The sequence below is a fragment of the Camellia sinensis genome, chromosome 10, assembly GCF_055761805.1.
Source record: "Camellia sinensis isolate YWXY chromosome 10, ASM5576180v1, whole genome shotgun sequence".
In the NCBI taxonomy this organism is placed as follows: domain Eukaryota; kingdom Viridiplantae; phylum Streptophyta; class Magnoliopsida; order Ericales; family Theaceae; genus Camellia; species Camellia sinensis.
Window position 1 is genome coordinate 7,364,191 of NC_138970.1, and position 72,089 is coordinate 7,436,279.

General features: G+C 32.9%; 4 protein-coding genes across 18 annotated transcripts; 3 read left to right on the forward strand and 1 right to left on the reverse strand.

Moving 5' to 3' along the window:
* Window positions 1–20,177: 20,177 nt before the first annotated feature.
* LOC114312753 (exostosin family protein) lies at window positions 20,178–34,384 on the forward strand. 6 transcript variants are annotated; one of them, XM_082893150.1, is made up of 17 exons: window positions 20,178–20,317; window positions 20,444–20,486; window positions 21,509–21,570; window positions 22,754–23,243; window positions 23,488–23,581; window positions 27,975–28,161; window positions 28,252–28,510; window positions 29,097–29,312; window positions 29,403–29,489; window positions 29,682–29,816; window positions 31,050–31,163; window positions 31,270–31,517; window positions 31,625–31,705; window positions 31,958–32,189; window positions 32,844–32,942; window positions 33,037–33,222; window positions 33,899–34,384. In XM_082893150.1, exons 4-17 carry the CDS (start codon window positions 22,899–22,901, stop codon window positions 33,998–34,000), a joined length of 2,385 nt encoding a protein of 794 aa, XP_082749276.1. In that variant the 5' UTR covers window positions 20,178–20,317; window positions 20,444–20,486; window positions 21,509–21,570; window positions 22,754–22,898; the 3' UTR covers window positions 34,001–34,384. The 6 variants fall into 6 exon arrangements, with proteins under 6 accessions (XP_082749276.1, XP_082749278.1, XP_028114838.2 ...); XM_082893152.1 differs by lacking the exon at window positions 21,509–21,570 and having other exon boundaries at window positions 20,444–20,650; window positions 33,800–34,384; XM_028259037.2 differs by lacking the exon at window positions 21,509–21,570 and having other exon boundaries at window positions 20,444–20,650.
* A 1,679-nt stretch (window positions 34,385–36,063) lies between these two features.
* On the forward strand, window positions 36,064–40,455 carry LOC114262677 (adenylosuccinate synthetase, chloroplastic). Its single transcript, XM_028203049.2, has 4 exons — window positions 36,064–36,504; window positions 38,380–39,072; window positions 39,241–39,552; window positions 40,064–40,455. The coding sequence occupies exons 1-4, from the start codon at window positions 36,175–36,177 to the stop codon at window positions 40,232–40,234; spliced, it is 1,506 nt and encodes a 501-aa protein (XP_028058850.2). The 5' UTR covers window positions 36,064–36,174; the 3' UTR covers window positions 40,235–40,455.
* A 2,631-nt stretch (window positions 40,456–43,086) lies between these two features.
* On the forward strand, window positions 43,087–50,670 carry LOC114312752 (uncharacterized). Of its 2 annotated transcripts, XM_082893153.1 has the most exons (15): window positions 43,087–43,284; window positions 43,999–44,103; window positions 44,230–44,298; window positions 44,639–44,728; window positions 44,865–44,948; window positions 45,084–45,248; window positions 46,596–46,783; window positions 47,524–47,596; window positions 48,146–48,199; window positions 48,400–48,657; window positions 48,809–49,015; window positions 49,134–49,237; window positions 49,639–49,783; window positions 49,941–50,075; window positions 50,179–50,670. In XM_082893153.1, the coding sequence occupies exons 1-15, from the start codon at window positions 43,189–43,191 to the stop codon at window positions 50,353–50,355; spliced, it is 1,950 nt and encodes a 649-aa protein (XP_082749279.1). In that variant the 5' UTR covers window positions 43,087–43,188; the 3' UTR covers window positions 50,356–50,670. The 2 variants fall into 2 exon arrangements, with proteins under 2 accessions (XP_082749279.1, XP_082749280.1); XM_082893154.1 differs by lacking the exon at window positions 44,639–44,728 and having other exon boundaries at window positions 43,127–43,284.
* Window positions 50,671–54,502: 3,832 nt separating this feature from the next.
* Window positions 54,503–66,063, reverse strand: LOC114312751 (uncharacterized). 9 transcript variants are annotated; one of them, XM_082893158.1, is made up of 7 exons: window positions 65,661–66,063; window positions 58,516–58,821; window positions 58,179–58,375; window positions 57,906–58,013; window positions 56,080–57,800; window positions 55,707–55,779; window positions 54,503–54,823 (listed from the first exon to the last, which is right to left on the reverse strand). In XM_082893158.1, exons 2-7 carry the CDS (start codon window positions 58,601–58,603, stop codon window positions 54,656–54,658), a joined length of 2,355 nt encoding a protein of 784 aa, XP_082749284.1. In that variant the 5' UTR covers window positions 58,604–58,821; window positions 65,661–66,063; the 3' UTR covers window positions 54,503–54,655. The 9 variants fall into 9 exon arrangements, with proteins under 9 accessions (XP_082749284.1, XP_082749287.1, XP_082749290.1 ...); XM_082893161.1 differs by having other exon boundaries at window positions 58,516–58,717; window positions 65,661–66,053; XM_082893164.1 differs by having other exon boundaries at window positions 58,516–58,678; window positions 65,661–65,993.
* Window positions 66,064–72,089: the final 6,026 nt, after the last annotated feature.

Consider the following 72,089-nt stretch of genomic DNA (forward strand, 5'->3'; position numbering starts at 1 on the left):
TATTTTAGTTATTGTGTCATTTTGATCACTATAATTTCAATTGACTCGATTTTAGTTCTGAATTTATGATTTTGTTTCAATTTGATGTAATTGATTACAACTCTTAACATTTTTTATTAAAAAAAAAGGTTAATTACACTTTTACCCCTTCAACTATACGCGTTTTGTCTATTTGGTCCCTTAATTATTGATTGTGTTTCTGTAATCCCTAAACTTTAAAAACGTATGTCAGTCAAGTCTAATTTGTGTCTGTCGTCCAAATCATTAATGGCATAATGTTAGTGGAGGGCAAAAGGGACATTTTACAGACAAATAGATTGTGTTTTACGAATAGATTTGTCATGACCCAAACCCGCCCCTATGGGTTTAGCATCGTAACCGGCCAGTAATCCGTGATTACCAAAGCCCTGCTTAACAATAATGACAATAATACAGAGTAAAGGGGCTGGCAGAAACCAAAACAGTAAATAAAAGATATCCAATGAGCTGTGAAAACTTGAATGCAAAAAGAATTTTATGCACAAGCCACATTCATAAACAAAACATATATACATACGTCATATATATACATGACATCCGGGTTAGGGACCAAATCCCTTCAACATAACTGTACAGTTGGAAAATCTTATTCAGTGAATACAAAAATAGAAACAAAAGGTGAATCTGAAATACCCCAAAACAGCCTTAGCTTGAACGAACTTGGAACCTCGAAGTGAGGCACAATGGTTGGCTTAACAAAACAAGAGCTTAACTTGACGCTCCTAGCATCGGTCCGGTACCTGGACACCTACATATAAATATAAACAGTGAGCTAAAGCCCAGTGAATAACATATGCGTAAAGAGGTTAAGAATGAATGTCCTTTCATTAATTAAAACAGTTATTTGCATCAGTAAATCAGGTATTCAATCAGTGGCTCATATTTCATGTCATATCAGTCATTTAGAATTCATGACAGTCATACGTGGTACGTCCAATAGCAAAACAGTACAGTAGGTCTTAACAGACCGGACAGTCAGTTGATGGCCATCATAACAGTAAACAGTAATAGTTCCAAACATGGGAACTGACAGAGATCTCTGTAACAGTAGTAATAACAGTACAGTAACAATAAGTTGCTATGGATGCTACGAGTACAGTTTACAAATAGGATAAACATTCATTCAGTAAGTAATGTCATTTCAGAAAGCGGTACAGTCAATCGTTCAGAAATAATTACAATTGAACGTATCTTTACAACATTGTTACTCACAGAGCACTGGACTAAAGACAGGCTAGTCAGCGTCCTCGGGTGCCAACCCTACACAGTTGCAGAACGAACACACACTAAGTTACACACTTGGAATTAATAACTTAGCCCCTTAACTTGACTCGGTGTGGACTATAACATTATCCTCATTAAGATGCCTTAAACATGGCCTAAGAATGCCTAGGATGGGATGAGGATGCAAAAATTACACTTTAAAACACTTTTCAAAATTTGTTGAAAACAGGGGTCTCGCTTGAGCGTGGCTTTCTACGCTCGAGCGAGCTTACCAAAACAGAGGGGTCGCTCGAGTGTAGACTTCCTCGCTCGAGCGGTCTGTAAAAACATGAAAAGTACTGGATGTTAAAAATCCCGTTCGATGCTCGCTCGAGCGTGAGACACAGCTCTTCGCTCGAGCGTAGGTCTCGTCGCTCGAGCGTGCATCTGCGTACACAAAAACCTGAGAGCTTGCAATCTACGCTCGAGCTAGCATTCCGTCGCTCGAGCGAATCTCTGAACAAAAATATGGTCACTCGAGCGTGGAAGCCAAAATCTGGAATTTCCAGATTTGCTCCCAAAGCTCAAACCAAGAATTAAACATATCAAAACTCAACCTTGTGGGCCAAATTTCTGGAAAACACATGGAAACTCATACTACAACATGTTTAGAAGATCAATTTTGTAAAATCAAGCCCAAAGGTAAGCCAATTGAACATAATTTCAAAGAAACTTTCATGAACTATGTAAGAACATAACATGCATGAGCTCCTATGAACTCCAATGCTCTAAAACATGATTAAATGCAAGATTGAACTCTACAACATGGTGAATTCATGGACTACAACCAAAATGTGAACTTGCATGTAAGAGTTTTCATGAAAACAACCTCAAAATTCCATGATATGGGCATGCATGCATGAATGAACTCTTAATTTAACACATTAAGCTAATTCTTGACTCAAATCACTAATTTACCATGAACCATGCAAGAAACAACTTAAATTCATGTTCAAGAGGGTGAATTTCCTACCTTAGGTCTTGAATTCCAAGTGTAGAAGCCTAATTATGCAATTCTCCTTCAATATCTTCTAAGTCTCAAGCAAGACTCCTTCTTGAACTTAATTTTCTGCTACTCTCCCTCTCTCTCTCTCGGTTTTGGTCTTCAAATGGATGAGAGTGATATGCCTAAGTGTATGAATTAAGCCTCAAAGATGCCAATGAAAGTGGCCCACTAAATGGCAAACATGTAATAAATTCAAACTAATGTAATTTAACTTTATTTAATCTAATTTAATCATTCCAAATCAAATTTTAATTAAACCTACCATAAAATCACATAAATCCTAATTAGCATAAAACACTAATCAATTTCTGAATCGGTCGCCGATAAGGCTTTCAATTTGCAATTCGAAGTCAAAATATGAACAGATCATTAAATGACAAACAGATATAAATGAAACTAAAGCAACACACTCACACAAACTTATCAAGATTTCATTCTAATCAGTTACTTATCATGCTCAAACACAGTTTAACACTAATCAAAGGTGAGGGTTGTCACAAGATTGTTGAGAGAATGAGCCAAATTAGGTGTAAGGCCCCGGTGACCCACATCGGGAATGGAGGAAGAGTTCTTGGGCTATAAAAGTAAAAACATGGACCCTTATATAACATCGAGACCTTTTCCCGGGTGGTGAGATCCCTATTAGAGCTCCCCAGTTAAGCGTGCTTAAGCTGGATTAGTTCTAGGATGGGTGACCCACTGGGAAGAACAAATTCGTGTAAGTGTGGCCCAAAGCAGATAATATCGATGACATGTGAAGGGTTGGGGCGTTACAAATGGTATCAAAGTCGACTCTCGAAGTACTGAGTGTGGGCTCCTAGCGTCTCTCAGTGCATGTGGGCGGGCTTGCGAGCTGGCAGGCTACTGTACGGAGACGTGTAGCCTTATGGGGGGTGGATTGCAAGGCCCCGGTGTCCCACATCGAGAATGGAGGGGGAGTTCCTGGGCTATAAAAGTAAAAACCTGGACCTTTATATAGCATCGAGGCCTTTTCCCGAGTGGTGAGATCCCTATTAGAACTTCCCAGTTAAGCGTGCTTAAGTTAGATTAGTTCTGGGATGGGTGACCCACTGGGAAGAACAAATCCGTACGGGAGTGGTCCAAAACGGACAATATCGATGACATGTGAAGGGTTGGGGCGTTACATTGGAGATTTGAAGATTAAGATTGTTTGGACCCCAAATCTTTACACTATTGTCGTCATTTTTGAAGCCGAAGCTCTGATCGATGATTGCTGGAATAATATTGCCGTCGAAGTCATTGGGATTCAAGCTCTGCAATAGTTACTTGAGGCTGAAAGAGCCATCATTGACTTCGCTCGCAATCCACCGGAGAAGAGACTAGTCTTGACCTGATTTAGAAAAAAAGCTCTCACAATCATCTAACCCAAGCCCAAATCTTTCACCTCCAGACACCTCAAGTCCTACAGGAATAGGTTGCGACTCCGACGCCTATTTGTCATTCTGGTCACCGTATGTAGCGGCTAAATTTGCCGGCCTTCTTTCTGGCGGCCAGAGGTTGTTGTTGGAAATCACCGCCAGGCTGGCTATGTTGTCGGCGAAACCAGAAGTGGAGCCCACTTCGCTGTCACCGAGAGATGAAGAGAGGGTTGATGTTGATGTGGAAGGGCTCAAACTCCTTCTTGTGTCCAACACAAAGATGGGTTCATTGCTCGCAAATCCTTCTTTCTTCCACTTTGCTTTAGAATCAAAACCCACAACTTCCAGCATACCATTTCCTTTCAAGTTGTATTGCATTCTTATCATCTAACAAAACCAAAATCTTTAATAACCAAGCAAAAATTGTGTTTTCTTTTTCCAGATTTGAAATGGGTATTGGGATTTCTATAATGGGTTTTCAAAGATTCAAGCTTGAAACCAAACTCAAGGCCATGAATCTGTCAAAAGACCCAAAGAAAAAATCCAGAGAGCTTAAATTGTCATCTGTTCCCTCCAGCCTTCTTTTTTCTTCCTCTTGATTTTCATTCCCTCTATTATATCATAAGCCTCTGTTTTTCCCTCTTCTTCTTTCTAAATACCACTCTATCTATCCTCTCTCCCTAAACTTGTTGGTTCTTTTCTTTTCCTTCTTGTTTCTTCCTTCTACTCTCTAAGTAGTACTCTCTGTTCGTACTCTTTTATGTTCTGCCATGGACACGTGTATCACAAAATACCCCAATTCAGCTCGCGTGTATGGCCCATGCGGTTGAGGATGAAATGTTCATTTTGACCTTCGTAGCAGCCTTTCGTGTCATGTAGAATGCACGTGCAACGCTATTTTGTTAATGATTTGGACGGCAGACACAAATTGAACTTGACAAACATATTTTCTTAAAGTTTAGGGATTACAGAAACACAATTAATAGTTAAAGGGATCAAATAGACAAAACACGTATAGTTTATGGGGTAAAAGTGTAATTAACCCTAAATATATATATATATATATATATATATCTATATAATAAGGAAAGAAGGATTTTGAATTTATGTCAAAAATGTGTGTGAGATACATTTGATCCAATGGTCTAGATCAATTGTAATATCTATCCAATGGCTGAGGTTATACAGAAAACAGAAATTCCCGCCCAACATGGCTGTTTCTCCACTCCTCTCTCAGTATCTGACCTCTGTATCTGATTTGCCTCTCCATCTACCCTCTGTCTACCCACCTTCCCTCTCTATTTCTCTGCTTACCCTCTCTATCTCTTTATTCCTCTCCGTTCTTCTTCTTGATTTTTTTTGAAAATCTCAGCTTTTACCTTCATCACAGCCTTCATCAGAGCTTACACCGTTGTTCAAATCAGAGCTTACACAGAGCTTACACACAGTCTTCATTAGAGTCTTCATCAGAGCTTACACAGAGCCTTCATCAGAGCTTACACCGTTCCACTCTCACCATTGTTCACTCCGGCTCGACATCACTTCGGCTGCTGGGTTAGTTCATCACTTTGGCACTGGGTTAGTTTATCGGCTGCTGGGTTAGATCATCACTTTGCTTATTGGCTGCTGGGTTAGTTCACTCTCACTGTTTCCTGTTTTTTAAAAGAAAGTGCTAAGAAAGTGTTGTATGGAAATGCAGAGTTAGCCGTTGGAGAGTTTACCTTCTAAATAGAGCACCAGACTTAAACCATAACATTCATTCACCATTACTGATACAATAAAAAGTGATTTATTAGTAGTTACATCTCCTAGCAATCTGTCTTTCTAAAATACGCTTAGGTACACAATCACCTACCATAAAAAGTTCGTGATCTTGAGACCCGATTGGGACCCAACTAATATGCCTTCTTTCCGTGCACCAAACAGCAGCATAAAGGCTAAAAAACAGAACACCTGCTGAATTGGGCACTCAAAAGCACTTCCTGAAAACAGAACACCTTCCCCAAGCACTTCCTCACAAAGCTCACTCAGATTTGGATTTGCAGCTCATTCATTTCGATGCTTCCAGACAGACCAAAGTACAACTAACGGAACATCACTCCAAATCTGCCCAAATCTGCAAATCTGCCCAAATCTGCAAATCTAGATTATATCACTCCAGATCTTCCACTCCATCTTTTTCCTTTTTTTTGTTGGTAAAAGTGACTTGCTCTTCTATATTAAATTAAAGAAATGATATGCTGAATAGCATCTATAGTTGTCACTATAAATATCAATTAATAATGTAATTGACCATTGTTTGGGGCATAAAAGAAGGATGTATGTAAGCTATGCAAATCCTTCACATGGAAAGGCTATATATATTACAATTGTAAATTGAATATAAATTTTTTGAATTCAAATTGTGGCCCTATGGGATTTTGACTTCTCTATATCCGTGAGTGTGAGAAATGTTGGACAGCATATGATTATATTCTCTCAAACTCCAGTCCATGTTCATTGAAAATAAGCAAACTGTTATCAAATACAAATTTGCTTACAATTGTCTGCTTTGTTGTTATATGCATTATTGTTTGTATTAGAAAATAGAAAATGGTGCAGCTTCGTTAATGGGCTGAAAAAAGGTCTTCTGTGACCATGCTAAGGTCTTCTATTGTAGTTGGGTTTTCAAAGTCCATAATAATGGTAAAGTCTTTATGTTTCTTCAACCAAATGAGATGACATTATGATTTGCCAATGATGATCAAAGTTCAAACTTCATCTCTAAGCAAAGAGTGACCTTAATGTGACACTACAGATCATGTTGGTTAATGATGTTGATCTTAGGAATGGATGTTTGACTTTGGTCATTTTACTATGATAGCTTAACCGCAAATTGTGCATTCATAATTTTTTGGATATACAAAATAGTCTTCCTTGGATGCAGATCTTTAGTATATAAGAAGCACAAACATGCACATGTATGGACACAGACGCATGTATAGAGTCTATATAGACACGAGACACAACAATTTAAAAAAAAAAAAAGAAAAAAAAGAAAAGATATGGACATCAAGGGGACATTGGAAAAAAGAAAAAATTATTTACTATCTATATGAATATAAATTTAGGCACAGACCTGTGAGGCATTGATGTACATGTAGGAGTATTTTTTGTTTCCCATCTTTGTTTTTATATATTAGTTTTGACCTCAAATTAGCTTTTTAAAATATTTTTTTTAAAGAAACCCACCAGTGTGTCATGAGACGTGTCTAGACACAACCTATGTGTTTGTGAAATATTCCCAAATCTGCCAAACAAAAGGGCTGTAAATTAGCAAATTCTCAGAGTTTATTTAATAACAATTTGAGTGGAAATTTTGTGTTTATATACTAAAATGCAGAGTTTATTTGTGTGGAAAATTTGTATGGAAATGCAGAGTTTATTTACTAAAATGCTGAGTTTATTTTTGAAAATCTGTGTTTCAGAATTTTATATATAATAATTTTGTGTGTAATTATTGTGTGTAATTTTATATAGATTATATTTATGTTCTGTCAATTTTATATATAATTTGAAAATCTAGAAAGTGTTGATCATCACTTTGCTCTGTCATATTTATGTTCTGTCATATTTATGTTAGATCATCACTTTGCTCTGGAAAGTGTTGATCATCACTTTGCTTATTCTTTTCCATTATTTTCCATAGATAGATTAATTAGTCATTATTGTTTAGCATGCCATGAAAAAAAAACAAGAAAGTGTTGACCACTGGTATTATATCTATCTATCTATGGTATTATATTTATGTTCTGTCAAGAAAGTGTTGTCCACTTTGTAAGTGCAATTTGACTTCCTGTAGTCAAATTCTCAGAGTTTATTTAATAACAATTTGAGTGGAAAATTTGTGTTTATACACTAAAATGCAGAGTTTATTTGTGTGGAAAATTTGTATGGAAATGCAGAGTTTATTTTTGAAAATCTGTGTTTATATACTAAATTTGTGTTTATATACTAAAATGCAGAGTTTATTTGTGTGGAAAATTTGTATGGAAATGCAGAGTTTATTTGTGTGGAAATGCAGAGTTTATTTACTAAAATACAGAGTTTATTTTTGAAAATCTGTGTTTCAGAATTTTATATATAACAATTTTGTGTGTAATTATTGTGTGTAATTATTGTGTGTAATTTTATATAGATTATATTTATGTTCTGTCAATTTTATATATAATTTGAAAATCTAGAAAGTGTTGATCATCACTTTGCTCTGTCATATTTATGTTCTGTCATATTTATGTTAGATCATCACTTTGCTCTGGAAAGTGTTGATCATCACTTTGCTTATTCTTTTCCATAGATAGATTAATTAGTCATTATTGTTTAGCATGCCATGAAAAAAAAAAACAGGAAAGTGTTGACCACTGGTATTATATCTATCTATCTATGGTATTATATTTATGTTCTGTCAAGAAAGTGTTGTCCACTTTGTAAGTGTAATGGTGATTTTGATGACCCATGTATGTTTCTTTACTGATTGATTGTGTGTTATCTGAGTCTATCACCACTGGTATTACGTTAGATGGTTTCCCATATATATAAAATATTAAAAGAATTCATAGGTTTGTTTGAATTTGACAATTACAGTTATAGAAGGACAGTTTAGAAATGAGAAAAATTGTGACAAAAGTGTTCATACCATAGATATAGATAGATAGGATAGAAGTATAGATATAAAAGTATAGTGTATGAGCCACTTTGGTGGGCTGGCATATAACAAGTGAGTTTCTTTTTTTTAAGTGTCACTTATTGTATAGTCTGCCTTAAAGTGTTCTTTTTTTTTTTTTCCACTTTGAAGTTGGATGAACATACGTTTATTATATTTGCTAAAAAGTGAGTTTATTTTGTGCTTTCCTTTCACAATGCAAGTGCAAAAAAGCACCAATAATAAAATTAGTAATTAAACAATGAATAAAACAATACATGTTGACTTGGTAAGTAATTGTTTTGTAACAAACTAACCATCATCTGTAGATTTTTCTCTTCAAGATGGTGTGTAATTAGCGTTAAGGGTATAAATACAATTGTTGCTCGATACATGGTGTGTAAGGTGTTGACTTCCTGTTAAATCACTCATGTTAATAACTCATGCTAAAATAAAGGAAACAGAATTTCAATAACTCATGGACAATTACATCGTGCCTTCTGTCAATTTTGATTAAACATTGAGCAGAATTATTGTGAACCAAATTTCTCTCAGACCTATGAAACATTGAGGAAATGTCTCTCATCTCCAAATTTCTGTCAATTTTTAATCAGAATTATTGCCAATTTTTTTAATAAAAAAAAACATTAAGCAGAAATTATTTTTTCATCAAAGAATTACTATCAATTATTTGAACTATTAAGCAGAAATTTGTACCATTCAAATGTAGTATATTTGTTGTGTGATTATAAAAAGAAAGAGACTGTTTTTTGCATATATATTTTTTTTAATATATAGAGTTCTTAATTAAAAGAAAAATTTAAAAGACTTGGCATTTTAATATTTATGTGTAATATGGCAAGAGAGTGTATGTTTAGTATAGTATTCTATGTTGTATTTCAAAAAATTTTGGTAAATGTATATATGTGTGTATTACTTTAGTTGTGTTCATGAAAAAAAAATATATTAAACTTACAAGTATTTAACTTAACACAAGCATTTAATATTTTGTTATAAAAAAAAAATTGTACCATTCAAATGTAAAAAAAAAAAAAAAAAAATTGTACCATTCTAAAAAGACTTGGCATTTTAACATTTATATGTAATATGGCAAGAGAGTAGATGTTCCTTTTTTTTTTTCACCTTTTTAAGGGAGTATAATTGAATATGTTGCATTTCAAAAATTCTAGTCAATGCATATGTGTGTATTACTTTATTGCTTATAAAATGGCTTTCTTATGTGGTGATTTTTTTTTTTTTTGGCATAAATTTATGTTTGGAGTTTCCAAGTCATAAATGGTGAACTTCAAAATATTTATGATTATAATGGGTTTTAATTTTGGTTTTAATTTCATCTCTATAAAATTGAAGTCAGTTAAGAAAGATAAAAGTTCAAATTCGGACAATTATTGTGCTCGACTTTTAATTTATCATTTTAATGTAATTGTTAAAAAACATCTATTCTAAATGCTAGGTTGACTCAGAAAATGTGAGTTTGATTATGGGTTTCTCAAAGAATGTAGAGAGAGAGAGAGAGAGGGGAGAGAGATAGATATAGAGATAGGTTATTACGGCAAGGAACTATTTGTTTGGAGCTATTTAAAAAAAAAATTAAGGGTGATTTATTTAGTTGATCTTCCTGCAACAAAAAAATTAAACTCACACTCAAAAAAAATTATTACATTTTATTTGCTGTGTAATATATTTATTTGGTTGTACCATTCAAATGTAATATATTTGTTGTGTGATTTTGGTTTTAATTTCATCTTTATAAAATTGAAGTTAGTTAACAAAGAGAAAAGTTCAAATTTAGACCATTTTATTGTGCTCCATTTTTAATTTATCATTTTAATGTGACTGTTAAAAAACATCTATTCTAAATGCTGGTTTGACTCAGAAAATGTGAGTTTGATTATGGGTTTCGCAAAAAATGTAGAGAGAGAGAGGGGGAGGGGGAATGGACTGTTTGTTTGGATCTATTTAAAAATAAAGTAAGGGTGATTTATTTAGTTGATCTTCCTGCAACAAAAAAATTAAACTGACACTCAGAAAATTTTATTTAACATTTTATTTGCTGTGTAATATATTTATTTAGTTGTACCATTCAAATGCAATATTTATTTGCTGTGTAATTCTAATGTATAGATGATAAATATTTTTCATTTAATTTTTTTGTGAATATCTAGAGTTCCTAATTAAAAGAAAAATTTGAAAGACTTGGCATTTTAACATTTATGTGTAATATGGCGAGAGAATTTATGTTTTTTTTTTTTTTTTTGGCACCGTTTTATGGGAGTATAGTATTCTATGTTGGTATAAACTCAACATAATATTCTTCATGAACACAATATAGAATATTCTATGTGTAATATTCTATTTTTCATTTAACATTCTATGTTTTTTTTTTTTTTGCACCTTTTTAAGGGAATATAATTTTGGTCAATCCTTATGTGTGTGCGTATTACTTTAGTTGTCTTCATAAAAAAAATGTATTAAACTTACAAGTATTTAACTTAACGCAAGTATTTATCATAAGGATTTTTGTTTTGAATCAAATTCACCGAGTATTTAACTTAACCCAAACAAATGTATTAACATTTTGTTATAAAAAAAATTTAAAAAAAAATTGTACCCTTCTAAATAGAGAAGGCACGTGCCTCTGGTATCTGTTGACCTTTTTCTTTTTCTTAGAAGTTTATTTTTATTTTTGCTCTTATTGTACCCTTCTAAATTCACCGAGTATTTTTATTTTTCTAAATAGAGAAGGCACGTACCTTTTTCTAAATTGTACCCTTCTAATTTTGCTCTTATTTTTATTTTTTTTTTCCTCTTGATTGTAACCCGTTAAGTATTTTCTATTCATGGCAGTTATTTATTTAAATAAAATTTTGAATTTTATTATTCGATTTGGTAGAAACATATTTGGAAATAACATTTCATTGCCAATGATATCCATGTTAACTTTTATTATTGCTAATTTTTTGTTTCTTTGTGTCTAAAATTTTTAGGTTGAAGTACAACAGTTATGAACAATATCACTATTTTTGGTCAAGTAAGTTTTTTTTCTTCTTTTTTCTCTTAATATAAATTTAAGTACCTCTCTAATAAATTTAAGTACAACAGTTATGGACAACATCACTATTCTAATTATTTTTTTTCCTCATGCTTTATAGGTGGATGAGGACTTACACCGAACCGTAATATCTCCTCCCTTTACTAATTTTCTTATTTATGTGTATGAAGTTTTATTTATTACTCTAAAGTTTTGTATGTATAGGTTCGATTTCTTCAAGAAAGAAATGTTAATGTTGTTATTCGCGATGAGCGTGACCTTAATACTATTCGCATTCATGAGGTAAGCATAAAAGTCACTTGAACATTGGACATGTATTTTTTTATCATTTTAAAAATAATTTATAAATATATTCTACTTATTTTTTATAGGCAAAGGCAAAGGAAAAAGACAAAGCAATATTAAAGGAAACAAAAAAAGCTATTCCTTATGGCAAAGGAAAGGAAAATGCACATCCCATGGTATGGTTTCTCAACAATTTTTAAAAGTTTCTTTTTCGAATATTATATAGATTTTTTTAGGAATTGCGTAGTGTCATATACTATTTTTTATGTACATTTTTCAAAAGTTTCTTTTTCAAAAATTTATTCAATTCTTTTTATTGAATGTGAAATGTTTTTCTGAAGCATGTTAAAGTAAGCATTTGTACAACATGCTAATGCATTTGTATGAACATTAATTTGAATTTTTAATATGTTTGTCTATTTGTATGATAAAAATATGTTGCATTTATACAATATGTTGCATCTACAACATAGCATAATAAAAATATAATAGAAGAAAACGAAAAAGGAAAATAAGAAGAAAGAACAAATATGTGATGAAAAGGAAGCTACATAATATAATTTTTTTTTAATTTTTATTTTTCTTATAAGAAGTTCTTAAGGAAAGAAGAAAAAGACAAAAATGTATTTTAATATAACAGAAACAACAAAAAGAGAGAAAAGGAAAGTACAAGACATTACACGCTAATATTCACATTTTATGTACCCAATGATCTAATATTTACCTTTTTAACGTACATTTTGTAAAGAGATGGGTAGTGTCTTAAAACCAATAAGTGCGTACATAGTGAGTTTGCAGTTTTGTGTGCTTAATGTGTTTTCAAATTATTTTTCCCTTCCTTTTTAAATTTCATAAATACATGCATTGGTTCTTATATGACTAACAACTTAACCGAGTGAAGAGAAAAAGTTAGTTAAAAGGAAGAAAAAATACATTATGAAAGGGAAGCAAGTTAGTTAATATTCACATTTTATGCACCTTCTTATATAATATTCTTATTTTAGGCACACAATGATAATGTGTTATCAAAAGCTGCATTGGCCCAACGTGCACGGCGAGAACGTGAAAAAAATCAAAAGCCATGTTCTGCATACCAATTGGGACAACGCCTGCGACGAGAACGAGAAAGAGAAAGATCGAAGGAATGTATTAACCCAAGACAACCTTCTTTAACACCAAATTGGTAAAAATAAAAAGAATTTTTTACCCAAGACAATCTTGAATTTTTTACTCTTACTATTACCACTTTATTATATAGATTTTAATTTTTTCATAATCTATTTCTGTAGGCCTCCTCCTACAACTCCATGTAGAAATGTTGGTGTGGTCATCCGTGATGAGCACGACCTTAATGTTATCCGTGTTTGTGTGGTAAGTACAAAATCAAGTCAAACATTATATGTATTTTATTTATATAAGATTTTTTTAATCTTTTCAATATTTTATTTATATTTGTTAGGCAAAAGATAAAGAAAATGTCAACCCAATATCTAAAGGAAAAGAAAAGATGGCTTCTTCCGGCAAGAGAATGACAAATGCATGTCATGTGGTATATATTCTTTTTTAAAAATATGATGCAAAACTAATCAAAATTTTGAATAGTTAAAATATATGAGTGTATAAAATGAATTTATTGTATTATGTTGTTTTTGTAGAATGATTGTAATATGTTTTCCTGTAACTTGCTATTATTTGTATGTGTCTTTCAAATTTATTTATTCTTATTTTGCATGGATACATGTGCATTTATAATGTACCGTCCATAAGTTGCTACTTATATAAAGAAAATAGGAAAAAAGAAACGAAGAAATAAAGAAAAAATATATAAAGAAAGGAGAAACTAAATAAGATAGGTTTTTAATTCTTATTTAATATATAACATAGAAAACAAAGAAAGGGAAAGGGAAAGGGAAAGGGGAGAAATAAGAAGATAGAAAGGGAAGAAATAAGAAAAAAAGAAATAAAGATAACACTATTAAAGGGAAGAAATAAGAAGATAGTTTCATTTTAAGCACAAAATATTCACATCTTTTGCTTCAATGATAAAATATTTTCTTTTTAGGCACAAAATGATAATGTAATATCAAAAGCTGCATTGGCCCAACGGGCACGGCGAGAGCGTGAAAAAATTGAATTTCAATGCTTGCAACGAGAGCAAGAGGGATTAGAAGAATGTGTTCAACTAAGACAACATTCTTTAACACCAATTTGTCGCGATCGCACTCACTTGGAGTGGGAAACAATAACTGAAGATTCTCAGTCGGCACAAAAACGATCAATGGTTACCCATCATTCTACATGTTCATTTTTTATGCCAAGCACATATTCAAATTCACAAAGGAATCGGTAAACTACTATGTCTAATCTTGAAATACATACTTTTACTCATACCGTTTTGTTTTACAAAATCTTATTTATACACAAATATTCGTAGGTCTACTCCTATAAATCGATTTTTTCAACAAGATCTATGTACTGATGATGAATTAGAAGATTTGCCTACGAGTATATCAATTGAGGCCCGGGCACACAAAGATTCTTGCCGCCATTATCTTGGCAAGATGGATGTATTATGTCCTTATTGTTCAGCCTTACATTGGATGGATGAAAAATTGACAAAATCATCTGTAAAGCGTCCCTTATTCGGAACTTACTGTTTGGAAGGAAAGATTAGGCTACCTTTACTTATTACACCCCCTCCACCACTTCAGGCATTGTATGATGGGAATAATGATCAATCATAATCCTTTCGAAGTTATACTCGAGTGTACAATGCAGCCAATGCTTTTACGAGTCTTGGTGCTACATTGGATCCTAGAGTACTCCGTGGAAGGGGCCCTACATCATTCACAATTCATGGGGAATTGCGACATCGAACAGGATCACTACAACCACAACCAGGGCAGGATGCGACTTATGCTCAGCTGTATATCTATGACCCTTATTCAGCTTTAGAAATTCGTAATCGTAGAAATCCTAACTTGAGAAGGGATGTTCTCAAAACTATTCTGGATAGTTTGTTGCAAGCCAATGCATTTGTAGATAAATATCGCCAGGCTCATGCCATTTTACATCAATTAGACTCGGCAGGACACAATCTACCTGCTTATCTTCATTACAGTTCAACAACTGATCGACGTCGGTATAACCTACCAACTACAGATGAGATTGCAATTGTAATACCAAGTGATGGAACAGAGGTAAATGGAATGAGAGATATTATTTTACATTTCCGAGGAAATAATGAGTTGATGCAAATTAATGAATGTCACCCAGCATACTTGCCATTACATTATGTTCTATTATTTCCATATGGTGAGCTTGGATGGGAACCTGAGTTGAAATTGTGGAATGTTCAGTATGATCGACCTTCAACTGATCGACTTACTCAAATGAATTTTTATAGTTATCGTTTGTTTGAACGACCCACAGAGAATTCAACAATTTTGCGAGGTGGGAAACTATTTCAAGAGTTTTTGGTAGATGCTTGGGCTGCAACTGAGCAAAATCGATTGACATACTACAAGCTTAATCAAGGGAAACTTCGAGCTGAGCTTTACCAAGAGTTGTCAGATATGGATCCAGATTATGTGCGACCTGGACAAATTGGTCAAAGGTTTGTTTTGCCATCTTCATTTACTGGTAGTCCTAGACATATGTTTGAAATCTTTCAAGATTCAATGGCTATCACAAGATACAACCAACACCCAGATATTTTTCTTACCATGACTGCAAATCCCAATTGGCCAGAAATTACTTCAGCATTATTACCATATCAAAAACCTATTGATCGTCCTGATTTAATTGCCCGTGTTTTTGAGTTGAAGAGAAAATGTTTGATGAAGGAGATAGAAACAAATAAAGTGTTTGGAAATAAAGTTGCACATGTTTTTACAATTGAATTTCAAAAACGAGGCCTCCCTCATATGCATGCACTTTTATTTCTCAAGAGTCTAGACAAAATTCGGACATGTGCTCAAGTAGACAAATTGGTCTGTGCAGAATTTCCAGACCCAAAAGATGATCCTATGCTTTTTGAAACTATCAAATGTTGTATGGTACATGGACCATGTGGTGCTCGAAATCCGCAAGCACCATGTATGGAAAATGGTAGATGCACTAAGAGATACCCTCGAGCTTTCACAGAAACAACAACTATGGATCAAGATGGATACCCTATCTATCGTCGTCGCAATAATGGTCAAGTACATATTGTGAGAGGGCAAGAAGTTGATAACAGGGATGTCGTACCATACAATGCATATCTTTCAAAACTTTTCAACTGTCATATAAATGTGGAAGTTTGTGCCGAAATGAGATGTGTCAAGTACATACATAAGTACATTTATAAGGGTTATGATCGTACAACGATGGTGTTAGGAATGATAAATGAGATTCAACAATATCTCGATGCAAGGAATATTGGACCTCCAGAAGCTGCTTGGCGAATATTTGGTCATCCTTTGCATGCAGAGATGCCAACAGTTGTACGATTGGCACTTCATTTACCTGGAATGCATCGTGTTGTTTTTAACCCAGAAGAGTCATTACAAACGATTCAATCTAGAGCTGGTCAACAAATGTCAACTCTTACTGGCTTCTTTGCATATTGTGCTGCCAGTGAAGATGAATGTCCATTCACTTATCAAGAATTTCCACAACATTTTGTTTGGCTCAAGTCAGAAAAGAGATGGAAATTAAGAGAAATGGGATATGCAATTGGTAGAATATACTTTGCAAGCCCTAATTGTGGCGAAAGATTTTATCTACGTTTGTTACTAACCGTTGTCAAAGGACCAAAGTCGTTTCAGTCTTTACGCACGGTCGATAATGTTGTGCATGACACATTTAAATTAGCATGTGTTGCAAGGGGGCTTTTAGAAGATGATGAAGAATGGATACAATGCTTGAAAGAGGCTACAGTCATAAAAACTGGATATCAATTGAGGAGATTGTTTAGTATTATTCTCACCCAGTGTTCTCCACTAAATCCATGTGCATTATGGAATCAATTTTCAACGCATATATGTGATGATCTTGCACATAAGATTTGTACATTGTTTGTCATTTCTAAACCAACTGAGGCTCAAATTGAAGATTATGGTCTCCATCTTTTGAATCAAATGCTTCATGAATCAGGCAAAAGTTTAATTGACTTTTCACCCATGCCACAACCTACCGCAAATTGGAGTGCAGTAGTTGGTAATCGATTGATAGTTGAACATCAACAACTGCAGAGTAAGGCACAACATGAAGATCCACAAATTACTATTGATTGTCTCAATAATGGACAGCGGAATGCTTATAATACAATCACTTCTTCAATTTTCCAAAATAAATGAACTGTTTTCTCTGAATGGGGGTGCAGGAACAGGGAAAACATTTCTATACAATACGATTGCATTAAAATGTCGTAGCCTTGGGCATATCGTTGTTACTGTGGCTTCGTCTGGAATTACATCACTGTTACTGGTAGGAGGTCGCACTGCACATTCAACATTTTCCATTCCGTTAGATGTATTGGAAAATTCACTTTGTGGGTTTAGCAAACAATCATTACAAGCTGAGTTATTTAGAGAAACAAAACTCATAATTTGGGATGAAGTTCCTATGCAACATAGACATTGTGTTGAGGCGGTTGATCGTACATTGAGGGATATTTGTGATAGTAAAAAGCCATTTGGGGGTATTACTGTTGTTCTTGGAGGAGACTTTCGACAAATCTTACCAGTTATACCCAAAGGAGTTCGTGAGCAAATTGTGAATGCATCATTAAGACACTCTGTTCTATGGAAGCATATATATATCTTGACTTTGGATTTGAATATGCGCTTGAATCATGAAGGCCATGAAAATGCTAATTTTGCAAATTTCTTGATGGAGGTAACACTACTTTAACCTGTATTATATAGATTATTTTAAATTAATAAATTGTGTTTACACTTACTTTTTTATTGATTTCATTTTTTTTTTAGATTGGGACCAATCCTCAAGAAATCGTTAACCTTCCATCAACAATACACAAATGTCAAGATTTGAATGAATTACTCTCTACAGTTTATCCACAATTGAATATGATAGAGACGTCAACGCCAACATTTTTAACTAAACGCACAATTCTGTCTGCGCGTAACGAGGATGTTAGTGACATTAATACTACTGCGTTGAATATCTTTCCAAGGAGATTATATACTTATCTTGCAGCAGATAAAATGTCCGAAGATAATGAAATTGATCCTACCATTACAAATAGATATCCTAATGAATATTTAAATTCATTGGATCCTCCTGGGTTGCCAACTTTTAAGTTAGAGTTGAAAGTGGGTTGTCCTATAATATTGTTGAGAAACATTGCACCGAAAGATGGACTATGTAATGGTACAAGATTGATGGTTACTAGGTGCGACACTCGCATAATTGAAGCTCAAATTTTAACTGGAGAAAAGTTTGGCAATTTGGCATTTATACCAAGGATATCTTTGACACCATCTTCTTCAGAAATGCCTTTTCAAATGACAAGACGTCAATTTCCAGTCCGATTGGCATATGCCTTGACCATTAATAAATCTCAAGGACAATCTGTGAAATTTGTTGGGGTTGATTTGCGTATACCAGTGTTTAGCCATGGGCAATTATATGTGGCATTGTCTATATGTACATCCTTTGATCGTATAAGTATTCTCCTCCCTAAAGATAATTTGGATTCTACTACAAATATTGTTTATCCTGAAGTATTGTTGTAGTATTCTATGCAGATTAAATGACGTTTTTTTAGAAGGTAACCGCGTAGATTTATTTCTGTTGATTATATAACTTTTTAAAAAATTTTAATTTAATAATAATTTGAAATTTGGACTTTTGTAGGATTGAACCGAAAAATTCATGGAGCTTAAAAGGAGAAATACGACTACCTTGCTTCGATGGGGATGTAATAAGGTAATTTCAATCTGAAAGTATTTTTACATGTATATTTCCAACAAATGTACTAATTTATATTTTTTTTTGTTTCTACAAATTACCAGATTGTTGTGCATATTCCTCATTGGGGATACATAAAAGTTGATACAAAGACTTTTTGGAAAGTAATGTGGAGGAAGTTTGGGCAAACGCATATTTGAAGACATGTTATTGACACATCTTTTGTAAAGCATACATATTTTTGGTGTATGAGAATATAATTTTTGGTGTATGACATGTTAGTGACACATCTTTTGTAAAACATACATCTTTTGTAAAGTTTTAACCCACTTTTTGTAAAGTTTTAACCTACCTTTTTGGTGTATGACAGTATAACTTTATTTCTGTTTTTTATTCAGTGTTTACACTTTTTTTACTGCCTTTTATATTTTAATATGCAATATAACTTTAAATCTTATATGTGAGTTTCTTAATTTGCATTAAGATTAGGGAGAATTGTTATTTTATTTGAGTTTTGTAGAGCATGTAATACAAGCAAAATTGTTATAAGTTCTTTAAAAAGAAAAATATTTCAATATATTTTTTTAGTATCTATAACAAAAAATGACACAAACTTTATAAATTATAACTACATTTTAATCTTAAAATTATTTACACTGTGCCTTTAGGCACGGGCATATGCTAGTATATATATAAGTGACATGTGTCATATTTTTAGAGTAAAATTATAAATTTACTAAATTCATTGAGTTAAAAATCAACAAATTTAGTAATTATTTTTCGTTAAAAACATTAACGGCATTATTAATTAGATAAAATTGACATAAATTTAAGATTAAAAATTAAAATTGAGCGAATTAAAAATAATAGAACCAAAAGAACAAAAAAAAAACAAAATATAAGAACTACTAGTAATGTGCCCAAGAATTTATCATTTCCTTTTATTTCATCCTATTACTAATTATATTTTAGTAGTGGTAAAGACTTTCACACCATTGCATTCAGAGATAAGGATCAGTGGTAAAATGATAAAAATACCCACAAGTAATTACAGTAAACAAAATAGTTAGGAACATAATTAGAACCTTTTATTTCATTCTATTACTAATTATATTTTCAAAAATGCTTTGGAACTCCAGTTTTGAAGGACTCCCAATGACCCCTGTGATGTGGCAGCATGTGATTGGTTGAAATTTTTTTTATTTTTTTTATTTTTTGACTTTCTTTTGGCAGCATGTGATTGGTTGAAATTTTTTTTTTTTTTTTTTTTGACTTTCTCTTGGTTCACAGCCCCACGTGGAAGCGGGGTGCTGGGGTGCCTCCGTACTGGGGTGCCAATCACTGCTCTTATATTTTAGTAATTGTAATCACTTTCACACCACTGCAGTCAGAGATAAGGATGAGTGGTAAAATGACCAAAACACCCACAAGTAATTACAGTTAACAAAACAGTTAAAAACAGAATTAGTGAAGAAAACAGGGGTATCTCTTGTCATTTCAACAATAAAATAATACCACGTTGTTTCAGTTTTCATATGACTCACAAATCAGTTGTTCAAACTCTGCCAGCGAGAGCCTTGGCGGCTTTTGTATTGACCTCTCTCTCTCTCTTAGTTGTTCATTATATGAATTCCATTTTTTTATTATCCGGGTCGTGTTGGATACTTCAATTGGTAATCTTTCTCTCTCTGTCTACACATGCATTGCTTCGTTTGTCTGTATATGATTGAAGTTTTATTGGCTTCTATATGTTTATTCAAGTTTATTATTGCCTTGACTTGTTCTGTTTCATGTTCTAGGTCCTTCAATAACAAAACCCATCACCATCTCAGATCTATCGAGGTCAGTCGTTAAGTTTCTTCTGGGTTTTTTTTTGAATCGCATTCTTCACTTTCGTAATTCAGTCTAAATTGGGTTTCTGAGTATGTGAGCTTGTGAATTTGTTTCTATTAATTATGAGAATTGGTGGGTTTAGCAATTTTTGCCCGTTTGCAGGAAGTTGTGAGGTTTGTTTGTATAATTCTTCGATTTTAGCGAATTTGATTAGTTTGAATGCCCTCAATTGAAATTTGAATCTTAGTTGGGAGTTTATTGACTCTTTTGGATTAATTGTGAAAAATGTTGCTCAGTTTCTTCTGATTTTTGAATCTAATTATTCACTTTCGCAATTTCATTCATCTAATTACTTGGAAGGTGGAACAGTCTGGATTGGGTTTTTGAGTATTGTGAGCTTGTGAACTGATTTCTATTAATTATGAGAATTGGTGGGTTTAGCAATTCATGCCCGTTTACCACGAAGTTGTGAGGTAGGTTTGTATAATTCTTCACTTTTAGTAAATCTGAATAGTTTGAATGCCCTCAATTGGATCTTAGTTGGGAGTTTATTGACTGTTTTGGATTAGTTGTGAAAAATGTTGCTCAGTTTCTTTTGATTTTTGAATCTTATTATTCACTTTCGCAATTTCATCTAATTACTTGGAAGGTGGCACAGTCTGAATTGGGTTTTTGAGTACTGTGAGCTGTTGAACCTCTTTCTATTAATTATGAGATTTGGTGGGTTTAGGAATTTAGGCCCATTATTAGAAAGGATGAGTTGTAATTACGGGGTTATCACGGTCAGGGTTGTTTATATAATTCTTCAATTTAAGTGAATCTAAATGATTTGATACTCTCAAATTCTCAATTGGAACTTAGTTATGAGTTTATGGATTCTTTTGGATTAACTGTGAAAAATGGTGGGTTTATCTCCATTTAAGTTTTCTTTTTTTGTTATTTGATTAAATATGAAAAATGTTGCTCATTTTCTTCCGGTTTTTAATCTTATTATTCACTTTCGTAATTTCATTTATCTAAATACTTGGAAGGTGGAACGCGCTGAATTGGGTTTTTGAGTACTGTGAGCTTGTGAACTTCATTATGAGAATTGGTGGGTTTAGTAATTTATGCCCATTAGAAATGATGAGTCGTAAATTGTGAGGTTTGTTTGTATAATTCTTCAATTTTAGTGAATCTAAATACTTTGAATACTGTCAATTGGATCTTAGTTATGAGTTTATGTACTCTTTTGTATTAATTATGAAAAAGGGTGTGTTTATCTCCATTAGTAAATGAAAACAGTAAATAAACATTTTTATGTCTTTAATACTATCATCATCATCATTAGTACTATTATTGTTTGTTCTTTTTCTCAATTATTTATTTTTTTAAGGGGCATTTACAGATAAGTCCTAATTTATGAACTTATACTCCATTAAGTCCTAACTAAATTTTTTGGACCTTCGACTCCCATTAAATTTTTAATAATTGGAATTGTCCTTCAAATAATGATTGTTCATCATTTATGATTATTTATAAAGGAACATGATGATTTGACATTTATTTTGATTTTCAAAACCTTAAAAATCAACTTTCAAATTGAAAAAACTAAAAAAAAAATTTGTAAAAAAAAAAAAAAACTAATTTTTTTTGAAAAAATTAAAAAAAACTGAATTATTTTTTTGTGCAAAACTGAAAATTTTGTGTCTATCAAGGAGTATGATGATGGAACATTGATGCGCAAAACTGAAAAAAAAAAAAAAAAAAAAACACTTTAAAAATGAAAAAACTAATAATGTTCTCAGTTTTAAAACTGGAAAAACTGTAATATTCTCGATTTTATTAGATAGTTGAGTCAAATCAATAAGTAGAAGGGTAAAAACATTTAATCTCATGCTCTGTTTTTTTCATCAGTTAGTGAAACAATTATTTGGAAGATTACTATGCAAAATCAATAATGTTCTTAATTTAAAAAATTGGGAAAAACTGATAATATTATCAATTTTACTAAATAGGACTTATTGGTTCAAAGAATGTTAAATAGAATTTTTAGGTAATTAACTTTTTATTTTTATTTTTATTATTATTGATTTTTGGTATTTCCCGCGGGAAATGATGAGATGAGATGAGATGTATAGGATTTAATCATCTATGAAAAGTTCTGAGGCCTAATTTATTTTATCAAAAAAATTTAAGGCCTGGCGCGATGTTTCTGTACAGGGGTGTGTCTAACCCAAGGTTTTCGAATTAAATGTTATTTTTTTGAACTTGTTTATTGTTTTCTTGATTAACAGGAGTGTGGGTTCTGGAAGGCTACATGAGATTCCAAATCTCATGGAACTTTTATAGAACTTGAGTGAGGGGGACAGAGAACAATATTGGTTTATGTGAAAGTTGAAGATCTGTATTGAGTTTATTGAAGAGGAGCAATCTGGGATTATGTTCTCTATCCAGAAATGGAAGTGCTCATGGTCTTTGGTGCTAACCGTTGCTTCAATTTTGGCATTGGCTTCAGTAGTTCATCTATTCTTGTTTCCCAGTTTGCCATCATTTGAGTACTTCAGTGCTAGGCAAGTTCAAAATGCCTGTGTCTCAATAAATGGATCAATTAAAGGAGGCAAGAATGATGTTTTGCAAAATCCACAGCCTTTTATTAACTTGGATGTACGGTTTCCAGCTGACTTGCATAAGGCAGTGGTTTACCGTGGTGCTCCTTGGAAGGCTGAGATTGGCAGGTGGTTATCTGGTTGTAATTCAGTTGCTAAAGCAGTCAAAGTGTTTGAGGTAGTGGGCTCATGATTTTTTAAGTTGATTTTCTTCACTTCATTTTTTAGCAGGTTTAATTTTTCAAATATTGGATTCATAAAAGCTTTTCACATTTCTATTTTAATTCATTGTCTTTTGGGACGAAGCTGAGTTGCCTTTTTAAATTTTGGAGCTCTTCTAAAATTAAGGGTTTAAGTTGAAATTGAATTGACTCTCACTTGTGATACCTTTTTTTGCTTATAATGAGTCGCTCTGTTATCAGATTATCGGTGGTAAGAGCTGCAAAAACGATTGTAGTGGTCAAGGAATTTGTAATCGTGAACTAGGCCAATGTCGCTGCTTTCATGGATTCAGCGGTTAGTATTATTTATCTTAGCCTTCTTTTTGTTATTTAGGTCTTGTTTGAGAAATAATAGTTTTAGCCTAAAAGTTAAAAAGTTACTAAAAAAACCAAAAGGCCTATAATCTATACCAAAAATCAAAGATTCCCTTTTCTCTCTACTTTTTGCATATGTTTTCGTAAAAAACCAAAAAGTAATTCCAAACATACAAATTTTTTACCTCATATTTTAGCCAAAAAACCAAAAGTTAGTAAAATAACCTATTCCCAAACGAGGCCTTAAATTTCAATTTAAATTCGTATAGAGGCATGCAATTTGCAAGTGGACATTTGGTGCATTTTTATTATCATCTTAACAATGTCTGTGTGATGTGTTTTACGAATGAACCATAATCATCTCTACAAACATACTAATTAAATGCTACCCTTTCAAAGGGTAAAAAAAATATATAGAGAGAGACTCAACTGAAGTTGCTTTATTTGGGGGTACTTTTACAATTGATAATACTTTCTTTCAAGTTGCTTGCAAGGTGTTAGTGGTATTTACTCACATCAATTCACATCTGATGGTGCTTTTGCAAATGATAACTACCACTTTTATTTGATTGCCCAATGTTATGAGCTTTTGTGTTAGAATATGAAGAGCCGTTTGGTGGATAATTCTGGAACTTTGGTTTCAGAGGCCAATGGATAAAGAGAAAAAAGATGTGGAATTTGAGGCCAATGGCCATTTTGTGTGTTTGTATGTCATTAAGGTGAAGGATACACATCTGAAGAGCGGGTGACATGGAAGGGTTGTCTTGAAAGGAGAAAAGGGGGAGTGAAGGGAGATGCTAATGGATTATTTTTAAATGAAGTGGTCATCCATGTTTCGTTTTTTGGAATTGAAATACACTATTTTGGAAAGCTTGAGGGATTTATGTAGTGGTATCAACTTTCAACTGAGATAGGAGAGTGGGGTGAGTAACAATAATAAGAAAGGTATCTGAAAGGGATTGTTGGAGATGGGTCTGATTCAGTTTTGTCAAATTATAGATTATGGTATATCCCTATTGTATTTTGGTATTTTTTTTTTAAAGTTTAGTTAAGCAATTGGTGGGTGGGGTGTTACATTGCTAATCTTCATCATCTCTCGTTCTTTTGTCTGGCTTGTAAATTTCCTTCCATACTTACTCTTGCATTCAAAAGCAATATTTATATTGTGCAATTTCATTTCAATAACCCCTTTGTCATGGCCATTATTCTTATTCTTGCACTTATATTATGTGTTTCATCATGTGATATATATATCTTGTAAATCATCAATATATCAATCAATAATACATCAATTTTAACATGGTATCAGAGCAAGGTTAAGCACTTAGTATTTTTCGCTTCACCGGCGGGCGGCAACCTCGCCTTGGCCGCCCGCCGGACCTCAACCTAATCTGCTAGAATTTTCTACACATACCTTGAAATTTCTTCGAGTCCACCACCTTCACGCCCAACTCCTTCGAGTCGCTGTCCTTGACTCACCCAGTCAACCCAGACACATGCACAACACCAACTTGATCTTCTCATCCACGACCCATCACACTGATACACACACGGCAGAAATCTCTACCAATCAATGTCTCTCACAAGCAGTAGTGTGTTCCATTCACCATGGTGGTTTGTGGTTGAGTTGTGAAGTTTTAGAGTTTTCGCCGGCGTTCTGGATGGTGGGTGCAGGTCAACTATTTTGCCCATTGGGTCTATGTCGCCGGCAAGTCTACATGAAGTTTGAAGGTGGTATGGGCTCTTCTTTGTCGCTGGTATGGGCTTTGCTCTGGCACTGGTTAGTTCATTTTGCTGGTGTCGTCACTACAGAGAAGTGTATCAGCCCCCTGGTTTTGAAGTTCTCGCCTTTGTTGGTAAGCGGTGTTGCTGGGCCATGGTCATGCATTTCGGCCATGGTGAGTTTCTTGTTTCTTTCCCGACCTTGGTGAGTTTCTTGTTTCTTTTCCGGCGTCGCCGGTGATGAGGGTGTGAGATGGGGTCTTTTTACCGGTGCCATCGTTTTCTATTTTCGGCGAAGGATGTCCCCTTTTGGGTTCTATTCTCGGCTCCGTTCCAAGTTGATTGCTTCGGCTTCGGTTGTGCTGCTAGTGTATGCTTTGGTGACGATGCTGGCAGCTGATGGCGCGTGAATTGGCATTGGGAGTTCACCCATGTTGGGTAGAGTGAACAGCTGCAAAGCTGTCTGTTGGGTCTCATTGCCTTGATTAGAGTTATGGAAAAGACAAAAAGGGGTTGGTAAGTGGAGGAGCTATTTTGGGATATAGTTTGAATAGCTAAACCGTGGCTTCTTCAGCACATGGTTTTGGTATTATTTTGAGGTGGGGCCTTCGTGTAGCTCAATTACTGGGCTGTTTTTGACTCTCTCTCAGTTCCTCTTTCTCCCTTAATATCTTATTATTAGTATTATTATTATTATTATTATTCTTATTATTATTTAAAATAATAAAAAAAAAAAAAAAAAAAAAAAAAAAATCCAAACACCATTGCTGTTTTTCCCAAATCACAAATCCGTGTGATAAGCTGTTTTTTTCACAAATCCATGTGATAAAGATTTGCACACCAAACCATATTTTATTCATCTCAGGGCTCAACCCCGATCACAATTTTACAAAAAAAAAAAAAAAAAAAAAAAAAAAAAAAAAAAAAACACAACAACCTCATCCACAGGTGGGATTTTTCTTTTCTACTCTGCCGCTGGTCTCTTCTTCTTGCCTCCGTCTTGGGCGGCCCTTGACGGTGTTGCCTCCGTGTTTCCTAGACCACCAAGCACGTTCACTCCCCCATACTCCTCCACTGCAGCATATGTCGGCCCTCCAAATCGGAACATAACGGTGGCCTTCCGCTTCAGCTCCTTGTTTTCTGCTTTCAACACACTTATCTCTGCTCGCGCATCCTTATACATGCGTTGGAGCAGAGCCAGCTGGGAGTTTAACTGCTGCACCTCATTTGCCCTACTCTGCAGCCGGTTCGACAAATTTGTGACCGCAGTCATGGTTTCCACGCATGACTTCAAAGTATACTGATTGGCCTCCACATCCGACTGCACTGCCATTCTTTGCTCCACCGACCGCATCGGAAAGTTCAACGGGGCAAACTCCGGGGCACTTGGTTGAGTTTCCAGTGCCACCGCACCAGTTCTCTCTCTCGTTGACTCGTTGAGGTCGGGAAAGAGAGTGAGTAGACCTCGGGATGAGGATGCCGTATTCTGGGTAGCTGAACGGGAAGAAGAGGCCATTGTTCAGATGTTTCAGAGAAGGGTTGGATACAAAGTCTTTACCGAGTGTTTCAGAATGACAATGTTCAGAGGTTTCTCTCAGTTTTTCTGTCTCAGCTTCTGCCTCAGCCTCAGCCTCAGCCTCAGCCTCCGTCTTATAGCCGAGGCAGCCACGCGCATCGCGCGCCTCTTACCATCAGCCGACAAACGGGCGCGCCAACCAAGGCACACACGTGCCTCGCCATCATGTCCGGCACATCTTTTTATGACTTGGGCTCGCCTTTTGATGGCACGCCTTTTTATGGATTGGGCACGCCTTTTGATGGCACGCCTTTTGAAAGATTGGGCACACCTTTTGAGGGTGCGACTTTTTATGGGTCCGACAAGACTCTGTAAACTGTCCCGACATAGATTCCGGTTAGTTTCTACAAGGGTCCGACAAGACTCTGTAAACTGTCCCGACATAGATTCCGGTTAGTTTCTACAAGGGTCCGACAAGACTCTGTAAACTGTCCCGACATAGATTCCGGTTAGTTTCTACAACGGTCCGACATGACCCCATAAACTGTCTTCTACAACGGTCCGACATGACCCCATAAACTGTCTTCTACATCGGTCTGACACCGCCATCCAGTGTCCTCTACAACGTTATGACACCACCATACAGTGTCCTCTACAACGTTATGACACCACCATACAGTGTCTTCACCAACGGTCTGACACGACCATACAGTGTCTCCTATCCTTTTTTTATGTATTTTCTTGTTTTGTTCCTCTCTTCAAACTCAAGTTGGTTAGTTTCTATCCTCCTTGAGTTTGCGGGGGGCTGTTAGAATTTACCTTCACCTACACCACTACCACCTCACCTACTACCACTACCACCTCACCTACTCCACTAAACCTAACCCACTACACCACTACCACCTCCACTTCACCTACACCACTACCACCTCCACTTCACCTACTACACCTATATCTCCTATATAAGGAGCCTCTCACATTTGTACTAAAAATATCAAACAATAACATCAATCTTGTAAATCATCAATATATCAATCAATAATACATCAATTTTAACAATATATATATTTTTTCTGTCATGCTGCTTTTTGATCAGTCATATAATTTGCTGGATAAAATATGTTTAATGGATCAGGGGAAGGGTGCTCTGAAAGATTGCAACTGGACTGCAATTTTCCAGGATCAAAGGAGCAACCATATGGGCGTTGGGTCGTTTCAATATGTGCTGCTCATTGTGACACTACAAGGGCAATGTGTTTCTGCGGCGAAGGTACTAAATACCCAAACCGTCCTGTTGCTGAGGCATGCGGGTTTAAAGTGAAGTAAGCATACTTAAAATCCTAATAGACACTTCTGTTAGAATATGATCTAAACTAAACATTAACAAGCTAATGCCCTGATATCTGTTTCAGCTTACCTTCTGAACCTGAAGGTCCTAAAATGACTGACTGGACAAAACCTGACCTGGATAATATTTTCACAACAAATAGTAGCATTCCTGGATGGTGTAATGTGAACCCAGCAGAAGCATATGCTTCCAAGGTTCGATACAAAGAGGAATGCGATTGCAAATATGATTGTTTGTGGGGGCTATTTTGTGAGGTGCCTGTGCTGTGCACTTGTATTAATCAATGCTCTGGCCATGGACATTGCCGTGGTGGATTTTGTCAGGTAGTAATTATGTATTTAAAACTATTAGAATGTGCAGTATCTAATCTCATCCACTTGAAAAAGGATTTATGCAGCTGACCCACTTAAGTAAGTCACAAGGTTTACTTTGGTTTGGTTTAAGTAAATATGAACATCATTGACAGGTGCTAGAAGAGGCACTACCTTGTATAAATGCATATATGAAACAAGAACCTATAATCTTCTTTACCAAATGAAGGAATCCATGTTCAGTACAAATTTCAAAAAGTCCTCTGTCCTGTGAAGTATTTCTAGAAAGGAATTGTTTCATTATTGTTTTTATATTGGATCTCGATACTCCTCGAATAGTGACTGATATGAATCTAATACTTCCTAAATATTCGTAATTTAAAAAAATTAATTCTCTTTAATTTTGAGAAGTAATGGATTTGTTTTTGGATGCTCTAGGTTGCTTATCCAATCCATTTTGGAGTTAAATGTGTGCACGATTAGAGTATAATTTTAGGGAAAATACAAGAATAGTTTCCAATACCTTGCATAATTAGATTAAAACTTGTCAAATTTGCTCCAAATTCGTGTCTAATTTTTTTTTTTCCTTCTTCTTTAGTGTGATAATGGCTGGTATGGAATAGATTGCAGCATACCATCTGTTTTATCAGTTATAAGGGATTGGCCTCAATGGCTTCGACCAGCTCAGGTTGATGTTCCTGACAGTCCGCAACACGTTGGGAATCTTCTCAATCTCAATGCTGTGGTGGAAAAGAAAAGGCCCCTTATATATGTTTATGATTTGCCCCCCGAGTTCAATAGTCTTTTGCTTGAGGTCAGTATGTGCAATACTTGTGAATTGTCATTCATGATACACAAAAAGGGTGAGTTTTAATATTTTCCATCTGTTTATTCATTCTGGCAGGGACGGCATTTCAAGTTTGAGTGTATAAACAGAATATATGATGAGAATAATGTTACACTGTGGACAGATCAGCTGTATGGTTCACAGGTATCACTTGACCCAAGAGTGACATCAGTTTCACAGATGGGACACATATGTCAGACAACGGGTGGGCTCCACATATGATGGACCCCCATATGTGGGAGGGACTCACCCTTTGTCTTACATCTATGTCCTATTTTTTGTGTTCATAGCACAACTGTATTGAAATAGCTAATAATTTGTGGTCTTTATTTGCAGATGGCATTCTATGAAAGTATCCTAGCTAGCTCCCATCGAACACTAAATGGCGAAGAAGCAGATTTTTTCTTTGTTCCTGTTCTTGATTCATGCATTATAACTCGTGCTGATGATGCACCCTACTTGAGCATGGAGGTACAGAAGCATGCATGGGCAGTGATTTCTTATGCTGTTTAGTATGATGCATTGGAGCTATTGGATGATTTACATTTCCTTTTTGAGTTATAATGAATCTTGCTGCATCACTTGAAGTCATGGTACCAAAACATGAAGCTTTCAGTCTAGCCTTTGTAATTCCAGTTTTTCCATGTTCAACCTTAGCCTTCCGTCGTGAACCTTCAATTAGAACTACTCATCATAAATCATCTTTCCTCAAATGTTCCCATTTTGGGTTGGTTTCATGAGCCCCTTTTCACCATTTTCTTTAGTCTAGACTACCCTGTACAGAGTAAGGTCTCATGTCTTTTCTCACTCCCCAGAAACAGCATCTCTTCGGCTTTCTTTTACTCCTTAAAACACGATGACATTCAACTGATTAACTCCTTACTGGTTCATTTGTTGGCATCCCCTCATCTTGTCATCACTTGGAATATCTAATTTTCTTGTGGCTACATTTATGCCTTGTTCTATCTTTGTTGTGCAACTCATCCATATTGTATTCTTATTTTCTTCATATCTGTAGTAGTTGTGAGTGGTTGTGCATCTCAATTGACTTGCCAAGATCTCACGATCTGTTTGAGTTGCCTGTTTTGTCCTGTTAAAGCTTTCTTATTTGCAACCACAAATTTAATTTTCCCTATTGTTGTTTTTATAATTCTTACTTTAGCTGATGATACATGTTCAATTCATGTTTTATTTTATCCCCTTTCAGTAGATTCAACCAGGCCTATGTTCTACTGCCACTATCGTAGGGAACCCTCAATGTTTTTGAAACTTCATAACAGTTCCTTTTTTAGTTGAAGAGGTCTCTGTCTGTAACTGAGTATGTTTACTTTATTCTGAGATCATCAGCCCTTTACTTGGCAAAAAAATTGAGAAAAGGAAGATCGGGACCTATTTTGTATTTTATAATTATCATCTTTTAAGCCCCTCTCGTCCTGCGGACCACATCATATTACCTTCTTCGTCAGTTGGGCATTTGGGTCACCTTGTACAAACAATTTCTTGTAATCAAGGTTATAAATGAAAGAAATAAAGAAAAGAAGTGATCTCCTAAGCAGGATGTTAACAAGAAAGGAAAATAGAAAATAAAAAAAGGATTGACCGTTTGTCAAAAACATGCTATATTTTATGTTTTTGTAATTTGTCTCCCTCTTCGATCATGTGTTAATTACTTAATTGTAATATTTATACCTCTTTAAATTTCAGGAACACAAGGGCTTAAGGAGCTCTCTAACTCTGGAATTTTATAAGAAGGCATATAATCACATTGTGGAGCAATATCATTACTGGAACCGCTCGTCAGGAAGAGACCATATTTGGGTATGAATATTATATGGCTAAACAACTTCACTTATTGACGGTGTGGAAACAACATTACAACAGTTTGTGGTGTGTATGCTAATGTTTTTGCTTTATCTCAAGGCAGTCCTTTTCATGGGATGAAGGTGCTTGCTATGCCCCTAAGGAGATATGGAATAGCATGATGTTGGTCCACTGGGGTAATACAAATTCAAAGCATAACCACTCGACTACAGCATATTGGGCTGACAACTGGGACCAGATCTCTTCTGATAGACGGGGCAACCATCCATGCTTTGACCCAGATAAAGATCTTGTCCTTCCGGCATGGAAAAGACCTGATGTTAATGCCATGAACTCAAAACTTTGGGCTAGGTTTGTACCTCATTACAGACATTGTTGGTTTTGGCAGTTTTGTTGTTTGATGTACACTGTAACCCTAGCATACACTGGAAATGGTTAATTGAATGTTACTTCCACAGGCCCCGTGAGAAGCGGAAGACATTGTTTTACTTCAATGGAAATCTAGGACCAGCTTATGAAAATGGAAGACCAGAAGCCACGTAAGTAAACTAAAGGGTTATTTGAAAGCCTTAAACATGTCTTTGTCCTTTTCAACTTATGGTTATGCGGCAGTGTTTCGAGGTATATGTTGAATCCATGTTTTCCCCAATGTTTAAGAAACATGTTACAAGAGGTTCAGACACATGAGTTTTTACTTGTTAGCTACCAGCATCCTCAACAACCTTAAAGATACATATTACACTTTGGAATTTCAATAAGATATAATTGATTAGATTATTGGCATCATTCAGGTATAGTATGGGTATCAGGCAGAAAGTGGCAGAAGAGTTTGGATCAAGTCCTAACAAGGAAGGAAAGCTTGGGACACAGCATGCCGAAGATGTGATTGTGACCCCACTACGTTCTGATAATTATCATGAGGATTTGGCAAGTTCTGTTTTTTGTGGGGTCATGCCTGGAGATGGGTGGAGTGGTCGAATGGAAGATAGTATTTTGCAAGGCTGCATTCCCGTGGTCATTCAGGTTGTAATATTCTCCCCCTGCCAACTTCAAGCTTGTGGATATTGATGTTTGTGTCTGATTAAGCTCATTATAAGCTGTAAACTGCTTCCAGTTTATGGTATGTGGTGAGCATCTTACAACTTTCTGCTCATGAATTGGGTTTCAACGACCAATCCAAACCAAACTAAGCCTTGTGTCCCAATCAAGTGGGGTCGGCTACATGAATCATTTTTCGCCATTTTGCTCTACCAAGGGCTATATACTCAGTTAAATTAAATAAATTCATATGTTCTTTTCACTACCACATCTCTTGTCAACTTAAGTCTTTCCCTGATCATATCACTCTTCCCTACTATCGCATTTATAGGTCTTCATTGTACATAACATGACCAAACCATCTTAACATGTTCTCTGTCACTTTATCTTCAATAAGTACTACTCTCATGAATATATTCAATTCTAATTCTATCTTTCCTAGTCTTATCATACATTCATCTAAGCATTCTCATTTCAACTAACTCATTTTTATTTTATAGGATGTTTTTTAATTTCCTTCACTAATAAAAAATCAGAAGCACCATCAAGTTGGTTTGTTTGGAAATATCCCAGTTGAATACCACCATCCTGTCATATTCTATATATTAATATGTTTTTTTCAATTGGTTTTGTATTTAGGATGGGATTTACCTACCATATGAGAACGTGCTCAACTATGAAAGCTTTTCTGTTCGGATACGTGAAGATGAAATTCCAGATTTGATAAAAATTCTGAGGGTAATTTCTTAGTTTTGTTTCTCAATATTAATGAAACACGTTCTAGTTAGAAGTTCACAAAATTTGAATGACATGTGAGCTTTGCTTCCTGAAGGGATTCAATGAGACAGAAATAGAGTTCAGATTGGAGAATGTACGGAAGATCTGGCAGCGGTTCTTATATCGTGATTCATTTTTGCTCGAGGCTGAGCGGCAGAAAACTGCATCTGGACGGGTGGATGATTGGGCTACAATGTTTTTGCAGCTAGTTGAAGATGATGTCGTTGCCACAATCATACAGGTACACCTTATACAATCCTTTTCATGCCTAAAGCTGATTTAAACATTAACATTTTTACCAGGAACCATTATGCATGCCCATTGGTTTTATCAGCCCATATTTTTGAAGATTTGTGTTCATAAGATTTTAATTGAGTAATGTTTTTAGTCAAGTGGAGTGAGTGACAGAAATGCCTACAACAATAGATTAGTGGAATAAATTTCTTCTTATATTTTTGTTTTACCGAACTTAGTGAATGCAAGGATTTTTATGACTTTTAGTTGGAAGAGGACATTGACTTCAACCATCCCGAGCCCCTTTAGGATTGATCATTGGGGATGTTTGGGCACATGCCCTGCACACTGGTTGCTAAATTTTTGCACAAAAATCATGAGAAAGTAGTTATTTTCTTGAGGATTTCCTTCCTTATAAGTTCAAGTTTGTGTGCTTTTCCACAAATGACCTAAAAATCAATAAATTCTCCAAATTCAGTCCAAACTCCCTTCAGTGCCCTGTTGACAAAATTTGTTTGACAAAAATTGATGCTATTCAGAATTTTGTAGAACTAACATATAAAGTGAATCTCGCTATTTTACAGCAATGTTCTTGAGTTTGAATGTGTGCCTTGTCTCTTTTGGGATTGTTAGTTCTTCAATCTTTAGCCGATGAATTTGAACTCTGCTTTCTTTCCAACAAGGTTTTACACTACAAGTTGCATAATGACCCTTGGAGGCGACAACTTGCTCATCATACTAAGGAGTTCGGATTACCAGGACAATGCTTGATAAGAACCGATTGAAGAGTTGTAACATCTAACTTGAAGAGATCACAAAAACTCGGGGGCATTTTGGTAGGAAGAAGCAAACACTTGAAGATGCTCAGCCTCGTTGACAAGAGAATTCAATTTTAAGCGACCATTAAACAATTTTATAGAAAGCAGCATCCGAAGAACCGTAGTTTCCAATGGGATCTCTAGCCAATTTTACCAAATAGAAGAAGAGGAAAGTGTCAATATTTTGTTTATTTTTTGCAATTTGTATACAGGATATGAATTTTTGTGCTCTTAGATATTGTTTAGAATGGAAAAGATAAATTTCACAGAACAATTTCTTCATTGGTTGCTTGTTTATTTGGCAGATCTCCCATCTTTACAAAGAAAATCAAAATTTAGAATGTTTGTTCATACCATGATAGTGAAACTTCATTTTTTTCTGTTTTGAGTGAATGAAACACTGATGATATTATTTACTGTTTTGTTATTTTCATGCAAACATCTTAATTAAATCCACAAGCAGGTGTATAATTTGAGACATGTATATAAAATAGAATTGTGTGTGCATGAATCTATATATATGATGTTGAACACTTTCTATGTTCTTGTCGTTTTCAACGTCTTCTACTCTTTCATGTATGTTGGTAAGATAGAGATATTGTAATTGCATGTAATATGTACCCCACCAGCAAACCTAATCCATTAAATATAATTAGCTTGTCAATTTTTCTTTAAACTATAGGGATAAAATAATAAAATCACTAAATGATACATTAACATTCTTAACTTGGTATATATTTTGGGGAGCCTATACACTCTATTTTTTTTGTTGTTAAACATCCCAATTTTTTTTAAAGAAACATTTAATATTATTTTAAATCACCAAAAACAACAAAACCCTAACTCTAGTTCCAATCAATCCTCTTGCAACCTCTTCTTTCACACTCCACGCCTTAGCCCTTTTTCCCACATAAGGAGCGTTAGGGAACGAAGAGCAGGGGATGACGAGCATTGTGAAGATAAAGGCAGGGCTGTCATTCCTTTCTTTTGAAAACCACTATTTATTTATGTAGTTTTAAAAAAGACTTAAATTATCAAAAACATTTTAAATTCATATGTTAATAATATATTTCAGATTAATTTTAACTTATAATATAAAGTAATTTTTAAATTATTATTTTGCATATAAATAATAGTAAAATAATAATACTATATAAATAAAAAAATTATATATAATGATATAACTCATTGTAAATTTATTTATAATTTATAACTAGTGGATACTTTCATTAGTACCAACAATTGGTGACCTGTGACGAAAATCTTAGGTTCGAGAGTTCGAAAATCTCATATAAGCTCATCATTAAATTTTTTATTTTTTAGAGAATCAAAAAAAGAGTAGTTTTTTGATATAAAAATGCCAGAGACTAAGAAACTGACTACAGAAAATATAAAGCACACACATCTATTCTATTATTAAAACTAATCACAAAAGTGAAACATACAATCAATCACATATCCATAGAAACAAATGTAAAATACAGTGAAGATGTTCAGAAATTATGAAAAGCAGACACATTCATATAAAAGAAAACTTACCAAATAGAAACATACGACCAATCACATATCTATAAGATGCTTTCATAGCAAAACTTTCAAAACTTTTGTATGCGAAATATAGTGAAGTTGTTCAGAATTTTTTAGTGAAATCAAAACAAATGCAAAATGCAATGAAGATGTTCAGAATTCAGAACTTCTCAATGAAGATGTTGTAATTGCTTTAGGACTGCACAGCAATAAGGAGACATGGAGAGTGAGAAGTGAGAAAGTGGAATTGGTTGTTTTAATTTATTATTTTATCTCTAATTAAAATCGATATAAGTGTAAAAGTTAAGGTCATTTTAAAAAAGAAATTGAGAAAAATTTATAGGGAGTGATTTGATGACACCAAAATTATTGTTCTATTCTAATAACAGAATAAATAATGACGCTGCCATATAATTTTTATCAATTTTTTTTTATTTATAAATTATATGTATATTTAAAAATTTCTTAAGAAAATTCGAAACAAAAAAGGAATAAACGTGGACAATTACATATACTTTAAATTATTCCAAGTAACATGTGCACATACACACAGCAGTCCACTCCTCTAAATCTCTTTCTCACTAAACCCTAGCTCTCTCATCCCTCTCTCTACGATGAACCTCTCATCACTGACACTCGAATCAAACCCTATCACAGCTCAACAGAGGAGCTTCTATGGAAGAACCATCCGAACCTGTGCTGGGTCTCACCTTCTTCATCTTCACCATCGCAAGGACGCGGTGTTCTCTGTGAAGTCTGTTGCTTCTTCTCCTTCTTCTTCATCGCCATCTGCTGTGGCTGCTGAGCAGGCGAGTCAGGGGCTGAGTCGAATCGGATCGCTGAGTCAGGTCTCGGGCGTGTTGGGTTGTCAGTGGGGTGATGAAGGTAAAGGCAAACTCGTCGATATCTTGGCCAAGCACTTCGACATTGTCGCTCGTTGTCAGGTATATGTATACATGTATGATCTTCAAGAAGGTTTCTTTTTTGGTCTCGAATTAAAATTTACATTCTTGTTTGGGAATTAGGAGAGAAAAGAAAAGAAATTGTTACAATTTGATATGAGAGAAAAGATTTCTCTGCTCTTTTGTTTGGTTAAATTACATTAAAAAAATAAAAATTATCAAAATTGCAAATGAGGGTTATAGAGCACCCCATTTATTACCTTTAAAAATTAATCCAAACAAATGAGAGAAATGCATTTCTTTTTCTTTTATTCCAAAGTCACCAGATCCAAATGGGCTCTTTTACTTACAAAAGATTGTCTTTTGGGTCTTATATGCAAAGGTGAAATAAAACAGTAAAATGCATACGATGATTACAAGTCATATGGATTCCTCATACTGTTTGACAATTCACTCTACATGCATCAACTAAATTTACCCTTGTTTTTTTTTTTGGGTGAATAAAATTTTCCCTTGTTGGTTATTCATCTTAATCGAAGTTTTGACATCCACAAGATCTCAAGGCACAAATTGGACATATTGTTAGTGTTTGTTTTGTACTCTTAATGGCCTGGTGTTGAAATTAGGTCTTTAATAAGTGATTACTCTATACTAAACATGTTAGAAATTGGAGATCAGTTTATAAAAGACAAAGTAATTTGGTGGAGGTGAGATTTTGAGGTGCTAGTGCTCGAATTGTCAGTTTGCTAAAACCAATTTTATTGGCAAGGCAAAGGATGTGCTAGTAGTTTAGTGGTGGTAGTGGTGATAGGATGGATATAAGTAAATGTTACATGTTTGCATATATTACAGGTGGTGGGGTTGGTAGTTATTTTAAGTGACATTGTTGACTGGTCGTTGGGGGTTGTTTGGGCAAAGTAACCATTTTTAAGCGGCAGTGGTGGTGGATTTGTTGTGGTATTAAGTATTAACTATTAAGGGTGTTTTTGGAGGTGGGCTCGACATAATAACAAAGGTGTTGGTGGTGATAATAAGTGGAAGAGGCATTTGAGGTATTGCAATCAGATCAGACCCATCACAGCCGACACTAACCTAATGGGATGGTCACGAGCTTCAGATCTGAGAGTGCCCTGTCTAAACACCTTGATTGGATTCTTTTGTCATTGAATTCATCACGTTTGGCTCTTCCTTTGCCATATCGGAATCCGTCAGCTATGATTAGCCAACCAGTGATGCTTCCTCAAAAATGACCTTCTGTGTGGCACTGGTGTCCAATCAGAAGAGGATAACAGAAGCGGATGGGTTGTGGAATGGGGTAGGGGGGAAGTGGAGGTGGCAATGGTGCTGAAAGAGGAAGGGGTGGGGGGCAGTGGCTGGCGAAGGAGGAAGTGGGAATGTTGGAAGGGGAAGAGGGTAGTGGCTGGGGGAGGGGGAGGGGGAGGAGAGGGGGCATTTCATCCATGGGCATCACCCATTCCTTTGCTATGGGTGTCATAGTGTTTTGATACTTGAATGTGGAGTTCATCCATGTAATAAAAGCTCAAAAATTTGCAACTAAAATACCAAGTTCCCCAACCTACAACTAGTACTCTGATGAACACCAGATAGTAACTCTTTCCTACTTCTCTTTATGATTTTTGGATATTCAATTTACATGTAAACATGAACATCTATATTGTCACAATTCAAAGTATATTTTACATGTGGCTGGTGAAAAATCTGTTTTTTTTTTTTTTTTTTTTTTTTTTTTTTTTTTTTTTTTTAAAGACTAAAAAAGAAAGAACCATCAAAAAGGAAAGGTCTTCTTTTTGAGTTGATAAACCTTCTGCTGAACATGCTTTATGTGATTGTAAACAGCCAGGTGTCTGAGACTTGCAATCATTTTACTCTAAAGCTTTAAATATAACTTGATGTCAGGGTGGAGCCAATGCTGGACACACTATTTACAACGCAGAGGGGAAGAAGTTTGCCCTTCATCTTGTTCCTTCGGGTATTCTTAACGAGGAAACTGTGTGTGTGATTGGTAATGGGGTTGTAGTGCATTTACCAGGGTTGTTTGAAGAAATTGATGGCCTTGAATCTAATGGGGTCTCCTGCAAAGGTAGGATATTAGTATCTGATCGTGCTCACTTGTTATTTGATTTTCATCAAGTAGTAGATGGCCTTAGAGAGGCCGAGCTAGCTAATTCCTTTATTGGCACTACCAAGAGAGGCATTGGACCATGTTACTCCAGCAAAGTTATTCGCAATGGCATTAGAATATGTGACCTTAGGCATATGGACACTTTACCTCAGAAGCTTGATCTCTTATTGTCAGATGCAGCTTTAAGATTCCAAGGTTTTAAGTATAGCCCAGACATGCTCAAAGAAGAAGTTGAAAAATACAAGAGATTTGCTGAGAGGTTGGAACCCTTCATTGCTGACACTGTGCATGTCGTGAATGAATCCATTGCACAAAAAAAGAAGATTTTAGTGGAAGGTGGTCAGGCAACCATGCTGGATATTGACTTTGGAACCTATCCATTTGTAACTTCCTCTAGCCCATCAGCTGGTGGAATCTGTACTGGTCTTGGCATTGCCCCTAGAATTCTTGGTGACCTAGTTGGAGTGGTAAGAGTTGTAATTCTTTCATTTCTTTATTATTTTTCTCTTTTCTCCCAAGTGTCTCTTGTAGAAAGTGATTTCGCCTTAGTGTTTCATGGTAATAACATTTGTACTTCGCACAATACACTTATACCATGGTCATTTATGGTACCTACCTGATATTTTATGGTGCAGGTTAAAGCGTACACCACTAGAGTTGGTTCAGGTCCTTTCCCAACTGAAATCTTGGGTAAAGGTGGTGACCTCCTTAGGTTTGCTGGGCAGGAGTTTGGCACGACTACTGGTCGCCCTCGTCGTTGTGGCTGGCTTGATGTAGTTGCTCTAAAATACTGCTGTCAGATTAATGGCTTTTCTTCTCTAAATCTCACTAAGCTTGATGTCTTGTCGGATCTTCCTGAAATTCAGTTGGGGGTATTGTATAAACACATTGATGGTACACCAGTCAAATCCTTCCCTGGTGATCTTTGTGTTCTTGAGCAACTAAAGGCAAGCATTTCTTTTTCCTTTCCATATATTTATTTGGAGCTGGTATCTAAACTTACACAAGGTTGTGTATATTTTGCCCTCGTACACTAGGTCGCCCTTTTTACTCAATGGAGATTTAAACCTTGATGGCATTAGCTCACTAAATAGAAACTTTACACGTAGTATATGGTTGGTTGTCCATTTTTGTTTGCCATGTATTGGGACCCTACTCGTTCTTAAGGATGCCAAAATGGAACTTGTCTTCACCAGAAAACCCTAGCAATGTATCTTCTGTGTCCTAAAAAATAGTCCTATTTCTAATAACATGTGTAGGAAATTACCTGAATGTGATGGTTTACACCTGATGTTTGACCCTCCTCAGCTTCTTGTTTTGTATCAATAATCTAATACATAACAAAAATTAAAGAAAATAATTGAAGAACTATAGATTTGAGTTTGTAATTGTTTCCATTTTCCTCATAGGCTTCCATTCACCATGTGAATTATATTTTTTCTTTCTTATATATGTCAGGTGGAATATGAAGTTTTACCAGGGTGGCAATGTGATATTTCGAAGGTGAGAAACTACTCTGATCTTCCAAAGGCTGCACGGGAATACGTGGAAAGGATAGAAGAACTTGTTGGTATTCCCATCCATTACATAGGCGTCGGGCCTGGGCGTGATGCTCTTATATACAAGTGATATTATTTATTAGGGTTTTTGTACTTCTCATTTGCTAGAATGAAGCTTTTTAATGCTGGAGGTGTATGTCCCCTGTGATTGGGATTAATTTTTGGACAAGGAGATAATTTTTAGTTAGTGGACATGCATTTGTTGTAACAAATGTTAATTCTAATCTGGGCTACTTTGATAGAGTCGTTATGACTTTGAAATTGAATAACTATGACTTTGAATTTGAATAACTGTGCTGGGCCATAATATAGGGCATTTTGGTATGATACCATGGCTTAGGCTCTGTTTGGTGCAGTTTGTAGGTTTTTTTTTTTTTTTTTTTAAACAGTAAATCAGTCAATTTTGGAGACACGTCTCTGACCATTGTTGATTTAGGATTTTTCTGGGACTTTATTTGTCAATAGGGTAAATAATTAAAAAGTTAAAAATTATTTTAAGTTGTCATATCATTTTTTTAATTTTTTATACATCTCTTAATAAAAAATTAAAAAAATAATTTTCAAACATGCCAAAAATCAATAAAGTTACTATAAAAGTTAACTATTTTTTTTATTTTTGTAAATAATGTTTTGGAAAATTTTAAAAAATCATTAAAAATGTCAATTTTCGGAACACCCAAAATCATGTTATTACAAATGCTGTAGAAGTGTAGAATGATTGTCACTATAGCACTTGTAATTGCATGAAATGTTACTAATTCATATAGAATGATGTTTAATATTATGTGATATTATTTATGTAATTTTTAAAACTAATTATTTAACAAAAAAAATTTATTAAGGCATACAGACTCAATTTTATTATGTCGTTGAAGAATAAAAAATAACTCACTCGAATTTGTGTTACTATTTTATATTGAGCAAGAGTAGCAAGTAAAAATGCTACATTTAGAAGAAAAAAAATATAACTAGTTCTAGAAATTTGAAATAATTATATTAACACTTTGTGGTATCTTCATCGGTAATTTATTAATTATATAAATAAAAAAAATATTATCATTTTTTATGTAAAATATATATTTGATCTTACAAAAATGTTTGAGAGGTCTAAACCAAGTGCTCTAATGAGTGGGCCCCATCATTAATGTGATTTTTTTTTTTTTTTTTCTTCATTGCCACATAAGTAGAATTCAATTTAGAATTCTACTTTTAGAACTCTCTATTACCACTCTTGATCTTATTTATCTTTGTATTTGAACATCATCTGTATTAATTTAAAATTACATCAAAATTGAAAACCTTATTTATACTTCTTCCAAAATTTAGGAAAGCAAAAAATATTTTTTTAAAATATTTTTTAGTATAATAGAAAATGAAAGTCAATATAAAATATTTTTCATGATAAATGAAAAACAATTTTGTTTGGGTAGAAAATATTTTTTACTTTTAAAAGGCTGAAAATATTTTTTGGACTAAAAATTTACTAATTTCATCACATCACCTCCACTACCATCACCACAACCATCATCACTATTGCCCCACCACCATGCCATCACAACCACCTTCATTCTACCACCACTACCAAATATAGAAAAATATATTTTTTATTTTTAATAAAAAAAATAAAAAATATTTTCTATCCAAATAAACGGAACTTTATATATACAAGGAGTTTAAAAGGAATTTTGTAGACAAAAAGAAAAGATAAAAAAGAGTGCGGCTATTAGCATCTCATCAGTTATTTTGAATTTTCCATTTCTTTGGACTTCACTTATAAATTTTAAAACCCTTAAAATTTCTTTTATCCCTTAAATAATATCAAAATTATCTTTGTTTTTCACACATTCAATTGAATGCACACTCCCCACACCCCAAAAAATATCTCTCCCAAAAACCCTAACAAAACCCATAAAGGTGATTATTATTTCATTTCCACATACTTGAGTGATAAAATAAGGTTTTTAATTTTCAATCCTTAGAATATACCAGCAAAAAATTGGGTTGGGGTTTTTGTGCTTGAGAAAAAGGAGAAGAGTCAAGTGTAATTATTGTCAATTGTCCTAATAAGACTGGTTTAGGTTATGATCTCTGCCGCTTCATTCTTTTCTTCAGTTTGACCATTGTCAGAGTTGGTTGTCTGTTTCCGAACAAATAATAAATGTTCAGGTCTATATTCTCGAATTTAGGTAATATGTTCGAGAGTTCAGTCCCCGAAAAAATGATGAATAGTTTTTATTATTTTTGTCATTTTTTTCAATATACTTATTCTTACAAAGTCAATCTCTTTTACGCTAAGAATACCATCAAAATTATGAATATTTTTATGAGCTTTTATTATTGTACTTTTCTTGTCTTACGGAGTTGTGGTTGCTAGAAAAACTTTCACTCATTATCATTACCGAATAAGTGAAGGTAATCAAATGATTGTCATTATTACCGCTAAAGAGTTTTCAAGATTTTGAGGATGGGTAGGTTTGGAAAGTAAGGTTTGAAGAAGATGGATGGATAGTGATAAAGGTGGGTGCATTCATAAATTATAATCCATGATATAGTGTATGTATTGGCTTAGTATTCGTTTGGGAAATGAGCTGATTTTTTGGCTATTTTTGCCTAAGGCTAAAAAGTCTCATTTTAAAAAGATTTTTTGATTTTTTTGACTATTTGTAAGAGAAAGAATGTATTGATTATGGGTTAGATGTGATATTTTATAGCTAAAAAACTTACTTTGTTTTTTTATGATTAAAATAGTTCTAAACCCAACCCAACCCAACCCAACCATTATTCCCAAACAAAACCTTAATCATGAGACGAGATGCCTCAAAATTATTAATATTATTTTTAATAATTTTATTTAAAATTATTATTGTAATAAAAAAATCCTAAAAAATGGGATCTAAAAAAATGGGATCCCAAATAATTGATGTCCGCTAATAGCGGCAGTTAAAAAAAAAAAAAAACTGGGAAAATATATAAAAACCTCGCAAAACCCAGTTACCCTCAAAACCTCTCTCTCTCTCTCTCAAAATGGAGAAAGGGAGGAAGAACAGTAGCAAGAATTCATCTGCTATGTGTCTTGAACAGTTCGTCTCCACCATGGCCCCTCTACTCGATCTCGAAAAGGTCCCCTCTTTCTCTCTCTACACACACAAATATGTCATTTTAATCTTAGTCCTACTGGAAATGCACCGAATTCAGGAACTTCCGTTTGCATTTTTATCTTCTGAATCATTGAATTAATCGCTCTCTACTTAGTCCTCCTCAACTCTTTGAGTTTTGTATTTCGAATAAGTGCATTCAATTGTGTAGCCTCTGCTGAGGATTTAGCCCGTTTCGTTTGGAATTAGCTCTTGCCCTGATCGAGAAAACAAGTAATTGTGGTTTTCTCATTATTATCATGTTTGGATGGGTTAAGATAGCAAAACATGTGGAATTGGGATATGGGTCATAGAAAATTTTCTTCCTTTTGTGTTTTGATAGGTTATCTTGTTGGTAAAAAAGTATCCAACCAGTCTGGTTTCTTACCAAATCTCCCCATTTTTTTGGTGGGAAACCAAAGTGGCATGATAAGAGAGTTATCTTTCTCTCAATTTCTTACCCATTCTCACTATTTTTTTAATTTTTTTTTTATATATCTAATTTATAAATCAAACATGAGAAAGAATTATCTTTCTCATCACTTTTTATCATTCTCATCAAATTGCTCAATCCAAATGGGTTAGGGTTTAGTTATTTTAATTAACAATTATGGACTATAAATAGTGAAAAATAGTGCAAGAAGAAGAATACTAAAAGAAATTGCTGACGTGTATAGTGTTGTTTGCATGACTGTATTAGGAAGCTGAGATATCAGCTTCCATGACTTCGGGAGCAACAAGGACTTTGGATGCTTCTCAGAAGAAAGGCTCCACCATTCTCAATTTGAAGTGTGTGGATGCTCAGGTAGTGCATTCTTTATTTTGCTTTATTTTCTCTCTTCCTTTTTTTCTTTTTTCTTTTTTTGGGTTTAAATCATTTAACTTGTTGGGTTGTTTTTCTCTAACTTTGTTGATTTTGTTCTCACCGTAGACAGGATTAATGGGAAAATCTCTTCTCGAGTTTCAGTCTACTAAAGGTGATGTTCTTCCTGCCCACAAGGTGAGTGTCTAATGTCCACTCCTTACTATTTTGATTTTGATATTTATTACATGTTATCATGTGATGTGTGCTACAATATATTGATTTGCCATGTCAAATTAATCATGTTAGTAAGGTTGCTTCTTCAGTTTCGTCACATGTTATGAAGTTGATAATTCTTCCAAGAAACTTTTTCTTCATTTTCATACTTACTGTTTGTTTTTTTGTAACCAATGGAAACTGAAGTTAATAATTTTTCCAAGAAACTTTTTCTTCATTTTCATACTTCAACTGTTTGTGTTTTTGTAACTAATGGAAACTGTAGTTGATAATTAATAATGTATTTTTCTTCTCCTTGCAGTTTGGGATTCATGATGTTGTTGTTTTAAAACCAAACAAAGCTGATCTAGGGTCACCTCCACTGGGTCAAGGTGTGGTTTATCGTCTGAAGGTAATTCTGCCTTCGAAACACTATATGGGTTATTGCATTTATTGATTTTGGTGGTTATTGTCATGCAATATATATATATATATTTCATTCTTATTTTCAATTGATTGAGATGTAAATTAGTTTTTATATTGAACAGGACTCATCAATCACTGTTGCTTTTGATGATATCCCGGAGGAGGGTTTAAACAGTCCTTTACGTCTTGAGAAAGTGGCCAATGAGGTATAGCTTTCACAAAAAAATCTATAAAAATATTATATATATATATATATATATATTTGCTTAGCATGAAATTAAAATGGTTGAAACTCTAACTAGCCTAACGAAGAATGTTGTGCATCTAAATTGTTTTTGTAGGTGACATACCGTAGGATGAAGGATACATTGATTCAACTAAGTAAAGGAGTGCTTAGGGGACCTGCTGCCGACTTAGTTCCTGTGTTATTTGGAGAGCGACCGCCAACAGTGTCAAAGAAGGATGTTACTTTCTCACTATTTAACACCAACCTTGATCACTCTCAGGTCCTTAAGCTTTTATGTTTCTATTAAAATGCATGCTCTCTCTCTCTCCCTATATATATATATATATATGTATTAACACATGTATACGCACACATATATATATTGATATATCGGTGTTGCTATATCCAAAACTATTTAATGTAACATTTAATAGATGGCTTTTTTCTCACACCATATGGCTGTTCTATTTTTCTGTGGAATACTTTTTTTTAACTTGTTGCTTCCAATCGATAATTCATTGCTAAATACTAATGCAATCATCTTTTACCCTTTTGATTATGGATACCCACATGCCTTCCATTGGTTGGGAATTTTTATTGGTTCATAGAGGACAGCAAGTGTGGTTGACGTAAATTTTCTTTGTGGTGCAAGATTGTCTAGATTAATGACGTCCTTGTCCATTTTTATTATAATCTTTTGGGAGTTGAAGACACTAAAATTTCCATGTCCATTTCCCTAATTTAAAAGTTAAAATGGTTAATGTTAATAAGTTGGCACTGGCAGTATCTAGTAAATCTTACTCGTATAATAGCTTCTCAGCTTGTAGAACCGAAAATGTGAAGTGGTCATGACCATCTTTTGGTACTTGAGATGCGTTGTGTTGCAGGAAAGCGCTATAGTTACAATGTTAATTAAAGCAGAGTTTGAGGAGATTGATTAGGTTAATTTGAGAGAATTATATTCCACTCAAAGTGCTTTCAATTTTTTCTTTTCTAGATGCATATGTTGTGCTTTAACTGAATGGGAAAACAATGGTAACAATGTCCTTAGGGATACTTGTACATTTCATGTTAAGTTCATTTAAAATTCTTGACCATGAAATATGCAATGATTTTGAACCTTTTTAGCATCCAATGAGATATATACAACGCCCAATTAGTACACATTAATGTGTGCTTGGAAGGGGAAAGATTGGGTATACACCTAACTTTTGGCATAGTGCACAAAGTGGTTGTCCCGTGACTTGAACCCATAACCTCAAGGTTATTAGGCCAAGGTTTTACCATTGAACCAATGAGATATGCTAAAGTTAAATGCTTTTGACTAAGGATTTCATTGGGGAGTATGTCTTGCCATGGAGTAGCACTGTAGCAACTTATTCCAATGGAATAATTGGGCATGGAAAGCCAGTGAAGTTTAAGATGTTATGGCATTGAAATGAAGTAGCTCTCATATTATGTACTTTTTGTGTCGGAAATCTACTTCATAAACATAGCTAGTATTTACTCTTGTGCATGTATATCTATGTAAATGTGCATCAATATTTGCTTAAACATTGTATTCATTTGTTTTCTAGGCTCATGTCTTCATTTTCATACACTAAAGCAATTTCTCTTTTGCTTCAAGAAAGATGCCATTTCAAAGGCCCTATCATCAAAGAACATATTTTTGTTGCATGGGCCTCCCGGAACTGGAAAAACTACGACTGTGGTGGAAATTATCTTACAAGAAGTGAAACGTGGATCAAAGATTCTTGCTTGTGCTGCTTCAAATATTGCCGTTGACAACATTGTTGAACGACTTGTTCCTCACAGGTATATTGATTTCGTTTCATCATTAGAAAAAACTCTTCAGGTTGATATCATGGGGGACAATCTCATGTAAAGGAATGTTAGTAAATGAAGCTTAGATGGAAGTCCAATAGTCCACTTTTCTAAATTTTAATTAAGCCGTATAGACCTAATTTGATGAGTTCAGAGATCCATGTGTGTTTAAGTAATTCAGTAATTGATATTTCTTTAGCCTTTTCTTTTTTGCCTACACCAATGTCTATTCCTCACATTTAAACGATAGGATTCATATAGCTGGATAGTTGAAAGGATTTTGTGTAACAGATCTTGGAGGGCTGTATTGTTGAGTTAGGCTTTGATATGATATGGCCTAATTCATCTTTTTTAATTGGGCCTCCTTTGTATTAAGGGAAAGTGTTGCTCACTTCACCTGAGAAAGTGTTCTCTTTGATTGTACTCATTGAACCTATGCTTATTGTGTTTGTAAATTCCCATTATTCAAAAATTTTACCTTTAGTTTTGTTGATTTTAGTTGATTATGATTTTCAGTAACCTTATATAAATCTATGCACCTATACAAAACCCGCTGAGCTTGTTAGCTTGAACTTATCAAATGTCAATGTCATTGTGATGTTTGCCAACTACAAGTTCAATGCCATGTTAGGGATTTTCTCTGATCATACACATGCTGACCTGCATTTCTTCATGAAATAGTTTGGTAATAAATTGTGTTACCCACTTTCTTTATCTATTTCTTTAATTAGAGTGAAGTTGGTGAGGGTGGGGCATCCCGCACGTTTGCTACCTCAAGTCTTGGACAGTGCTCTTGATGCACAGGTATTTAAAAATATTTATTTGGTGGGAAAACTTTTTGGATCATGGAATTTTCATGCCTGATAAGATATTGATCCTTTCTATATCATAGATGTAATGGAGATCTCTATCTCATATAATAAAATTGCAATACATCATGAAAATTCAAAATCAACGGTCTGTAACTATCACGCCATGATAAGTTTCAAAACTTTTTTTAACCATTTTTGAATTTAAAATAAAGATGTGTTGATGTGGATCTTTAATAGCCATTAATCATTATGTGATAGTTATAGACCGTTGATTTTGAATTTTCACATAAGTTTTGTAAAAAATAATCTACATTGAAAAACAAAAATAAAGAATAAAGTAATTTTCACATCAAATTTGTAAAGAAAAATAAAGAATAATTTTGTAATCCAATTGGATTTTGAAAAAGCAAAATAAAATAAGTTTTTTGTTTTTTTTGTTGTTTGTGTGTGAATATAATAGCCATTGTTATTGCTTGATTTCAATGATTTGTATGTTTGATTCATGGAATTGTATTTACCTATTCAATTTGTTTCCTTATAGGTTCTACGGGGAGATAATAGTTCTCTTGCAAATGACATCCGCAAGGAAATGAAGGTAAAAGATATAGATAAGTGCTAACCAAGATGATGCTTCACAAAGCCCATTATTTCTTCTTCTTCTTCTTGTTTGATTAACGAATTGTCTTTTTCCCCATAACTTCACTACACATTGATATGTCTTCATTGATCTACAGTAATTTTATGATTATCACAGTACAATCTTTTTTTCAACTTTGTCCTAATGGATTTGTGCAGGCTTTGAATGGGAAGCTTTTGAAGACAAAAGATAAAAATTCAAGGAGGGACATAAGGAGGGAGCTCAAGACTCTTTCTAAAGAAGAGCGTAAAAGGCAAGTGCTAGCTGTTGCAGATGTAATCAAAAGTTCTGATGTGGTGTTGACGACATTGACTGGTGCGTTGTCCCGAAAGTTGGAGGGTACTTCATTTGATTTGGTGATTATTGATGAAGCTGCTCAGGCACTTGAGATAGCATGTTGGATAGCCCTACTAAAGGTAAATAGGAAGACATATCTGACATCTTTCTCTAAATGTGTTTTTACCTGGAAAGGAGCCCCATCATTAATTCCAATACCTGATTTGTTAATACGTGAAACACATTTTAACACTTCATGCATTGGTCTAATATATGAGTTTTCTGTTTTAGGGTTCAAGATGTATACTTGCAGGAGACCACCTCCAGCTTCCTCCAACCATTCAGAGTGTAGAAGCTGAGAAGAAGGGTTTAGGGAGAACCCTCTTTGAACGCCTTGCAGACTTGTATGGTGATGAAGTCATGTCTATGCTCACTGTCCAATACCGCATGCATGAGCTCATAATGACTTGGTCATCTAAAGAGCTTTACAACAGTAAGGTGCTCAGATCATACCCTGATGTTGATTCACATTGTAAAATTTCTTTATTGATGAAGAATGATTGTTCAGTTGTTTTTAGTATTTTTTATGTGATATTCTGCCGCTGTTTTTTTACAGATCGAAGCTCATCCATGTGTTGCTGCACACATGCTGTATGACCTTGAGGGGGTAAAGAAGTCTTCTTCAACCGAACCAACTCTAATTCTCATAGACATAGCTGGGTATGCAGCTGATTTTTGTTGTTTGCCACACAGGCTCAGTTTCACTGGGCAATTGATTAGAGTTTTCTGCATTGAGTTTCAAACCACGTTGAAATTAATCTTTTCTGTTATTTTTAGGTAGAACTTTGAAATGAAATTATACATGCTTTATAAGATTTGAATGCTCAAAATCATATTATCATGGGATGATAATTAGGAGGGGGGAAAAATATCAACATATGGATTCGAGATGTTTAAAATGAGACACTTCTTATAAACCCTTCAAAGCATCTTATTGTTAAATATAGACAATCATTTGAAATGTGACAATATCATTTGTAATGCTGTAAGAAGGGAATGGAATGATTTTATTTAAGAATTCCGTGCTACTGCTTTAAGTGGTTCACTCCAATCTGTTTCAGATGTGACATGGAGGAAAAGAAAGATGAAGAAGACAGCACAATGAATGAGGGCGAAGCCGAGGTTGCCATTACCCATGCAAAGAGACTTGTTCAGAGTGGAGTCCAAGCTTCTGATATCGGAATCATTTCCCCTTATGCAGCACAGGTAAAAAAATAAAAAATAATAACAATAAATTAAAAAATAACTTTTTTAATGTTCAATCGAAGGCCTCATTGCAGTGAATTTGGTTTCACAGAACAGGATTAAAATACCCATTATGAATATTATGACCTATTATTTTGTTCTATGTATACTATCATAGGTTGTCTTACTGAAGATGATGAGAAGCAATGAAGACAAGCTAAAAGATATGGAGATATCAACAGTTGATGGCTTTCAAGGCCGAGAAAAGGAAGCTATTATCATTTCAATGGTCCGATCAAACTCAAAGAAAGAGGTAATCCTTGAAATATTAGTCGTCTTAATTCCTTTCTGTTAATGGTCAAAATCTCAACTGCCATCAAGATTACATGATGGTAAATGATTCGTGGATTTTCTAGGTGGGGTTTCTGAGCGATCGCAGGCGAATGAATGTTGCGGTGACACGAGCAAGGAGGCAGTGTTGTCTTGTTTGTGACACTGAAACCGTGACTGGCGATGGATTCTTGAAGCGTTTGATTGAGTATTTTGAGGAGCAAGGTGAGTACTTGAGTGCTTCGGAGTATGGAAATGAATAAACAATAATGGAAGAAGGATATTTCCTTCTTTGCCATATGTCACTTGGTCCTAGATTACAAACACTGAAATTTATTCAGAAAACACAGAATGCAGTACTTTGCATTCAACCTTGTGACGAGTCGGCTTAATCCAACATGAAGGCAATCTGATGTGAAGAATTTCTGTGTTTCTAACATTTCCAAAACCATTTATTTATTTTGGATTGGACGTCAATGGATTTGTCAAAGAAAAGTTCTAAAATTTGTAAAAAGGGAAGGAAACTATTGTCGTTTATCATTTTTGTTTCTTTTTACTTGAGAAGTTGTTTTCTGAAAGCACACTGGTTGAGTGTTTTATTTTATAAAATCCAATATGATAATAGACTAATAAAATATATTTTAACGGTCCAAATGTGTAAAATAATTTGGCCAAAACGGGGTTTAAAACAATTTGGCTAAAAAGGGTGAAGGTTGGTATTAAAGCTAAAATTCCATCTTCTTGCTAAGAATTTTGTGAGATAACACATTTGTTTTCATCATTGGGTGTTTGGAAGAAGGCGCCAAAGTCTTAGGGCCGGTTAGAATTGGATGTCTATAGATTGTTACTTCACAGAACCTTTTTCGATTATTACAACAATCACCTCTTTCCCGATATTTTCTTTCTTCTTTTTCATTTGGGAAATTTTAATATACACCCCTTTAAAAAAGTTGTACCATGCCATTTTTTTTTAGTTAGGACCAATTTTTTTTTCCCTTTAGTTATAACATTATTTTAGTTATGGTCCATGAGTTCTTTAGTTATGTCTCACATTGTGTTTAGTTATGATATATATATATATATATTAGTTATAACTCAAAAAATTAAAATTGTACCATTTTTCTTAGTTATAATATGGTGCACGCTCTTCAAAGGGTACGCATCATAATGTTTCCTTTTTCATTTTCTAGAAACAGAGAGCTCTCTTTGTGAGATGGTTTGTCGAAGAAGATAATGATGATGATGAGTTGTGTGTGTGGGTGTGTGTGTGTGTTTGCGAATGATGGATTTGTATGTAAAATAATTTGAGAATGAATATTTTAAATAGATAATGGATCATCTGTGTGTGTGGGTGTGTGTTCCCTTCTCTTTGACTTGGAAAACAATTTGAACAAATCATTCCAAAAGGCTCAGATATTTACACAGAGGTTGAAATAGATTCAAAAAGCATTTGATCTGTTCAAAAAAATAAACAGATAAGGCAGATAATCTATGTTATATTTGAGTGTTGGTGGTGGAGAATTCCAATAGATAGAAAAATTAGTTTGTGAATTTCAAACCGATAGGAAAAAATAGTCCTTAAAATATGAGTTTAACAGATAAAACAGCAAGGCTAAAGTTGTTTTCTTAAAATTTACAATTTTATTACAATATTTTGCATTATCTAAAGTAAATGAAAATATTTTATTTTACAAAATTTACTTAGATAATTTGACCTTTACGATTGCATAAGTTTTATAATATTTTATTTTGAAATTTTTTTATTATCAATTTTTTTTTTTTTTTTAACATCTTTGTATTCATGATGTAAAATAGAAGTCTTGGGCGTGGGCTCTCAAAGGAGAAATAGTGCAAGATTCACTAAAACCAACTGTTTGTGTGGGAAAAAAAATCACAATGACTAATCCAAAAAAAAGGGGTAAATTACACAAACACCCTTGAAGTTTCTGTTTAATACAGATCTGCTCTCATATTTAAAAAATTATATTCTCCTCCTTGAGATTTGTAATTTTATTATAAATTACCCCTTTGATTTTTGATGTCATACTTTAAAATTTTTTAAATGTCTACATTTTTTCTTCCTATCATCATGATTATATTCTACAACTTTTCATTCTTAAATTCTACTTGAATATATTCTTATTGAGTGATGATAAACAAATATAAATTTTATATAGAATTTTTAAACATAATAATATAGCTTAATGGTGATCTTTCACTTTAAAACAAAACACCCATAAACATGATTTATATTTACAATAATATCACTATTACAATATTTTTATGATATTTTTTTGTATAAATTTTTATATATAAATATAATTTTTCATTTTTATTTTCACAAACATTTTTCTTTCTCGTCTATTCATTCACATTTATTACAATATTACCAAATATCGTCATTCACGTAAAATCTAACCAACCACCCAATAAAACCTGAAAGCACAAAAATATAATGCATATATATACGTTTATACAAAAATAATATCAACAAAAATGTACCCTCGTGGAGTTTTTTAAAATAATTTTTTGAATTTTGAATTTATATTTTTGTATTTTTAATAATTTTTTAAATATTTTAAACAATTTGTTTTTACTTTTTAGATCAATTTAATCTAGATATATTTAAAAGGTATAAAAATTTGTACAAATTTTTTTTAAAAAAATCCATTGAATACAACAAAATAAGATTATATATTGAATTTTATATTTTATATTTTTTTTGTACTTGGTAAATTTTTTTTAAAAAATACAAAATATTATACTTCTTAGGTATATCTATATTAGGTGTATCTAAAAAATAAAATAATTACTTAAAATATTACAAAAATTCAATAAAAATACAAATAATAATAATAATAATAATAATAATAATAATAATAATAATAATAATAATAATAATAATAAAAAACTCAATTTTTTTGTGAGTTAAACCAATGAAGATTGTTATTTCCCTTAAGATAACATGAACAAAATATATGCATGTTTATTATTTGATATGTATAAAAGCTAAGGAGTAAATATGTCATTTTAATCAGACATGGAGATAAGTGTAATTTTTCAAATGTGAGTGGGAGATCTGTATTAAACAGAAACCTCAAAGGGTGTCAATGTAATTTATCCCAAAAAAAGAGAGAAAACTTATGGGAAATTTGGCTATAAACCCCTCTTACCTTCCTTTTATTGTTAAAAGAACCAAGAAAAAAATTATACTTTTAAAACTCTCTCATAATTATAAAGTCTTGTATAAAGGACAAAATTATTTATTTAAATATTTTATCAGACTATTATACCCTCTCCCTTTTCCAATCTTAGTCAATCTCCCCCATCGCCCGACTGAGAAGCCGCCGCTGATCCTCCGTCGAGTATCTCACCTCCGCTGCCACAACTATCGCCGTCGATGACTACAAAACCTCTTGTCTTCCCAATCTTTTGCATTATTGTCATGATCGGTTCGTGGTGGCTCACCAATGACAAGGTTGAGAAGAGAGTGTGCATCACAGGTTGGATTTTTCCACCAAAGGTTAGTTCTCACCGTCGGTTCACCACCGTCCGCGATGTCACATCCACTGCACCATCCTCAAATCTCTCTATCCCTTTCTCTCTTCTCAGATCCACTACACCCAAACCCTCATGTTTTTGCTCTATTCCCCGTGTCATTATGTTGGGAAGGAAAATGATGAAAACGAGTTTCAGAAAGCTAAAAGGCGAGAGATTTAGATTTGAGAGCTTTAGATATAAAGGCAGCAATAGCGTACCAACAGAGTCCTTAGATCTAGTTTGTCATCAATTGGTAGAAGTGGAGAGGGTACAAAATTTAAAATTTTATTTTGAATCATAGTAAATTTTACTCTGATTCAGAGTAAAATTGTACTTTCAGAGTAAAATTTTATTCTGAAATACACTGAGAAAATAGCTTAATAGGAGAGCTGATAGATATGAAGATAGTATAATAAAATAAACAAGTTTTAAAATATTAATCGGTTTTAAAAGTACCTATATAATTCTTATCCTTTTGAAAAATAAATTAGACAGTGAGGGATCAACCAACAAATCCCTCAAAAATTGTCACCAAAAGGAGTAGTGATTGAGAAGTAAAATAAATTTAGAGTTGAATTTGAATTATAAATTTGGGTAGAAATTTAAAAAGGAAAATAAAAAATATAGATTAAATGTATAGCTCTGTTTGGGGATAGACTATTTTAGTTTAAAAGTAAAAAATCTAATAACTCTTTTTATTTTTTTGTACGTCTTTCCATAAAAAATCAAAAAGTCAACTTAATTCCTAAAACACCCCAAGTAAAATATAAATATATTTCATTTGCATTTTTCTCACCTTTTTTCTTTCTTCTTTTAAATTCCTTCTCAAATCTATAATCCAAACAAAGGCTTATAGCAATTACAAAAATATTTTCCGCATTTCAAAGTTTCATATCATGAAATTACTTCAACTTAATTTTGAATACATAAAGCAAAAAGAGAACATGATGAAGTTTAAAAAGGGGAAGCCAAAAACAGAGTATATTTTTACATATGCAACAAACAGACCAAGTTGACAAAATTTCACTTTGACTTTGGGTTCGACTTGGGGCTTCCTTTGCAAATATTCCTCCATTTATCTTTGAGGTCTATTGAGGTTCGACCTTTCTGAAACACATCAACCCCAAATTCCAAAATCCTCTTCCATGGGATAGTTCTATCTTGAACACTTGAAAATCTATTCACACCCTCCTGCAAACAATGGTAATAATTATCAATGCAAAACATTTCCAACAAACATTAATCAAAAGAAGGAAATAAATCAGAATAACAAACCCAAAAGATTGTGCTACTCCTAAATCCATATGAATCCCGAGCAATGAAAGGCCATAAATGTGTGAATCATTTTTTTTTTTTTTTTTGCCTCTAGGTGTAAGGAAAGTTTCCTTATTCTCACCCTTGCAGCAAAGTTACCTTATCCTCACCCTTGCAGTGCTTCCAGATGCCATCTAGGGTAAGAAAAAAATATATATATATATATATATATTATCAGCTATCTAGTATCTAGGGTTAGAATCAGTAGGTCCAAGAGCACTGTGGAATGCCTATAGTGTAAAATTTTTAGTTTTAAGTCACACAAGCAAGAGTTAATTAGAGTGGAGACAAGCTTCGGAGACGCCCAGTTAATGAGTAGGACAATCATATATCCAGACCTACCCTTAGCCCTTAAATGCTAATTGAGAAAGGTCGAATAACACATTCCACTAGAGGAGAATTAATAAAGAGATTAAAAACTTAGACTCAAGTTTAACTCCATCTTGTATGGCCAATTGCCATTATTTAAATCAACTTTTTTCATCTTTCTTTTTTGTTTCGGACTACATTATCCCAAAATACTTCCCGTTCTTTTCAAGGTCCCAGGTGAAGTGGGTAGAGGTGAATGTCAAAATTTGACTAGAGAACTATGGAATTAGTGAAATCTGAGATGAAAACACATTATGACTTCGCCTAGATTGGACATGATGTAATCTTATTACATTGCAGTAATAGCATATATGAATTATTAAGGAAAAAATATACATCATGCCCTCATGGTGCAGAAATATATGCATAAAAAAATATTTAAAAAAAGTACCTTTAGTATGACCTCCTCTGCAGCTGTCCATGGGAGTTTCTTTCGCCTCAACTGAGGAATTGCCGGGTAAGTGCTGCAGATTGGAACAAAGTTCATCCCGTATCAATCAAAATAGCAGCACCCAAATCCAAAATCAGAGTATTCAAAAGACCAAGTGCATACATGAGGATGGGAGAGAACATACAGTTGTTGGACATTCAAATACTTGCAACAAATTAAAGTTGATAAAAAAGCATATCAATTATTTAACAGAAATTTGCCAATTAAGAAGAACATATTAGTGTTTGGATGCTGGTTAGAATAGAGTGATTTACTTTAGCATAGACATGCAGAAAATAAACACCCCTATCATCTACAAATACGACAAACTTACTACTTTTTTTCTTTTCTTCTGAGTGATCTGGAGTAATTAGAAGAGGTCTTATCATTTTCTTCTTCAGAACTTTCCTCTGCATCAGCACTCGGTGGACATGCAGCTTTTTGGGTTGAATCAGTAATCAGTTGTTGTAAAACTTCCTGTTGCTTTCCATCTCCAGCAAGTATCTTGGTCAGATCGACAATCTCTGCGTCTCTGCAAGATGGATTATCTTCATGAAGCTTAGAACCAGACCGTTCATCAATCTGATGTGTCTCCGCAAGTGTTCCATCATTTACGGTCACACCACCTTCTCGACAAGATAGATTGCCATTAAAGCCTGATACTGAAGGTTCTGCTTGTTGCTTAGCTTCTACATTTTCCCTGTATTGAGAACTATTGACTTCATTTACATGGTTTCCATTGTAGTTTGTTTGATTGTTTCCATTCACGTTGTCATCTCGTCTCAACTGATTTTGCTCTGGTCTAAGAAATCTCTTACAAAGTTTGTTTGCCCGATGTCCATTCTCCAATCCAATGAAAGCAGCAAGATCTTTCCTAGCTAAAGACGCCTTTTTCTTGACTTCAAAGTACTTCGAAATTGCCTGAGAATATGCACAAAAAGGGCAGTAAAATTTCCCACTGTCATCAAAGCTGGGTGCAGAGCTCAAGCACCTCTGATGAACCACTAACGGACACGTGCTTGAACTACAAACCAATAGTTGACCACCTTCATTACACTTCATACAAAGAGTAAGCTCTGTACAGTCAACTGTTGCCAGGGAATCCACACTGAATGTGCACTGAGAGTTCAAGAAAGTACGTTTCTCCATGGCAACATCAACCTTCTCGTCCTGATAACCATCACTATCGCTAGACATTTCTTGTATAGGATTATGTACCATGTCATCTTTGGCACTGTCAGGAAAATAGTTCTGGAAGGATCCATCATTAAGTACACCATTAGATGTATTTAGTTGGGCCTTCTCACACTTATCTCTGGCTTCATCAACACAAATACTTTGATGAGTTTCGTCTGGAGGTGCAGCATTTGATGTTCCCATTTCAGCACAATCCTTGCCATCATCCTTGGCTCCATTAACAGGGAGACCACAATCTGGTCCATCTCCAGATGTACCTAAAGGCACTGTATCGTTGTTACAAGAAATCTGTGGATTAGTACGCCGATCATGATTGTTTTCTGAGAACCTGTTTTCCTTCGAGCCTCCCACTTGAGATAATATGGCCAAATCAGACCCTTCTCTTACAGTATTTTCTCCATCTCTTCTAGATGAATCTTCTGAAAGTTCATTTCCAATTATAGGAACAGACTTCTGACCAACTGCCTCACTGGTACAAGCAGCGCCCCTTTTGAGCTTCTTGGCATTATGCAAACGGGGATCACAACCATTGTCCATATTGATAAGATCTTCATTGGATTTTGCAGACTGATTTTCAGTATCCAAGTCACTCCTATCCCTCTTAGAGGGTAACAAATCTCTATTAGGTGAATCTTCTCGCAAGAGGCCATCCAAATTTTCAGCGGTTGGAGCAGTTAAGTTCCCTCCTGCTTCCATAGTTGCACTATCACTGCTCTTCTCAAGTCTCCCTGGGACTGCATTAAGATCATCATCATCCACAGTGATTCTATTTTCAGACTGATTGCCAATTGATAATCCACTCTTTTCCTTCAAGGATGCAAGAATTCGATGGTTTCCTTCAAGAATTGCATCCTTCAGCTGTTTGTCAAGAACGAACATGGGTCAAATCACCAACAATAAATGACAGGGTTTTATATAATAACCTCACAAATTTATACATCAATGAAAGAGATTCCTTTCTACCTGTTGTAAAGTGCTTTTTGGAAAGCAAGCTCTTTTATGCTTAATAAAGTTCTGAACATCCCATTTCAACATCTCTGGTCCATCCATTTTCAGATTTGATGCAGAGATCTGACAAATACATTATACATATGAATATATTATTCAAGAAAACTTAAAAATTTCATATAAGCGAGACATCGTTGAGTTCAAAAAATACTATAGTCGTTCCAAATTTAATTTGTCTCCGCCATTTAAACAAACAATCTAAAGAGCTCAGATAAAACCAGGGGTTACCTCATGCAGTATTTGTCGAACAACATCTTCACAGTGATATGATGAATCAAACTCAATTTTGGAATCTGGGGCAGAAGAAACACCCTTTGTGCTTCCAGTTTGCTGAATGAAAAAACTCTCCAAAATTCTCAAAGAGACCATTTCTCTCGCACTTTTTCCCATATCGTCAGATATTGCTGGAGTCCTTTTAACCAAATCTAAAACAAATAAATAAAATATTTTAAAAAAAGAAAAAGAAAAAGAAGCAAAATCAAAATCAAACCCTATCAGCAGGAAAATATCAGACTGTAAAACCAAAGTCACCATTTTTTAAGTAAATTCTTAGATTCACATGTACCAATTAGAATAGATGCATCCACTTCCTTGAAGCTTGCGAGAGCTTCGATGACCCAAAGCCATGGAAGGGTTGAAGAAGAAGAAGCCATGGAGACCACAATTTCAGAATTTTCCAGAGCCAATGATTTGCTTTATCTTTCTTGTTTTGTCATTCCATCAGTGGGCTTCAATTGATGATATTGCCAGAAGAGGACTCAATTTATCTGGAATTGCAGCAAGGGTTAAAAAAATTACAAACTAGACTACACCCTGCTTAATTTCTGCCTATATGTGGCACTGGCAAGCTCAGCCATGCTTCTGCAACTGTCTAAAAGTAGCAACAATACAACCAATATATGGACATGTACGGAAAGAATATACATAAAATCAGCACAAACAAAAAAACAAATTGTGTGAAGAACCGTCAATTTACCATATGGAACTGGAATTTAAATATCTAGCCATGTAGATTCATATGTACAATCAGTGAACAATTACGAAATATTGGGTATTGCAAATCTGGTGTTCAACAGAACTAAGAAACCTACACTGGAAATCTTGGTGGTGAAGTTATGAAGACTTACACTGCTAAACTTGCGGACCTAAACACATGTTGATATTGGTTGAAATTCAAAGAAATTTAAATGAAACTGTTTCATACATTTGCCCTTATATTTCCTGCAATTCATTTAAATCTTTCAAAACAAACCAGAATCAATTTAGCAAACTGATAAATTCATAGTTACATTACAATTAAAAAAAGCGTAGAAGCAATTAAAACTTAGAATCCACTAGGGACCCAATTGAATGTGTCTGAATTAGAAACTCATCAAACAATTGTTTCCATTTTGCCTAAACACTATAGCTAGCGTGTACTCCAACAAAACTCTCCATTTTAACTAATTTTCAAAACAAAAAATGCTACATGCACAAAATTAAAAAAGGCAACCTTTTTCATGGAATGTCATTAGGCACCTTTTGCTGACGTGGCTACTGACATGGAATTTGAACAACAATCATATTTTTGTGGGGAAAAAAAAATCTTCAAAAAAATATGTTTTTCAAAATGAATAAAAAAAGGACATATAATAACCGGATGATACACACGAAGCAAAACAAAATACATCAAACCAGATGCACATAAAGCAATATGCAAACACATTCATGTATATTTGATTAATTTATTGCAGGTTTGCTAGAGGAAATCATGTATTCTTTATAAAATTTTAACATTATCTCTCTAGAATAAAAGCAAATTCATGAATTGCATCACTCAAGAAAACATACAGTTCATAAAACTAACATAGCAGTGATCCCAAAACAAAACCCTTCGAAGCAAAGATTGTACTCTCAGCCTGGTGATGAATCAGAGCTTTTAGACCCCATTTTTACAGAGCAAAAATGCCCCAAGAAATCCAATTTTACAGAGCTTGTTGGAATTGCTCTAACAACAAGGACAATGCCAATGTAGTTAAACTGTTACAAGAAACCCTATTCTAATCAAACCCATTAACTAAAATTAAAGAATGGAACTTGGTAAACCCATTACGAATTGCAATCTTCAATGAATAAAATGGAATTCAACAAAGAAAAAAATTCAAATCAAATCAAACGAGGTGGTTGTGTACGGACATACTCACCGTTCCAATCGAGTCGCCGGGTGTGAGAGAGAGAGAGAGAGAGAGAGGGGGGTCGATTTTGCAGAGATGAGAATTTGGGGGAGCGACGACGACGACGAGTACGTAAACGGATCGAGTTCGGATCTAACGTGGACGGTCCGAATTTCTTTTGTTCAAATTCAGAATTATTTTACACATGCTGATCACAAATTTTGTGACTTAAATGGTCCAAAAATATTAAAATATCAGCATTTTCGGGTCATTTGAGCCACATAATTTGTAGTCACCAAACATTTTTCTATATGCTAATCTCTACCACATACTATCCTGAATATTTTGAGTGGATTAATCTGGATTCCTATATAAATTAATCTCTACCACATACTATCTAGAATTTTTTGAGTGGATTAATCTGGATCCTAAATTAGTTCTTTCTTTTTTTTTTAATATTTTCATGAATTGGGAAGAAAAAAATTCAATTGGCCTTATATATATATATATATATATTTATTACTTTTTATTATTTTTAAATTTTTTCTAAATTTGAAGAAAAATATTTTTAATAACTTATTTTGTTAATAAATTTTCATTTGTTTTTGTATTTTTTGAAAAAAAAAATTTGTTGAGAAATCCATTTTTAGGAGGTGTATGGCAATAAGGATTGTTTTGTTTTAGTTGTAATGATATGATTAATTAATAAAATTATTTGTTTAGGAATTTAAGTTATTGCTTTGTTTGTTTGTTTTTTTTTATTTATTATTTTATAAACTTACTATTGCACATCCACAGGTCATCAAAAAAAAAGGCATGCTGAGGTGGCTCGTGACAGCTGGTGATGGGGTTGATTTGGACTTATGGATTATTTGAAATGATATAAATAAATATATTTTTAAATTTTTGTAAAAATATTATGTAAAAAAATAAAAATATGATGCCACTTAAAAAATGTAAAAAAATAAAAAATAAGTTAATATAGGCTATCAAATAACCCTTAATATGTGAAATAGTAGAGAAAATGACAAATAGAGAATAATATGGTTTTTAAATTATTATTATCTTTATGGCCCAAAAATTGAAGTTATTATTATAAAGTTTTAAGATTGAATTGTTTACCAAAAAAAAATATTGAATTTATGGCCTAAGGGCATCTCCAATAGTTTACTATTTTTTTTTTTTATCAAATCTGAGTAAAAAAAATGATTTCCTCAATCTGATATCAGACACTCCAATGGTGTTATCATCAAAACACCAGATGTCCAGGTGGACGACCGGCTGGTCGATCGGCCAGTCTACCGGTAAAAGCATTTCATGAAAGAAAATTTCCCCCTCCATTTCAGTGTTTTCAAGGTTTTCTTCGGTTTCTTCCAAAGAGAAGTTGAAAAAGAGTACAGACCCACCTTGGAAATAGACTTGGCAAAGCACCTCTTCTTGGAAATAGACTTGGCCCACAAAAGCCACCATTTCGGTGATCCCAGTTCTTGAATCTTTTCCCAGAGGGAGCTTGTGGTGTTGGAGGAAGAGTTTGAGCTCATTCGCAATGTTGGGTCTTGAAAGATCGATTGTTTCATAGATGAGGGAGATGTTCTTGTGAGCATGGTAAAGTACTGTATGGTTCTTTGGGGGTGATGTGAAGATGTAGAGAGCAAAAAGATTGGTGGTGAGTATAGAGAAGACCATAAGGACATTTATTGCCGAAGAACTGAGTGTAACCCTTTTGAATCTGGCTGTTTCCTCTTCAATTTTGTGCAGTTAACCGGATGATCGGGTGGACAACGAGGCGGACGTCCAACTAGTCGTCCGGTGGTTCCCAACCCAACGTCTACACACAGTAAATTAATAAACGCTTCTCAAATCCTCAGTTTGGTGAAATATTTGATGTTTTCTTAATTTGATACCATTTTGATGAAACCATTGAAGCACAAAAAGTATATCTTTTTTATCAAATTTGAATTTGGTGATATATCTACTGAACCATTGGAGATGGTCTAAGTTCCTTTTTCCAAATTTGAGGAGAAAAAAATCAATAAGCCTTGCGTAAATGACAAACCAACCATTATATTGTGAATAAAATTTGATAATTTTTTATAATTGTCTTTTTAAACTATATTTCATATATTAAATTTGTTGATCGATTCTCACTTAGTTACAAAAATTTCTTTATTACTTTAAGAAATAACTTAGGGTTCATTCAGTAAATAGGTTAACTTTTTGACTATTTTAACCTGAGACTAAAAAACCTTGTTTGGGAAGAGTTTTTTAGTTTTTTATGAAAAAAAAATGTAATAATTATGAGTTTAATGTGAGGTTTTGTCTTATTGAACTAAAAAAACTTATTTTGTCTTTTTATAACTAAAATAGTTCCAAACCCACCCAACTCTTCTTCCCAAACGAAACCTCACTCCCAAATTTGATCTCTCATTACTCCTTCAATTTTCCGCACTCATATTCTCTCATAATATTATAAATTATGTCCTAATCGTCAGACAAAAAATTTTAAAATAAAATTAGCATTTTGAGTTAGTTGTAAGAGGGACTGTAAATAAAAAAATTATTTATTCTAATTATGCCCTTAATACTTCCTTTTAATCTTAATTGAACAACAATTATCACATGAGTCCAAAACACCCATAGTCTCATGTACATGAATGGCATTTTGTAATTTATCCGCCATGTTCATCGTCTTCAAACCATGTCATGTTATTTTTAATCTCATGTTCATTGTTTTCAAACCATGTCAACATAATCTTCGAAATATATAATAATTAATTTACCTGAGGCTCCTTTAAGAGTTATGTTGATACTAATGCTCTGCCGCACATATCTTAATCCAGATTTTACTGAATTTAGATTCTTACTCTAGCAATAAAATTAGAAAAATCTCAACCATTTGTCAAAGATCCAAAAGTAATTTTTAATCAAAATTACAAAGAGGAATTTCCATTTAACAAGGAGATAACAGCATAGTTCTTGACTTCATAAAAGATAAATTTAGACAAAAATAAGATCTAGTTTTTTAAAATAGGAGGTTGTTTTCGGTTTAATTTTCAAAATCAAATTTTGAAAAATCAAAACTCAAAATTCGCTTAGTTTACAATTTTCTCAAAACATTTTTCAATCACTTTTTCTATCCCATCTCTCTTTGTCTCACATCCTATACATCAATCAATCGTTTTTTCTCTCTTCTCTCACGTTCTCTCACATCCTATACATTAATCAATCACTTTTTCTCTTACACTCATCTATTCAATTACAAAAATATCCTAAATTACAAAACTCCAAACTAAAAAACTCTAATTGCAAAACTATTTGCAAAATATAAAACCAAATAAATTTTAAAAATAGTTTTCAAAAACTTATCTTTCAAAATTGATTTTAAAACCAAACCAAACCAAACCAAACCAAACCAATTTTGAAACAACATTTTTTTTTCAAACTTTGGTCCAACTCTCCTCACATTTAATTTCCCTTCCCTTCCCTCCACTATCCTTTTGAAACTATCAAATTTTTTATTTTCAAAACTTTGGTCCAACCCTCCTCACATTTCATTTCCCTCCCCTTCCCTCCCCTTTCCTTTCAGTCCTATTCCCTCTACCAATGGCACGAACGCATCATATGATCTCTCCTCTCCCAATTCTAAATTTCGATTCACAACCTTTTTGCCTTTTAACAAAACATATCTACTGTAATTTTCATTAGACATAAAGTTGATATTTTAGATTAAAAGTACATATAATCTTAATTCTTGTCCCATTTACTCACGAGCAGGTCTGGTCCTGAGATTTTCGGGACCCAAAGTCGATAATCAACTACTAAGGCTTGGTTTGGCATGTCCTAAATAATACAAAAAGTCACTATCCTATTTAAGTCACATCATTTTATTTAAATCACATCACCTCTCTAACACATCACATCAAATCCAACCCAAACCCAACTCATATAAGCCAATAAGTCAAAAAGTACACTTTTTTAGAACATCCCAAACCAACCCTAAATTTCTGGGACCCTTCACATTTTTTTTTATTAAATTGAAAAAAAAATTAAGGTAAAGGACAAAAGATTTATATTAAAATCACAAAAAATACTTAGAAAAAAAATTAATTAATTGAATAGAAAAAAAAAAATTACGTGTGCTTGCTGTGCTGAGATCAAAATATTTTTTTAAATCAAAATTCACTTAACAAAACACAAAACTTTTAAATTATGTGATGTGAACTATTAAACATAAATAAATTCTTCTTAATGATGTAAATACCAATATTATAATAGCAATTAATTGTACAAAAGACAAAATAAATATTTAATTAATTGAATAGAAAATAAATAAATAAATAAAAATTTACCTTTTCTGCTACTCCGTCCCTATGCCACTGGTGTGTGCTATATCAAACAAATATAGGGAATGTTGGATTAATAGAAGATAGGGTTAGGAATTAGAAAAAATGGGCCTTTCAAATGGTTGGGCTGGGCTTAACTATTGGCCTTTTAATTGGCCAAAAAAATTAAATTAATTTGGGCCTTTTTTTAATTTATTTTAGATTTAAAATATACCAAATATATTATACTAACTTATAATAAGAAGGAGCCTTATTTTGGGCCTATTTTGAGTGGCCCTAAGCCATGGCTTTGTGGGCCTACGGCCAGGGCCGGGCCTGCTCACGAGTCGCATGCACATTTATTGATACGAGTCTCATTGCAGATAGATTTAAGGTTTGTTTAGAATGAATTAAATAAGTGTATTTTTTAATTTTTTATAAAAAAATGTGTAAAAAAATAAAGAGAGATAAAATGTGATATAAAAAAGATAAAAAGTATACTATAGTATCCTTCAAATACCCTTTTATTTAGTGATGAATTTCAGGGTGAGGATGTGTTGAGATTAGGTTAGTTCGGGTTTGAGTTTGGATTTACAGATATAACTTCACTTTTTCAGGAACTCCGGTGATTTTTCCTTCCCCCCCTCCCCCCCTCTAAATTTTTAAATTGCCCCCTTAACTATAAAAGAAATTGATAATTGGACCAATATGACAAATAGTTTAGAGATCAAAGTGAGAGAATGTTTTTTGAGGATCAAAATGACAATAATTCTTATTAGGAGGTGAATGTGTAATTTTTAGCCCATGGCAAAGGCAACAAATTTTCCACAGAAAATTCCAATTTAAAAACAAAAAAACAAAAATTTTAAAAACAAAAACCTCTTTATGAGGCACATCCAAAATTAGGAATTCAAATAATTCACGAATTAAAAAAAAAACAACAACAACAAAACAAAACAAAACACAACAAAACAAAACAAAAGGAGTCTCTCAAAGAAACCCAAATTAAGCAAAAGAAGAAATCTATTAAACTATTTGAACGAACAAAGTTCAAACGAACAAACCCTAATTCCGCATTCGAGAACTACAATTAAAATTCATGTACACCTAAAATCTCACAATTCACAACCCACCATACACAACACGCACACAATCACGAACATTTACAATGGAGGAAATTAGGATTTTTTGACATATACATATAGATATAGAGTGAGAAATACATGACTGAGTACCTTCAGGTTCGGAGGAGATTGGAGAAGAATCGGGAGACGATGAAGCGCAAGCGAGGGAAGGCGTGGAGGGAGTAGGAGGTGGTCTGGCGGAAGAGCTGCTCCACGGACTCCACGAAGAGGTTGAGGCTACGGATCGGAGGAACGTAGAGAGTCAGTGGCACAGCCGAGAAGGCTAGCGCGAAGAACAACTGAAGCATTTGATCGGTCGAGATTGACGATTGATGATTGATGATTGATGATTGATGATGAGAAATCTATAAATGTAGAGAGAGAGACAGAGACAGAGACAGAGACAGAGAGAATCTTTCGTTTTTGAGAGATTGAGAGATGGACAAGGAAAGGAAAGGGGGCGTGTCTGACGAGGAGTTTATCTTGTTCTCGTGATTTGTTCTCGGTAAAAAACATAAGACAAATAATTATAAACTAGTAATTATATGGGGGATGCACCAATAAATCCCAAATTAATAACTTATGCATTATTTAGTCCTAAAAGTTTTCTTATACACTGAAAGGTCCCATTACAATGTTAATAACATCAGATACAATGTTAATAACATCAGAGTCATGTTACAAACATTGGATTTCAAACATCTAATGTTCATCAAATTTCAATAATGTTTGAAAATATAGGATGAAAAACATCTAATGTTCATCAGATTTCAATAAATTTTGAAATTATAGAATGAAACATCAGATCATTTACATCATTCACATCATGTTGATGTAAAAATGGGACTAAATGGAGCATAATAAAACTTTTAGGACTAAATGGTTCAACGTTTAAAAAACTAGGACTTATGAGTAAATTTTCCTAATTATATCTCAAATATAATTTATGTAAAATTATATATATTATTAAAAATATTATTTTTTTATTATTAAAGTTTCACATTTTTTTATTATTAACATTTTTTTATTATTAAAGTTTTACATTTTAAATGTTTAGTTTTAAAATATATATATATATCAGCATTTTTTTCATTTACGTATAAAATTTTACAAAACTCAATTTTAATTATAATAATTAATTTTATATGGATTCTATTTGAGAATTATTAATTTAATTATTATGATATTTAAAAAATATTATCTTGATATACAAATAAATAAATAAGATAGAATATGCTTAATTATGTTCATCTCATGGATTAAATTATTTTTTTATATTTTATATTTTTTTTGTCTATCTTATGGATATTTTAATATTAATTTATATTTAATTATATATATAAATATGGTTTACCCTCAAAATTTTGTTCTCTCCTATGTAACATGAAAAATTTTATAAATCCCAAATAATCTACTAAATTTTCTATCAAACCTCACACATGAGTATGAGACCCACACAAACCCACATGTGTAGGACATGTGCCAAGTTTGGTAGAAAATTTGATAAATTATTTGGGATCCATAATATCACTCATGTGACATATCTCTATTTATTTTTTTTTTTGTCTTTTTTTTAAAATGTCACGTAACATACCTTATACTTAATTATTCCTAAAATCTGATATTCAAAAAAGTTCTCCTTAATCTAAACTACTCATGAATAAAATTTAAATAATTACATATACTAAAAAATACTTTACCAATTAATTTTCTTCTACTTTTTTTACTTTTATTCAAGTATGCAATTTTTATATTAAAATTAAATATATTTCTTATTTTTTTGTCTATCTTATTTATATTTTATTATTACGAAAAATTTATAATTAATTTAAACTTCATATACAATGGCGCTGTTTGGAAAGCCGAAAATGAGGCTATTATAGCCTCATTTGAGAAAGAAGCCCAAAAGCAGCACTGTTCACAGGTTTTCAAAAAAAAAAAAAAAAAAAAAAAAGACTGTAGCCCGGACAGTGTAGGCACAGCCTCACATGTCATCATCAACGGCTAAATTACCATTTTACCCCTTCACATCATTTTAAAAAATTATAATTCAGGGACAAATTTATCATTTTAAATTCAAACACCATTTCAACACACTTTCTAATACAACAACTCAACTAAAAATTCATCTCATCTTCCCAAACACAAAAACTAAAATAGCTTACTAAAATAGTCAAAAAGCCAAATAACCTACTAAAATAGCCACTTCCCAAACGAGGCCAATATGTATAAACAGTTTTAAAATAGATATGAAAGAAAAAATCAATGCTCAACATAATTAATATATCTATTTTTTCTTAATCTAACCGCAATATACTTATATTTAATTTTTTAAAATACTTTTTTTTTTTATAACTTCTATTCCTACTCTTTTTTTATTATTATTATCTATTTCCAATTGAATAAAAAAATAATTAAAATTACTTTTAATTGTATATTCCTATTTTTCTTTCCAATTTAACTATTATTATTAATATCAAATTAAGTGTTTATTTTACTATGTCATAATTTAATATCATATAAAATCATTATATATTTATTTCACTTACACTTTTATAGCACGATAGGATTAAGATGATTGAAATACAAATAAATAATTGGAATAAAATTTCGTTTAAATAACACTTTTATAGAATGATAAGGTTAAGATTATCAAAATAAATAATTAGAATCATCCTTTAATTTTAAATAACTTTTTTTCTCCAATTTAATCATTATTTTTAATATTAAAATGAATATTTATTTTATTATATTGAAATTAAGTACAAAAGTATCATATATATATATATATATATTTAAACTATACTTTCATAATTTAACATAACGAAAGTTGCACTGCATATTTTGTTATATATTTTTTAAATAGTTCTATATATATGTATACATAGATATACATAAATAATTCAATTAAAATTATTATATATTTATTTATGCTATATTTTATATCATGATAAAATTAATATTATTCTTTTGTAATGCATACATTGCAACACATTTCTAAAAATAATTTATATATAAACATATATAAATAATTTAACTTAATTTTATAAAATATTATTTAAAAAAAATAACTCGTGTTGTACGGGTCAACCACTAGTTAGTTATTATAATTAAAATTGAGTTGATGTAGAACTTTATATGTAAATGGAAAAGAAATATAACTTCTTTAGAAAAAAAAGAGTAAAACTTTAAAATATGCCACATAAGTAATGGAAAAATAGTAATTTTAATAATATATATATATGATTGGTTACAAAATATCTACTTAGATTTAGAGTTTTTAAAAATAATTTTTGAATTTTGAATTTATATATTTTATTTTTAATAAACAATTTAAATATTTTAATCAAAATTTGTAATTTTTAGATCCATTTGGTTTGGGAATAAGTTATTTTAGTAATTTTTTAACATTTTAGCTAAAATATGAGGTGAAAAATTAGTATGTTTAGAATGATTTTTTTTTTCTTCAATTTTTACAAAAAAAACATACAAAAAGTAGAGAGGAAAAATAATCTTCTATTTTTTGTATAATTCATTAACTTTTTGATCTTTTTTTTAGTAACTTTTTTTTTTATTTTATTTTTTCTTTTGGCTTTTATAGGGGTTCTCAAAGTAGATACAGTCAAAAATAATAAAATTTATAAATAATTTTTTTAAAAAATTCCTTAAAAACAAAAAAAATAAAATTTAATATATTTTTGTTTTTTTAATTTATTAGGTTCTTTTTAGATTGCTTTTCAAATATTTTATTTTTAAAAAATATTTAGATTATGTGTATTTAAAATAAAAAAAATAAACTAAAATAAGCATTTTTTTTCTTAAGAGAATGAAATACAAAGAAAAAAAAAATCCTTTTTTTTTTTTTTAAACTTAAAACCAAGCAGAGTTATATGATCAAAAAATATTTATTGAAAATACATTTTTTGAGATTTACCTAAAATACAAATTGTCTATGTAGTTATGAAAATTACATCTCACCATTCAAGTTTCTAGTTGCATAACAAATAATAATTTTTATTAATAAATCATTAAGTCAATTAACAGTTTTAATGATGTTAGAAATATGTTAATAACTCATGTAATTTTATTATTGTATGAAATAGTAGTTTGAATTTTTATTTTCTTGTTAATTCCATTAAATAAAAAATTTGACAAGTATTTATAATTTCTAAAACCAATAAGAACAATTCATATTTTAAACAAGTTTGAAGAAGTGTATTTATATTTTACCCAAAATATTTACAATTATATGGAGGGACAAGCTTTTAGATGGTTGAAAACAAAGGGTATGTTTGGTTTGTGTTTGAGAGATGTGTTTTAGAGATAAAAAGTACGAAAACATGTTTGGTTTGGTTTTTTTTAAAAGATGTTTTGAAAAATTATTTTGAGATAGAGTTTTGGAAAAAGTGATTGATTTGATGTGTGTGAGAGAGAGATTTGTTTGGAAAACTTGTTTGGTTTACAAGTTTTGGGAAATTTTTTTGGGAAAATTTGTTTGGTTTGGTTATTTTTGAAAACTTATTTGTAGAGAAAATTTCCCAAATTTTTTTCAGAAAATCAAACCAAACGAGCCCAAAGATTCTCACACTTTGACAAATCACTGTGTTTGGTTTTAATTTTTTGGATTCAATTTTTTAAAAATTAAGTTTTTTAGCTTCCGTGGTTTTATGTTTTTAGTGAATATTTTTATTTTTTAAGCATTTTTTTAAACTCTTTAGATACACCTTACTTAAATGTTTTTAAAAAGTAAAATATTTTAAAAAATAATAAACACACAAGAATACGAAAAATATACTAAATTTTCATTGTTTTTTTTTTAATTTTTGGTATTTAGTTAATTTTTTTAAAAAAATTCACAAATATTATATTTTTAGGTGTACTTATGTTAGGTGTATCTAAAAATTAAAAGAAATTGCTTAAAATATTAAAAAAATATTTTGTGAAAATAAAATAAACACGAAAAATAAAAAAATTCAAAATTTTAAAAAGTGAATTCAAAAAATTCAAACCAAACAAGTAGGATTTTTTTTAATTTTTTTATAATTTTTTTTTCTTTTTTTGTGGGTGACATTACTTTTTGATAGCTCTTATGATTCTTCTTATAGTTTATGGAAAAAGTATTGGTTGGTCGGGGGCCACATGACGATATTTCTTAGCAATCATAAATTATCACGCCCTTCAAATTTTTTAATCACTCAATATAAAATTATGAATATCATCTCTCTCATTAATCACAATATCATTAGGGTACCACTTGACGGTGTCAAGGACCAATCAATAACTTTTCTAATTTATATTGCACAATATGATTGTTTAGTATAAAATTTTTGTATTTATCTGTTTGTATGCATGTTCATATCATTTAGGACATAGCGACAGTGGGGCACCCTTAAATGGATTATTGGTTAAAAACAAATTTTAAAAAAATAATAATTTGTTTAATGTTTTTTTTTTCTAATAGTTTTTCACTATAAGTAAATTTAACTAATTCAATTTTGTTTTTCATCATAAATGAATTAAGATGTTTTTTTAGCAAAATTAACTTTTTAAACTATGGCCAAATGAAACGTGTTTGGTTTTTGAACAAATTTTATGGTACACATTTCTCAAAAGTTGTGTATCGTATGCCTTATTATGTATTTTTTTAATAAATATTCTATAAATTTTTGATAAAATTATAATAATTTATGATACATAAATAAAGTCACACATTTGTATGATATGTTCTTATTTATGAACTATAAATTATCATTACTATATTAACAAATACATAATATTTTTGCAATTTTCTAAGAATAATGAAATTTCTCAATTTTCGTACAAGTCTCACATTTTTTGTCTGGAAAACTATGGAGAAGTTGTATAGTTTCTAAAATTTTAAAACAAATAGAGTAAGACATTTCATGGCTTCTTTTGAGAATCAAGTTAAAAGTTACTTCTCAATTTTTAATTTATTTTAGATCATATTATTTCTCATATTTTTACATATTTTTTTTATAAAAAAATCCAAAAAAAGGACCCAAAAAAAAATCTTTTAATCATCTTCCTAAAACTCCCCATAATTTTTTTAAATTTTAGAAATTCACAAATTTTGAAAAAATTTATCCTTTTTGCACTGATGTACAAATACCGCATAAGTTTGAAAGTCTAATACATATCAACTTTGAACTCTTTTCATACTCAATGTTTCTAAAAGTCTAGATTACTGATTAAAGTGCTTGTTTGACATAACCTATAAAAGATAAAAAGTCAAAAAATTATTAAAAATGTCAAAAAGTTTCACTATTCACAAAAAAAATATAAAAATAACAAATTTACACAGGAAAAAAGTACAAGCCAACTGTGGCCACTATAGTGATGGTACACTGTGAAGTGATGGTACAAATTTACACAGGCGGTGCACAAAAAAGCTACGCAGGACAGTGCTGTTGTTCTCATGGGGGCCCATCATGGGTTCCGTTTTGATAATTTTAACCGTTCAATGTATAGAACTCGTCGAGTACTATATGCCTGTAAAAAATCATGTTAATCGGATATCGA

Bases quoted from the DNA above. Each gene is read 5' to 3' on its own strand.
- LOC114312751 (XM_082893158.1), bottom strand. From the start codon at position 58,603: ATGGCTTCTTCTTCTTCAACCCTTCCATGGCTTTGGGTCATCGAAGCT. The intron at 58,014-58,178 runs GTAACCCCTGGT...TGTATTTGTCAG, and splicing joins TTCGACAAATACTGCATGAG to ATCTCTGCATCAAATCTGAA. The intron at 54,824-55,706 runs GTACTTTTTTTA...CATTGTTTGCAG, and splicing joins CAGAGGAGGTCATACTAAAG to GAGGGTGTGAATAGATTTTC.
- LOC114312753 (XM_028259037.2), top strand. From the start codon at position 22,899: ATGTTCTCTATCCAGAAATGGAAGTGCTCATGGTCTTTGGTGCTAACC. The intron at 28,511-29,096 runs GTAGTAATTATG...CTTCTTCTTTAG, and splicing joins GCCGTGGTGGATTTTGTCAG to TGTGATAATGGCTGGTATGG. The intron at 32,190-32,843 runs GTTGTAATATTC...TTTTGTATTTAG, and splicing joins GCATTCCCGTGGTCATTCAG to GATGGGATTTACCTACCATA.
- LOC114312752 (XM_082893153.1), top strand. From the start codon at position 43,189: ATGGAGAAAGGGAGGAAGAACAGTAGCAAGAATTCATCTGCTATGTGT. The intron at 44,949-45,083 runs GTATAGCTTTCA...TTGTTTTTGTAG, and splicing joins TTGAGAAAGTGGCCAATGAG to GTGACATACCGTAGGATGAA. The intron at 46,784-47,523 runs GTATATTGATTT...TTCTTTAATTAG, and splicing joins GAACGACTTGTTCCTCACAG to AGTGAAGTTGGTGAGGGTGG.
- LOC114262677 (XM_028203049.2), top strand. From the start codon at position 36,175: ATGAACCTCTCATCACTGACACTCGAATCAAACCCTATCACAGCTCAA. The intron at 39,073-39,240 runs GTAAGAGTTGTA...TTTATGGTGCAG, and splicing joins TTGGTGACCTAGTTGGAGTG to GTTAAAGCGTACACCACTAG. The intron at 39,553-40,063 runs GCAAGCATTTCT...TATATATGTCAG, and splicing joins GTGTTCTTGAGCAACTAAAG to GTGGAATATGAAGTTTTACC.